The 72,089-nt window shown below is 41.7% G+C and overlaps 3 protein-coding genes across 5 annotated transcripts; all 3 read right to left on the bottom strand.

Annotated features, from left to right (window-relative positions):
* Positions 1–3,125: 3,125 nt before the first annotated feature.
* Positions 3,126–12,924, bottom strand: LOC311261999 (noelin-like). Its single transcript, XM_084361086.1, has 6 exons — positions 12,745–12,924; positions 10,825–10,974; positions 9,129–9,284; positions 8,555–8,774; positions 8,234–8,340; positions 3,126–7,631 (listed from the first exon to the last, which is right to left on the bottom strand). The coding sequence occupies exons 1-6, from the start codon at positions 12,808–12,810 to the stop codon at positions 6,969–6,971; spliced, it is 1,362 nt and encodes a 453-aa protein (XP_084217212.1). The 5' UTR covers positions 12,811–12,924; the 3' UTR covers positions 3,126–6,968.
* An 11,041-nt stretch (positions 12,925–23,965) lies between these two features.
* Positions 23,966–44,266, bottom strand: LOC311261964 (formin-binding protein 1-like). Of its 3 annotated transcripts, none has more exons than XM_084361020.1 (18): positions 43,948–44,266; positions 43,123–43,238; positions 38,687–38,737; positions 38,357–38,504; positions 37,948–38,010; positions 37,671–37,766; positions 34,836–34,850; positions 34,139–34,267; positions 33,553–33,699; positions 33,159–33,335; positions 32,863–33,024; positions 32,395–32,409; positions 32,157–32,266; positions 31,145–31,277; positions 30,766–30,911; positions 30,379–30,515; positions 30,142–30,300; positions 23,966–27,262 (listed from the first exon to the last, which is right to left on the bottom strand). In XM_084361020.1, exons 1-18 carry the CDS (start codon positions 43,975–43,977, stop codon positions 27,234–27,236), a joined length of 1,863 nt encoding a protein of 620 aa, XP_084217146.1. In that variant the 5' UTR covers positions 43,978–44,266; the 3' UTR covers positions 23,966–27,233. The 3 variants fall into 3 exon arrangements, with proteins under 3 accessions (XP_084217146.1, XP_084217144.1, XP_084217145.1); XM_084361018.1 differs by having other exon boundaries at positions 32,863–33,054; positions 43,948–44,265; XM_084361019.1 differs by lacking the exon at positions 32,395–32,409 and having other exon boundaries at positions 32,863–33,054; positions 43,948–44,265.
* Positions 44,267–62,515: 18,249 nt separating this feature from the next.
* med27 (mediator complex subunit 27) lies at positions 62,516–70,626 on the bottom strand. Its single transcript, XM_084359123.1, has 8 exons — positions 70,396–70,626; positions 68,283–68,427; positions 65,045–65,175; positions 64,864–64,957; positions 64,649–64,756; positions 64,494–64,535; positions 63,993–64,070; positions 62,516–62,743 (listed from the first exon to the last, which is right to left on the bottom strand). The coding sequence occupies exons 1-8, from the start codon at positions 70,596–70,598 to the stop codon at positions 62,609–62,611; spliced, it is 936 nt and encodes a 311-aa protein (XP_084215249.1). The 5' UTR covers positions 70,599–70,626; the 3' UTR covers positions 62,516–62,608.
* Positions 70,627–72,089: the final 1,463 nt, after the last annotated feature.

A 72,089-nucleotide genomic window follows, 5' to 3' on the forward strand; every position in this document is an offset into this window, starting at 1 on the left:
TGGGCAAGACGTCCCGGGGGACTTAGACGGAGGCGAAACATGCTGGTGCTAGATGCTTTCCGTGGACATGTGACAGACGAGGTCAAGAAACAAGTTAAGGAGCTGAATGGTGACTTGGTGATCATCCCGGGTGGAATGACAGGTCAGCTGCAGGTCAGTGTGGTTTGAGTCATTTTATTGGGAGATTGAAAAGATACAGTATGAATTTATGATAGATGTGTACATAACAGCAAGCTACTGTAGGCCTATAATGGTTAAAAAAAAACTTGTTACAGGTACTGGATGTGGTCGTTAATAAGCCATTCAAAAACAAACTGCGGAAGAACTACACAGCATGGCTCCTGGCTGGTAACCATGTCCTGACACCTACTGGAAAAATTCAGAAACCTTCTGCCCATCTTCTCTGCGAATGGATCCTGCAAGCTTGGGCAGACGTGTCCTCTGAGAGCATCATCAACGGGTTCAAGAAATGTTGCATCTCAAATCTGATGGATGGAAGCGAGGATGATTTGATGTGGGAGGAGCCAGCGGCAGCGGCAAAGAGCCACAACGAAAGTGCGAGTGAGGAGGAGGAACCCAGTGATGCAGAGGATGCAGCTGAATGAATGTGGAAAAAAAACTGTTCGTGGTGTTTTTGGATGTTAATGCTCTTACATTTTGCAGACTGTTCTGACACTGTTTGTCAAGAAAATGTGCGCCGTTTATTGCACAAGTTAGGCCAGTAGGCTTATGCTCGTTTTATTGCACTGTTTTCATGGCATAGAACCGTGAAGTGCGTTCTGCGCTTTGCCTATTTGCGGGGCTATAGAAGATTTTATGATTTTTTTTCCCCCGCATGATAAACACCAAAGATGTTGAAATGTACAAGGAAAACAATGAAATGTTTTTTTTTAATGCAAATGAAATTTTGTCCAAATAAAAAGTATTTTTCCAAATATGGGTCTTGAAAAAGAGGGGTCGTCTTATATTCAGGGTCGTCTTATATTCGGGTCAATACGGTACTTACCCGATTACAGAAGATGGGAGGGGGGACTTACCCTCCGCAGGGCGGAGAGTGCATTCCCTGGGGGAGAGGCTTCTTGGCCGCGGGCTCCGTCCCCTCCCCCAGGCCCGGGAAGGGGCTTCTTGGCCGTGGGCTCCGCCCCTTCCCCGGGATCAGTCCCCACCCCTAACCCTAACCCCTAACCCTAACCCTAGCCCTTTATTTTTTATTATTCTCCTTACGTCCTCTACAATTATCTTCACTAACCCTAAAGTGTCTAATGACGACACACCTAATTCTATTTTCTCCATTTTTCCCTTCCATTTCCTCTTTTTCTTCCACTTCCTAATTTTCTTCTTCTTCTTCGGCACCTTCTTCTAGTTGTTTACTTCTTGGTAGTAGTCGTCGTCACCGTCTTCTTCTTCTCCTTCTTCTTCTTCGTCGTCACCTTCTTCTTCGTTGGTCTCTTCTTGGTAGTAGTCGTCATCACTTCTTCTTCTTCCTCTTCTTTTTCTTCCAGAGCTTTTTTTCAAAAAGGACTCAGGAAGAAGAACTTATCCCAAATTATAACTACAAAAAATAGTTACAAAGGATAAATCCCACTGGCCCTGGTTCAGACAGTGTTTTGACTTTCACAGTTGCCCCCCCGATTGTGGCCTCAAGAGGCACTGGGGGTGTGGCTAAATCACATTTTCATCTGGGAGGTGAGTGATCTGACTACTCACCTTGGTCATGGTGTAAAAACGGTGTAAACAATCATTACAAAACAACAAAACATAAAACTCATGGACCCCACTAAGGACAAACATGCGTCAGCCAGTGCCTTACCTCTGTCTCCCACACAAACTATGTTGTCGTTGGTCAACATAGGGAGAGACTCTGAGTACTCTAATCACTATACCTAACCCCGCTAACCCTAACCTTATCCCTAGGTATCATCATGACTATTACCCTTTAACGCTGCACTGGGGTTATCTTCAAATCGCGATATCTCAGCCCAACTTGGAGTTAACTCTATAACTCCAGAAGTGAATGTGGGACACAATCGGGAGGTAGTGGTACCAATGGAAAGCCAGTGACAGACAATGGGGGGATAGAATTTGGTTTCAACTCTCTAGCCCATTCCTATCCCAAGTTATTCCAGAAAGTATAATCCTCAAAAGTATAATTGTGGCTATTACCCTTTAACCTTGAGCATTAAAGAGTAAGCATCACTCCACAGCCATTCAAGAGATAGCCAGTGTTCCAGTTTTAATGTGCCCAGACCTGAGAAAGACCCAGACAGGGTCGAAACCTCTGGCACATGACTTTTCATTTACATGGCCAAAAACAATAAAAAAAAATTTTACACACAAATTTCATTTATTCATTTCATACTTAATAGATGAATACATTTATTTCATAAATAATAATAAAAACAATAATTAGAACTATAGATATCTCTAACTATAATTGTATAGAAACACCGCTTTAAAACCAAATAATGGATGAGGGTTGGACTCAGGTTCGCCAGCGTAACCGCCAACTCGGTTGCAACGCGGGTATCAAGGCATCTGGAGGGAAGGTCCGTGCATCTCCCATGCCGTTTTGGGTGCAGGGTCAGTCCCCTTACCCTTTCCTAGTACAGATAGCTTTTATATTGGATTTATCCTGTCTAGCACATCAGTCTGAATCTTCCACACCAACCTGCCGGTGGAAACCCAACCTGCCCATCGACAGACACATCTGCATTAAACATGGAGGGTCTCAGAGGCTGCTGGGCTTTAAGAATGTATACTTCAGCATGATCATATGAGCAGCCCAAAAGGGTTTAGAGGTTGGTAAAGACACAAGAAAAATCACTTTCACATGAAGTTGGGGATCAATTATCTGAACACCTAACTAAAATTTTCCTTAAGCACACAAACCTACGTAGCACAGTCCAATGATGCATTCAATTAGACATGTTTGCATTGAATCGTCAGTGATTTGACAGGACTTCCTTCCTGACTACCTTTTTCTTTCACCCTGCACCCAGCTGTGGAGGAGCAGAGGCCTCATTTATGAATTTCAGCAGAAAACCCACACTACATGTTAGTATTCATAGACGAGGAAATGAATATATACCTAGAAATATTCTGATTTATGAATACCGGCAGACAACCACCAGAGCACAATTTTCTTTTATTAATCCCAAATCAACTTGGATATGTGCACACGTGGGTCAGCCTCATATCCTGCCCTCTTCACACCCACAATCAACAATAAATGGTCAGCACCTCATATATGTTGAAATAAATGGTTCTTTACAGGGGGTCATGGCAACAACTGAGAAGAAGAAAAACATTGTTTTTAAAATTTTTCCATTCACATTGTCCTCCAACACTGCTAGTGCACCAGTCATGCATAAATATCACTGCAGTATTTATGTATACAGCAATCACACTGACTGCTTCACACTTTGCCAAAATCATCACAATAATCAGGGGTAACCCTCACCTGGGGATATCATTTTAAAATTAAAAGTTTGATGAAGATCACGAAGTATTAAGTATTTAAGTTTAGTTCTGGTGAAGTTGGTCTTACAATTAGGACTCATGAGTAAATGGAGCATTATCATTATGCGAGAGATGCCACTGGCTTTTTCTACAGACTTGGATGATTTTCATAATTGCTATGTAGATGAAAATGTGCTGGCTGAGGTGACTGGAGAAGGCAGAGTGTGAAACAGCCACCATGCCGCCTCCTGCTTTGAGCTAACAATTCCGCTTATTTTCATATGACACCGGCTTGATAAGCAGGAACAGCTAACTGTAGCAGTTTACTTATAGCATTTGTTTATTTTCCACTTTTTCATGCAGTATAGCAATAAATGCTGCAGAAATAAAACTCGGAATGACTGACATTTGATGTGAATAGTTTTTTGGTAATGCGACTCATGTACTGTCTCAAGATATGCAGTATTAAACTTTTTCCTATGGTCTACTGTGAACAAGTAAATAAAATATACAATCAATAATAATTTTGAATTGCAGTACGTAAGAATAACAATAAATATCAAATCACGTGTCACGGTGGTATTGAACGAGGAGTTAAGTGTTTTGTCCCAGACGTACATTTTATGCACAAACACCATATAAAACGTTAAACGTACTGCACTCAAGTTGCACTTTTCTAGTCTCGGGAACCACTCAAAGTGCTCTACAACAGAGGTGAGCATACACCTATTCACACACACACATTCATACAGTGTTGGCAGAGGCTACTTTGCAAGGGGCTACCTGCTCATCGGGACCATTCATAAACAGGCTGCATCCAAATGAACAGTCTGCACCGCAAATGCTGACTTGTGGACACGCTTGCTCCAAGTCGACGAAGTGCTGGCAAACCCACATCTTTCAACAGACTTCTATGGTTTAATTACCCACAATTCATTGTAGAAGTTATGAATGTGTAATACAATGACTTTATTATAACATTACTTGAATTGTGCCAGCTAGAAAAACATATTTAACCACATCATAATACAGAAATGTGTAAAAGTATAGACTGCAGAGGTAATCAAAATTAATTTTATTACTATGGTCTTTAAGACTTTCTTAAGACTGTCTTTCAGTGGTAGCACAAATAACACCTGCTGGTTTGAATGTTTATGCTTACGTGGCTCTATGACATGTCATATCAATTTAAATCAACTGGCTTCAGTTCACCACCTCACCATTTGTATCATTAATTTTCCCTGTCTCCTAAATGTTTGTATACACATGGTTCAGAGTTTACTTACAGGTGTGCACAGTCTCCCATAAAGTTTGCTTTTACAGATGACAAATTTTGAATGGGAATGGGATGTGGCATACGCCTCTTTCTGGGCATTGTTTTGTCAATACACCATTTATAAATGAGGCCCCAAGTGTGTGATAGAGGCTGCTGAGGTTAAACATCTTCCACATGCTTAGAATGTGTTGATTCCATATGAAATAAACGGTGTCGGGGTAGCCCTGCTAAACCTACGACAACAGATTTAAAAACTGAGGGAATTATTTAAATACAAACACTGTAATAAATGTTTTGTATCATTATATTTTACATAACAGTAAGAAAAGAGTTATTACTCTACTTATTATTATTACTTCAGAGTAAGAACAGTACAACTGATTTCAGGAAAAAAAAAAAAAAAATCACCCACAGAAAACAAATCTGTCCAAAAAACTGTCACATTCTTTGTGCACCTTCAATAATTAAAAACACTTAAGTGTCCATTATTGTGAAAGACAGTTTCACTTCTTTGTGACTGTGTCAGTTTTTTACATTTCAAGTGCATTTGTGTCGAATACTTTGGTTACCAACATATCAAAACGGGTGGTCGAAATAAAACTTTATATTCATTAAATGAAACAATTCAACAATGGAAGTTAACAGTCAAATATTTGGGGAAGTGCTCCAGTAAGGACAGATTCAGGAAATGTTTCTCCTAGTTTAGCACAAAGATTGGAAACAGGAGAAACTGTCTGTGTTTCACCTCTACTATTAAATGAACAAGCTGCCTACAGGCTGGAGTGTTGACTGGTTAGCAGCATTTGTCCTCTAGTCAGAGTTCTTGGAAGGTGGATCTTGTGATGAGCTATGCTAGCATTTTCTCCCAATTCTAGTCATTCTGCTAAACTAGGCTAACATACGGCTTTCAATCCCAGAGGAGCAAACCTGATAACCATCTGCTTCTGACTATGTGCGTATCAGAGAACATGACGCTTTATCTAGAGTATGTATTTATTCTTCAGTTTAACTGTAGAATACACCTTTAATCTCATTGTATGATGTGGTACAGTGTAGCAAATTAATCTCACTATATGATGTGGTACAGTGTAACATTATTACTTAATCTCATTGTATGATGTTGTACAGTGTAACATGATTAATTAATCTCACCATGATATGGTGCTGTGTAAGAGATTAATCTCACTGTATGATGTAGTAGAGTGTAACGTTATTAATTAATCTCACTGTATGATGTTGTACAGTGTACCGTTATAAATTAATCTCACCGTATGATGTTGTACAGTGTAACAAATTAATCTCACTGTATGATGTGGTACAGTGTAACATAAATTAATCTCACTTTATGCTGTTGTACAGTGTAACATAAATTAATCTCACTGTATGATGTGGTACAGTGTAACACAATCTCACTATGATGTGGTACTGTGTAACAAATTAATCCCACTGTATGATGTTGTACAGTGTAACATACATTAATCTCACTGTATGATGTGGTACTGTGTAACAAATTAATCTCACTGTATGATGTTGTACAGTGTAACAAATTAATCTCACTGTATGATGTTGTACAGTGTAACATAAATCAATCTCACTGCATGATGTGGTACTGTTTAACAAATTAACCTCACTGTATGATGTTGTACAGTGTAACATAAATTAATCTCACTGTATGATGTGTTACTGTGTAACAAATTGATGTAACTGTATGATGTTGTACAGTGTAACAAATTAATCTCACTGTATGATGTGGTACTGTGTAACAAATTAATCTCACTGTATGATGTTGTACAGTGTACCGTTATAAATTAATCTCACCGTATGATGTTGTACAGTGTAACAAATTAATCTCACTGTATGATGTGGTACAGTGTAACATAAATTAATCTCACTTTATGCTGTTGTACAGTGTAACATAAATTAATCTCACTGTATGATGTGGTACTGTGTAACATAAATTAATCTCACTTTATGCTGTTGTACAGTGTAACATAAATTAATCTCACTGTATGATGTGGTACTGTGTAACAAATTAATCTTACTGTATGATGTGGTACTGTGTAACGTTATAAATTAATCTCACTGTATGATGTGGTACTGTGTAACAAATTATTCTTACTGTATGATGTGGTACTGTGTAACGTTATAAATTAATCTCACTGTATGATGTGGTACTGTGTAACAAATTATTCTTACTGCATGATGTGGTACTGTGTAACGTTATAAATTAATCTCACTGTATGATGTGGTACAGTGTAACATTATAAAGGACTTGGTGGCCGTTGTTCCAGGCATACAGCGCTCTGTCTCGAGGGTTGTAGTCGAGCATGGACAGGTGGCTATATTTATTGGTCAGAGGAATGTCTATGTACTCATAGGTGGAGGAGTTGGTGGAGTAGGCATAATACACTTTGGTTCCTCCAGAGTATCCGTTAGTAACGTAGAGGGTTCCACAGATCATGAAAGCCTCGCCAGCACTGCGTTTCGGGTGGTTGGTGGTCCAGCTGCGGATTATTTGCAGAGTGTTTGGATTTAACTGGCTGAGGACGATGTTTCCAGCATTCTGATTGGTGGCATAGACAGCCCAGAGCCCCCCCTCGTCCACCATGAGGTCTATATCAGAGTGCCCCCCCCAGGAGTAATGGTACATGTTGTTGTAGCCAGCAAAGTCGAGCTGTCGGGAACGGCTGATGAGCGACGTGCTGAAGTCAAACTTGATGATGGTGTGACTCTGAAACTTGTTGAAGTAAATGGATCCATTATAAACCACCTGGCCGGTTCCAGACCAGGGGTGAGGCAGGCGGTGAGAGGTGAAGTTATCTGTCGTTATGAAGTCATACATTGACTGATACTCCCTAACAAAGCGGTTGTTATGGTAACCATCCATGTACCACACCTGTAAAAGGAGGAAACCAAAAAATAATATAGAACAAATATAAATTATTTTCTGGTATTATTAGTGTGACATGACTGTGGTCCATAATATATACAAATATGGTGAATGTTTTATTTTATGAACCTTGTGCTTTAAACAGTGAATGCTCTTAAATACTGTGGCAGAAAACTTCAACTGCTGTGTTACCATCGACCTGCTCGCTTCACTTCTAAAGTTCTAAAGTTCGTGTTTACATTTATCTTTTTGTCATTTCTGCTTCTGGTTCATTGTTTCCTGTGGCCAACTCATCTCTATCCTGTTTCAATCTTGACTACATGTAGACTATTATACAACTTGTACTGAAGCTTTATTGATCATGTGTCTCCTCCATACAGTAGTACCTGTTGTGGCAGAAAGATGTCTAAATTCTGAGCAACTACACATATCCTGACTTTTTGCCCCAGAGCACCGGATCCTATGTTTCCCATAATGCACCTGGACAACAATTATTTTAAGCCATTTTTAAAAACTCCAGTGTATGTTACAAATCTGTAGAGTCTACACTGACATCAAAATTATGTGTGGTTGTAGTAGTATTTTGTGATTTGTTTTTTAACACTTACTCTGTTGTCTCCTGCCGGAGCGACTGGGTCAGTCATCCACGATCCAAACCTTGATCCAGATGTCTTGATGGTGATTGGCTCAGATATTCCAGTCAGCTTTCCGCAGGCTGAAACACAAACAGCAACACATGTAGGTGGAGGGTGGCCAAATTAACAAGAGCACTTTCACAAACTGCAGCTGAGTTTACATGAGGTGAATGGACTTCAGTCTTGATACTATACAGAAACTGCCCAGTACCACCACGGTCTCCCCCTAGTCATGTCAGTCTTGTGCACACCCCTTCTAATGAAGTGTTAACTGTTAGTTTATCTTTTACTCACCCAGCCTCTGCATGCAGGCCCTCAGCCGGTCCTCCAGGCTCATCACTCTGCTGTGGAGCTCCTGGTAGTCCAAACCTCCCAGTTGTTCCTGCAGCGTTCCCAGTAGCTCAGTAACATTTGCCGCCTCCTCTTTAAACTGTCGGACCAGCAGACTGTCTGCCTTGTAGGCCTCCAGGACTGGGATCAGAGGACGTAACTCCTCCATCTTTAATTTGATGGACTGACAGAAAGACAGTAGTGACAAATTACCATCAACAGCAGACATTTTCCAAACATCCTCTAAAAAGTCCACCTGCACATGGTGGTCTGAGCTTAAGATATTTTTTTTTTTTTGGACATTTTACTTTCTACATTTCTCAGATTAACACTGGGTGAAGGTCTCAAGCAATCAGTCACCTTTGAGACATACCGTCAGCCCTAGGTTATCAAACTCATGGTGTGTGTATGCAGGAGGCGTTTCTGCTACATTTTCAGTTGTCTGTCTCATTTATGAAAAGTAACATTGCATAGTTTACAGAGAGCGCTGAGTTCTTGATTAGTAGTTTAAGGCATGGTGTCATTATGTGGCAAGTACCTTATACTGCCTGGCGATGTTGCTCTCATGTCCGTCTTCCACCTCTTTGAATTTGTTTTCCAGACCCTTAACCTGAGCTTCCATTGTCTCAACAAACTTGAGATCTCTCTGGGTCCGCTGGTCCAGAACCTCAATGGACTGACTCATATTCTGAACCTAGTTGACAAACACATAACACTGTATATTATTTCTACTGCTACTACCTCATTTGTATTACTGCTTTACATTTGTACTACACATCAGTGTGAGTAAAATACCTGTGCAATTATTTTCAACACCGCACATATTCTGCCACTGTACAACACAACCTTATACATTCAGTGGTGTCCAGAGGTTTAACACCACTAGTCAAGATATTTCTAGTACGCATTTATTTTGGTTGCAATACCATTTTCTTCATTACAAATGAGACCATTATCATATATAATAGCCATGAATGTCAGAATATTTCAGTATTTGGTTTGTCCACCTTCACGCACGCGAGCTGCACAGACTCTAAAACCTGCTGATTCATGTTATCCCAGCATGATGTGACAGCGTTCCACAAAGCTTCTTGTGATGTCAGGCTGCTCACTGTGATGTCACAGGCTGCTCGTTGTGATGTCACATGCTGCTGGTTGTGATGTCACAGGCTGCTTGTCATGATGTCACAGACTGTTTGTCTTTCTATGTCTTCAGGTGCCAGGACTCAATCTTCTCTGGTCTTCAGTAGTTGTGTGAAAGCTTTGGAGGTGTTTTTGGCCTCATTATCCTGCTGCAGGATGAATCTTCTCCACAAAGATCAAACCAGAGGGGGCGTCGTTTAGCTCAGTTGGTAGAGCAGGCGTCCCATGTACATAGGCTTTGATTGCTGCAGCGGCCCTGGGTCCAAATCCCGGCCTGGGGCTCCCCACTGCGTGTCACTCCCCCTCTCCCTCCCAGCCTGTTTCCTGTCTACCTTGAGCTGTACTATCAATAAAGCCGTTAAAAGGCCAAAAAAACTAACAAAGAAAAAAGAAGATCAAACCAGAGGTTGGAGCATGTCTATGAAGAATGGAGTGGGGCTTCTCCTCTGTCAGGGTGGAGTCTGAATACATCCTCCTCCACCATGTTTCACTGTGGCTTTGAAACACTGGCTTTTTGTCAACTTGGACCATCAGGCCTCTTTTTGCCTGAAACTCACCAGGGAGATCCCCAGGGGCCCCAAATTCAGTGGTTGGTTAGTTGGTGACATTGAGGGTACAACAGGCCAGCAGTGGCTATTTACTTTTGTGGTGTCCAACTGGGCCAGTGGTTCGGTTGGGGTACCCACTAACCCTATTGGCTATTGGGTTGCAACAGCCTTGGGGACGGTCCTGTCCAACAGTCGGGCAAACCCTTGCACCGCCTTCCAGACAGGAAAAGGCCCAGTCTCTTTGCTGTTGATTAGGAAGTTAGTGGACAGTTTGTCCAATTGCCTGATTGAATGTTAAGGTTGTTGTGAGTTGTTGCCCCTGCAGAGGTGGTTGGGAATCTGGTTTGGTAGTGTTGCTGAGGAGACATCTGGAAAATCTTGGTTACCCACCTCGACCCAGCCCCGAATAAATGGATGGATATTGTTATTTGATTATTATCAATGTCATTGTCATTACCAGCAGCATTATTTTTTTACCGATATCCCAGTATTATTTTCATCATTCCCATCAGTAGTATGACAATCGGTAGTAGTATATTGTACCTTCTCCAGCAGATGTCTAAGTTGTTTGGTTCGGGCATCTCTGGAGCAGACCGTCTGCTGAGGAGCGACCACCGTACAAACACATCGACCTTCAGAATCCTGAGCTGAACTGTACACCTGCCAGCCCTCCTCAGGGGCAGCAGGACCCACCTGTTAGACAGGAAATCAGAGGACAACGTTGGAAACATGCCATTGATTGCAATTACTGAAATGCAGATTCATCTTCACAATTACAATATAAAACATAATCATTCAACCAATCAAGGTTCAGGGTATGTTCAAAGGTACATTTGGTTTTGTATTATGTTTTCTGCCTTCTACAGGCTGAACTTGGTATCACATACTAATGTACCTTAAGTGATTATATATATATATTATTACTTCATGTATATAATGTCAGTATGACTGATGGAGTGAGCAGCTTTGGATGGACACACACACACACTCACACACACACACACACACGTGGATGATGTAACCAAATGTGTTAAAGATGTGTGACAACCAAAGAATGTGTTACATATGTGTTAAATACAAACACTGTTCTCATTGTCTTCATTTATCAGTCGCTCAGCTCATACTTTAGAATTAAACTCAACCAAAATGAAGATTTTTGTCTTCATCATCTTTAATGTCCTCATTTTAGGATACTTCACTGCATCAGAACGATGAAACATTAAGTGTTTTATAAACAGATTATGTTGAATCTGTGTTAAATAGTAAAGGGACTGCAAGAAAACAAAAAAAACTTTAATCGCAAAAGGTCATAACAGTAATCTCTAAAAGGAACTAGAACCACTCTTGGCCTAGCTTAGCAGAAAGGCTGGAAGCTGAGGGAAACTGTTAGCCTAGCTTAGCACAAAGGATGGAAGCAGAGGGTAACTGTTAGCCTATCTTAGCACAAGGGCAGGAAGCAGAGGGAAACTGTCTTTGACTATTTCAGGTTTTGTTAGCAACTCATTAGGATTATTTATGTCACTCTTTATTTTGATTAATGTATGTTTGCTCAAACTAATGAGCTGTTGAGTAATTTTTTAAACCAAAAATAATTTTTCCCTCATGAAATAAAATACATTTAATTAATGTATTCTGTCATATTCTTAATGTTGTATTTTTTGGCTGAGCATGTTAAAGTGGGGGTGTTTGTTTCATCTCTTTGTGCACACAGTAGTTGTGTCTAGGTGTGCAGTCATATTTTAAACCTCTCTAGTACCTAATCTGCTGTAATCCGTCTGTGAATCCAAATTATTAACACATTTATTGTTGTTTTATGACAAAAATCTTACTAAACATGACATGCAATTTGAAAACCTCAGTTTGGGGATTTAATCTATTACAGTCTGTAACAAGCTCAAATCTGATTTTTGGATCAGTAATCTAAATGTTTCTGGTATGCTGGGATTAATGCAGTGCAGTTTAAACTCACAATACATGTAAAAAAAATCCCCTTGTACTAGCTTTTCGACATCAACTAACTGATATCCTCAAACTACTGAGATCAAATTATTTTAGTTTAATGTTCAGATTTGGTTTTTGATGTTCAAATATCGATCCATCAATGTGATCAGAAATACATTTTCTCACAAACATGAAATTATTTTCTGTCATATCAAATACGATAAACATGAACATCAGTGAAGGATCCCTCAATCTGTGACTAAAATACAGTTTAAAACAAGAGAAACAGTGTTGTTACCAACCGTGGTTACAATATAGTTGAATATAAATACATCACAGTTGAATCCTAAAAGAAATAGTAAAATGTTACCACGGTAACATGTAATTAGAATATATTAGAATGTAATAGAAGGCAGCCGAATATAAATAGAAACATTACATATGTACCACAGTCAGGTGGCAGTACAATAAAATAGACTAACAGAACGCAGTAGAATATAAATAGAAACATTACATATTTACCACAGTCAGGTGAGATCCGATGAGCATCAGCAGGAAAATGTTGACCAGATTATCTTCAGACTCCATTTGTGTCGGAAACGTTCACCTCCTGCTGCAAAAACCTTTATTTCTCTCTTTATTAACCTGATTATCGCTCGGCTGATTTATTATCTATCTCTCTGCTCCTCTCTCTGTTCCTGCTCTTCCCCCTCCCTCCCTCCTCTCTCCGTTCCTGCTCTTCCCCTCCCTCCCTCCTCTCTCCATTCCTGCTCTTCCCCCTCCCTCCCTCCTCTCTCCCTCCTCTCTCCATTCCTGCACTTCCCCTCCCTCCCTCCTTGCTCTGTTCCTGCTCTTCCCCCTCCCTCCCTCCTCTCTCCTCTCTCCATTCCTGCACTTCCCCCTCCCTACCTCCTCTTTCCTCTCTCCGTTCCTGCACTTCCCCCTCCCTCCTCTCTCTCTGCTGTTCTTCCTTGCTATCGTTCTTCTCTGAAGCAATGCCAAAAATCAGCCGAGGGGAAACAAGATCCTCCAGCTCACAGTGTGTTTCTCTGTTTGTGTGTACCGTTTGTATGCATTCATGTGTGTATGGATGAATGCATATGTTGTTTATGGATGATAGATGGTTGGATGGATGTGTCGTTTATGAATGGATGGATGGATGGATGGATGTGTCGATGATGGATGGATGGATGAGTAAAGTAGCCTGAGTGGCAGCAGAATGAAAAAGATTTGTATACAATGTCAATCCATGTACCATTATCTTATCTATCAAATAAGCCAGATGCTAATCAGTAAGCTAAACTTGTCTTAAGGAAATGAAAACCTGGACGACCTGCAATTTTCTTTTTCTGAATTCAGACAAAACAGAAATAATGCTAAGATTCCACTGGATGCATGTCCGCTGCATTACGGCTCCAGTATGGTTTTGCTCCATCGTCCGTCGTCCGGCAAACCCCACCAGCTGCGTTTTGAGTCCGCTACGGCGCAGCACCGCCGAATAGCTGGAGTTACAAAGGACTTCTGAACTCCTGGAGTTTCTGTCTTCATTAAAAGGATATGGAAAGTATCCCCCTAACAGCAGGATTGGATTGACATAAAGTTATCACCTATTCACAGTTTGAAGTCAGCAGCAGTGAAGGACCAGTGGATCAAAGACAGAACAGAAAAGACAGAACAGGTTCTGTCTTTAACCCTAACCCAGATAAACGAGGAGGGAGACAGTAAACAGCAGCTCGCGAAAACCACAAGTGTCATCAGACCATCAGTTGTACTTAAGTAAAAGTACTGTTACTTTAAAGAGGTTTGACTCAAGTACAAGTCAAAGTACTTTACTATAAATGCAGACCTACTCAGAAAGCCTTACACTGTTTATAGCATTCAGCTGAACTCATCACACACCTGATGGTCTCGTGTGTCACATGTCACCGGTCGGTGCATTAAATCTGTGATGGAGGTAGATGTTGTAACCCTGCTGAGGTACAATAAGGCTAATGATAATATTATAATACTATATGTACTTGACAGCAGTACAGTGCAGCACAACACTTTTGCCTTTCAAAATAAGAGTAATGGACATACCGGTATAAACTGTGTTAAAGTATGTAAGAAGAACTTGGATATATCTAGACCATTGCAGTACAGGGCGCTGAATAAATGTCATGTCAAATATCATCTATTTAGTAAATTATTGCTTTTTACTCTGTTACAGACTGTAATGTTTCTAAGTACAATACTTGTTTCAAAAATGATGGCCATGTTTTTCTATTAATCTAACCCTGCTGACGTCTGATCAACATGCTACCGCACTGCACTGAAATCTAAATCATTTATTCATTCGAAGAAGTTTCCTTTTTCCCCTCTCTGCATTCTTGATTTGATTGAATGTTAAAGCACCTTGTCTGGTATTCAGTCTCTCTATAGTGAGATCTGAATCAGTTTATAGTTCATTATTGTAGGTAACTAGACAAACTGCACCACTGAAGAAATCTACCTTCTACACAGAGAAAACAGACAGAATAAATATTCCTCCCCAATAAACCTCATCACCAGCCCACCCTGAGCGCTCCACATCCATCCATTAGTGAGCATATCTAGAGGGCTCTCTTTATCTGCATGCTGGGTTTTCTAAGTACTAAAATACAGGTCTGTCTATAAAAACAGAAATAAATAAACACCTTTCTTCTGCTTCTGCTTTTCTTAAAGGTTATCTCTCACTGTTCCTCCATTCTCCAACAAGCTGATCAATCTCCTGTTACTTCCTCTAGTGTCACCTTGTAGCGTTGATACTCTTAATATGCAAAATAGGGTTTCATCAAATAAATCATGTTATATTCAAAGCAAATATTCTCATCAAAGCCAAGAGTTCATAATCAGACAGAGAAGTTTTTCAAACACACCAACGTTCTCTAAATCAACACAAACCAAACTTCAGTTCATCTGATTGTATATTGAAGAGAGACTGCCCTTAACGTGTGAACGTTGAATCTGAGCCGGTCACAGATGAACCAGAATCGGATCAGACATCAGAACATGATTATCATGATAGTTCAGTAACTCCACACTATTTCTTTTTAGTTTTATGTTCAAAGCTGGATTCAAATTTAACTTCTCTCTCCACTTTGGTCCTCTTACTTCTCTGCTGTCCTCCTCCATGTTGCCTTTGTTCATCTCTTCAGCTCACAGGTGCGTCTGATTAACCCAACCTCCTCCTTCAGTCCAGGTGTAAAAGGGATATTCTGTAAACTTTCTGCTAACCTTTAACCCTATTGATTGAAATGTAATAAATTAATAGGAAACAGCAACGAAAGGGAACAGTTGCAGAAAGAGGGCAAAAATATACTTAAAGAAAATAAAATTATTTAATAAATGATGTGCTGCACAGACAGTTTGCAGCTATTGCTAATTTTTAACTCTCTAATTTTGGTAAATTTGTTTGCATTTCTCTGACTTTTGTTTCTGTTTCTTGGTAATTATCTGGTGTCCGTCCTCGTCCAGGTCACTTCAGTGAAGTGGAGGTCGTGTGGCTCAGGCAGCACTGGCCGTCGCCTCAGCCCACTCAGTCATTCTCCTGGATCCACACTCTTCACATATAATTGATATCATGTACTTGAATCAGATATTCTGTCAATGAAATCTGTTAACTCTGTGAAGTTCTTGTTCTGTTAGGTCCAGGTGGTGTCTCCTTCAATCAACGAATACGTGATGAATAATAATATGAACCCATTCTGTCAGTGGACACAGTGCACAGTATAAATACACAGTACACAGTATAAATACACAGGACACAGTATAAATACACAGTATGTGCAGCTGTTTGTTGGTTCACAAAATGTTTACAGAAGCTTTGTTTGTATGAATATTAATAATCATGACATCATCAGCTTCACATCCTGAAATTATGAGATAAAACTGAGAGAATGAAACAGGAAGTGAACTCAAACCACAAAACCAGACAGCGAAGCTTCAGATCCAGATGTTAGAGTTTTTCCAGAAATCAGCCTTTGAAAAAATAAAGTAATCATCCAGCAGAACAGTTATCAGATATTAAAGAGATATAAAGGACAGAATTGATATAATGTAGCAAAGACAGCAGCTGAGATCATACAGAGTACTGATACACTGATATACATATATATATATAAAGATATATATGTGTATATATATAAATATACTAATACTGATCACTTTAATAATGATCACACTTTAAACTGCAGACACGTTTGATTTTATCACAGTAGTGATGGATCACAGGTAGGCCTGTCTCCTCTCTCTTCACATGTCTCCTCGTCTCCTCGGTGGGCGGGACTAAGACGCATGGAAAAGATGCAACATGGAAACAATTTAGGTGAAATGTGACAAACCTTCAGTCTGAACGAGACACAAAGAGAAGATGAAGAAACAGATGGAACCGTTAAATTAATCATCATTTTCCTCATTTGGTTGTCATGGAAACAACGTCTTCATCTGGAGGCACATCAAAGAGTGTGTGTGTGTGAGTGTGTTCTGGACCCTGCTGAGGACCATCTGACACACACACACACTCCCTCCCTCTGTCTTTCTCACACAGTCTGGACAGAAATCAACATTTGTGTGAGAGGAGATGAAACGAGGCGTTCGAGAACATTTTGTTTTGTACAGAAAATAAATAAAAAGATAAACACTGAAACTTAAAACATGTATATGAGTTATCTGCACAGAACCGTCTTCAGCTCCTGCTCGAGGATCCCGAGGCGGTCTAAAGTCTGATGGGATAAATAATCCCTCCAGTGAGTGCTGGTCTGCACCGGGTCTCTGACCAGTTAGTCCCAGAAAACCTCCAAAGAGAGGCGCCGGGAGGATCCTGTTCAGGTGTTGAACCTCGTCAGTTGGATCCTTTCAACATGAAGTAGCAGTGACTCTCTGAGCTCCGCGGTCTGTCCAGACACCCTGACAGGAAACCTTCAGTCACGACTCAGGGCTCTTGACCACAGGTGACCACAGGTGACCACAGGTGACCACTGCTAACCACAGGTGACTACAGGTGAGAGTTGGAGTACATAGACAGGTAAACTTCACCTTCAGGCTCAGCCAAAACAGCCCCTTTCTTGCTGACATGGCATCAACCCACTTGACATCCTCACATTTTGCCTTAAACAAGTGAAAAACAACCTGAGACCTGCAGGGACCAATCAGAGACTAGCTGAGCAGTGGAGGAAACCTCAGACACCACAGATACACACCACAGAAACACACCACAGAAACACACCACAGATACACGTCATATAAACACTACAGATACAAACCACAGATACACACAACAGATACACACTACAGATACACACCACAGATACACACCACAGATACACAGTTGATGTTAAATTTGTGTTTATTTTGTCATTTTGTTTCTTATCGATAACGAGCTGTGACTGTGGACGCCAGCTGTTACTTGTTGTCCCCATCTCAACTTTGGTTTCCATGGAGATAGTAACGATGGAGGTTGACTCTGTTTTGCTGGGTTGCTGTGGAAACCATCACTCAACTCTTCTCCACAGACGTGTTGAAGCCACAATCACGGTACATCTCGGTCTGCAGCATCGCCTCCGAAAACTGATGGTGGATCCCTTTAAACTGAGTCTGAAACAAAGACAGGGAAGTGAGATAAGTCCACAACGTAAAATCTGACAGCCTGTCCCTTTAAACAGAAACCTGACAGCCTGTCCCTTTAAACAGAGAACTGACAGACTGTCCCTTTAAACAGAGAACTGACAGACTGTCCCTTTAAACAGAAACCTGACAGACTGTCCCTTTAAACAGAAACCTGACAGACTGTCCCTTTAAACAGAGGTCATATGAAGGTCAGGGGTTAAAGATTACAGGTGAATGTGACACCTGCTCGACAGAGCCGACCTCAGTTATAAATGTGTGAAATAAGGTGTGTTACAGGCTAAACATATAAACTCATCATTAAATGTCATGTGTTAAAAACAGTTAGCGGTTGCTAACAAGTGTCTAAATGAGACTACAGAGGTTGTCGGGGACATTAAACGTCCTCACAGCGAACACGGAGACTTTACAAATTGTACATTGATCAGTTTATAGAAAACCTGGATAGTAATTGTGCAGTAAGACGCTCAGTGGTGGTGACGTTTAAGTCATGTGACCGTGATGTCGTCTGTTTGTAGCCTAGCATTAGCTTTTTACTGCTACACATTTAATTTACGCTTCAAGCGCTACTGTGACGAGGCTGCACGTGTCTATGTATGTGCGTGTGTATGTGTTGGGTCACACTGAGGAACAAACATGAGTGAAACATATGAAAATGGCATTTTCCCAGAATACTGCTGATTATCTGCTACTGGCATTTCAAATCTGACTTAATTACTGATTCTTGTAATGATTTTAAAAAATGTACCTGTTTTCCTTGAAATTTGGTCCTGAACACAGATTTCTGTTTGTTCCTGTTGCAGATTTTCAGAGCGAGTTAAATATTAAATATTCACTTTCCACAAGAACAAAGTACAAAAGACTTCAAACTAAATTCAGATGAAGTTTGAAATGAATTATCTTTGTTATTAAAAGCTAACAATTCAGGATGAGAATTATGTATTTGCTTTGTATTTTCTGTGAGACGTATTCTGATCAATGGTTCTGATCAGATCAATAACTGATGGGGACAGAAGAGCTCAGTAAGGTTAGCCTGCCCCCTGGTGGCAAAACAAGGCAACAACTTGTATTTGCATGTCTGATTGGAGGAAACTTAAAGCTCTGGTCTACAATCTGAGAAAGGTTTGAAAAAAGCATCCCTTCTGTGCTCCTTAATCCCTCCCCTCCGAGCCTCCCGTGACACACCCCCTCCCGCAACAAGGCAAGGCAAGGCAAGTTTATTTGTATAGCACAATTCAGACACAATTACAGTAAAAGCATTTAAAATACATTAAAACAAATCATTAAAACTAGTTAAGAAATAGACATTTAAACGAAACATTAAAACAAGTTAAGAAATAGACATTAAAACAAAACATTAAAACAAGTTAAGAAATAGGAAAGTAGGCTAAAATACAATAGGAGTCACCCAACTATCACAATGATCAACAGAAATCCAGCAAAAATTACTATTCACAATAATAGAAAACAAAAGTTACAGTGCAGTTCAAAGCCTTAAAATTGCTTCAGTGAAAGGCAAAATAGAATAGGTTTCTTACACCAGCTTCCTGGTTTTTTGCTGGATTTACCTCCCATTGTTCTACCTGTCACTCGTCCCAGTGCACTTTATATTTATCCTTAAGACCCACTCGTCACCGTGAATTCAGTTTGTTTACGCTACAAATTCTGAAAAAGCAGCCAACCAGCGGTGATAACCTCAAGAGACCCCTTGTCTCCACTTGGTTCCACTTGGCCCTGAGTTGGCCCCCAATCCAGCGGTAAAACAGCTTAATAGGAAAAAACACCTTTTCTTCCTGTTAGCTCTGGCGTTCCCAGAACCCGGTATTTACTCTGCCCTGGATTGGTCCGAGTCGCCCAACTATCACAATGATCAACAGAAATCCAGCAAAAATTACTATTCACAATAATGGAAAACAAAAGTCACAGAGAAAAAATAAAAGTCACAGTGCAGTTCAAAGTCTTAAAATTGCTTCAGTGAAAGGCTGTGGCAAACAGAAAGGTCTTCAGCCTTGATTTAAAAGAGGTGAGAGTCGGCGCAGACCTGCAGTTTTCTGGGAGTTTGTTCCAGATGTGTGGCGCATAATAACTGAACGCTGCTTCTCCATGTCTAGTTTTGACTCTAGGGACTGAAAGCCGACCTGAGCCTGATCCTGACCTCAGAGGTCTGGATGGTTCATAACGTGGCAGCAGATCAGAAATGTATTTTGGCCCGAAACCATTCAGTGCTTTATAAACCAACAACAGGATTTTGAAATCTATTCTTTGACTGACAGGAAGCCAGTGTAAAGATCTGAGAACTGGAGTGATGTGATCTACTTTTTTGGTTCTTGTTAGGACTCGAGCAGCAGCGTTCTGAATCAGCTGCAGCTGTCTGATTGATTTTTTAGAGAGTCCTGTAAAGACACCGTTACAGTAGTCGAGTCTGCTGAAGATAAATGCATGGATAAGTTTTTCTAAATCCTGCTGAGACATAAGTCCTTTTATCCTGGATATATTTTTAAGATGATAGTAGGCCGACTTTGTAATTGACTTAATGTGGTTGCTGAAGTTCAGGTCTGAGTCCATTATTACACCGAGGTTTCTGGCTTGGTTTGCAGTTTTCAACATTATAGATTGAAGCTGAGCAGAGACTGTGAGTCGTTCTTCCTTGGCTCCAAAAACAATTATTTCAGTCTTATCTTTGTTTAACTGAAGAAAACTCTGACACATCCAATCATTGATTTGTTCAATGCATCTACTTAGCGTTTGTATGGGATTATAGTCCCCTGGTGAGATGGTTATGTAAATTTGTGTGTCATCTGCATAACTATGGTAACATATTTTGTTGTTTTCCATTATCTGAGCTAGAGGAAGCATGTAAATGTTAAATAGTAGAGGCCCCAGAATGGAGCCCTGGGGTACTCCGCTTGTCATTTTCATCCGTTCAGATGTGTAATTACCAATAGACACAAAGTAGTCTCTATCATTTAGATAGGATTGAAGCCAGTTTAGTGCTGTACCAGAGAGTCCCACCCAGTTTTCAAATAAGTCCAGTAGTATGTTGTGGTCAACTGTGTCAAACGCAGCACTGAGATCCAGTAATACTAAGACTGAAATTTTGCCATGTCTGTGTTTAAATGAATGTCATTGAGGACCTTGACTAGAGCAGTCTCAGTGCTATGATGTGGTCGAAATCCTGATTGGAAGACATCAAAACAGCCATTTACTATTGAGTAATTGTTCAGCTGTTGAAAAACAGCTTTTTCAATGATTTTACTTAAAATTGGGAGGTTCGATATGGGCCTATAATTATTCATTACTGATGTGTCTAGATTGTTCTTCAGGAGTGGTTTAATAACTGCAGTTTTCATGGCTTGGGGGAAGACGCCTGAAAGTAGAGACATGTTGACAATCTGTAGCAGATCTGGAGTCATGCAGTCTGAAACTTTTTTGAAGAACCCTGCTGGTAAAATATCAAGGCAGCATGAGGAAGATTTCAAATGTTGTATTATCTCTTGCAGGTTTTTGTCATTGATTTGGTCAAATTGTGTCATGGTGTTAGAGTTGGTTTTCGGTGGACACATGGATAACACGCCTCCTGTACTAGGTACGGTGGCACAGACCGCTTGTCTAATTTTCTGAATTTTGTCAGTGAAGAAGGATGCAAATTCATTACAGGCCCTGGTAAATAGATGTTCAGAGGCTACTGGCACAGGAGGGTTTGTTAGCCTGTCGACAGTAGCAAACAGGGCATGTGCATTATTATTGTTTTTGGTGATAATGTCTGAAAAGAAGGACTGCCTTGACTTTTTCAGTTCTAAATTAAAAATGTAGAGTCTCTCTTTATAAATGTCAAAATGAACTTGGAGCTTAGTTTTTCGCCACCTGCGCTCTGCTTTTCGGCATTCCTTTTTTTCCATTTTGACAAGCGCGGCATTTCTCCAAGGAGATTTTTTCTTACCAGAGACCACCTTCACTTTAGTGGGTGCAATGGCATCAATAACATTTGTAACTTTAGAACTGAAGTGATCTACAAGGTCATTGACGGAGAACCTGGAGAGGGGAGGTGTGGAGGAGAAAGCCTCAATGAATATGTCACTGGTGTTTTCAGTGATGTAACGCTTTGAGACGACCTCAGTTTGAACATTTCTGTACACAGATATATCACTCTCAAAGAGAACACAGTAATGATCAGAGAGAGCAACATCAGATACCAGAACCTTAGAAATGTTCAGACCCTTGGAGATAACCAAGTCTAGGATGTGGCCCCTGTTGTGTGTGGGCTGCATCACATGCTGAGTGAGTCCAAAGTTATCAAGGACACAACACAGTTCTTTAGTCCATCGGTCCTCAGGTTTGTCGACATGGATGTTAAAGTCACCAACAATTAACACACAATCAAAACACAAGCCGGCCGGCAGAAACCAAATACAGCCCAGTTTTGAATGCGGAGTAACGATGTCAAATTCACAGGTAAAGTTATTACAATGCACGTTGAAACTCACGTAAATCTTGTAAGTCATTACAATGTCCACAGCTAAGCTCCACAGCCAAGCTAGCATAACGTCATTAGCATGTTACAGCTACGTTACCTTACAGCTAGGTAATAAGTTACTATTTATCAACAGCTAAGTTAGCCACTTCTAAAAGTTATTGAGGGCCAAGAGACTAACAGATGCTGCTGTCAGCTTTCATCACAACGATCGCTTCCACATTGTGGCTGAAAAATAAACCTTCATGAGCCTCGGACCAGCTGTGTGTGTCCCAGCTGTTGTCTGAGTAGCACCAGACCGCGACACAAACGTGCCCGTAAACCGTAATCTCTTGTTTATGACAGATAAGACACACAAATACAAACATCGTAACGCCTATATGATAATCCATCATATTGATTCAGCAAAGGCTTCGTTGAAAACAAATGGACATGACCGGGAGGAGGGTTAGCAAAACAGTTGAGTAGTGACCGGACGAGAGGTTGTTATGGAGAAATAAATCCGGACAAATAAAATAAAAATCCGGAAATCATCCATTCAGTCATCTTACGTGCATTACTTGCTGCTTCATTTAGCTGCTACGAGCAAATAAATAGGCTGATTTGGTGTAAACATGATAGCAATGTTAGCTTGTTGTTAGCTTACAATGCTAACATAGAGGCAAACGTCTCCGTCGAACAAGTTAACAAGTGTTGACAATACTGCAGAGACAGACACTAATAAGACTCTAATAACACAGAAACAAACTAACGGCAGCTTTCACAGTCATCAGCAGCATCGGCATGAAAGTTATCTGCGTCACAACATCCACAATAAAGACGAAGGTTACCTGCTCAACAGAAACTCCGCTGTATCAGCATCGGGTCCATATCTTCACGGACCTTTCGCCACCGTTCAAATGATGACCCAATGTTTACTCGGCTTTGAGTCCTCTTTATGTCTCCGCTTTGTGTCTTTTCAGTGTCTTTCTTTGACTCTTTGTCGGTGGGGCGAGCAGAGACAGCTGAACTGCTCAGGGCAAAACAAACCTCTTGTCTACTTGTAGTTTCAAATACATTAGTGGGTCGGGACCAGACGTGAGCAGGAGCAGGAGAGTGAGCGAGGGGATTGGATCGGAAAATTGATCCAATAGGAGCCATCTGGACCGGAGAACTAATAGGTGGAACTAACAGGTGGAACTAACGGGTGTAACTAACGGGTAGAACTAACAGGTAGAACTAATAGATAGAACTAACAGGTAAAACTAACAGATAAAACTAACAGGTTGAACTAACAGGTAGAACAAACAGGTGGAACTAATAGGTAGAACCAACAGGTGGAACAAACAGGTAGAACTAACAGGTAGAACAGTGAGTGAGCAGCAGCTGAAACAACTCGAACTTTGTCGTGATTGAACATTATTTGGAGACGTTTGTGCTGCAGGTGAACTCAGGTGATGTTGTTGTTCTACTAAGAGATGTTTCTATTATTCTGTCCACACCATGTTTCTGAAAAAGGCTGGACCCAGACAGTTACATAGTTTCATGAAAACAAATAACTGTAAAACTGATTTTATGTCCAGTATTATAAATATATTAGTCTGGTCGCAGGTTGCAACAAAGTGTGAATGATGACAGCTCCAGACTGTGTGATTCAGAGTGTCCTTTATTTTGAAAGATTAACATACAGGAAGTTGAAAAGAGCGTGATCAGCAGTCTCACGTCTCAATAAAAAAAACAATAACTGATCAATATCTCACTATAAAATAAAAAAGATTCACATTTCACACAATCAGTAACATGATCATTGATCAACAAGCAGGGGGTGGGGTTAATACTGGTTGGTAAACAGGGGCGGGGTTTAGGTCAGCAGGTATACAGGGGGTGGGGCTACACCTCTGCAGCTACAGTTTATATTTACACACAGGTGACTCTTTAATAAACGTCCGTGTAAAGTTTCAGCGCACGTCTTTCCAGTGTGCTGAGTTTAAACTTTACACAGGTGCTTACTGTGCATGACATCAGCGCAGTACACTGTGACATCACTGTGACATCACTGCACTGAAACATGGCGTCACCTGAAACGATTCATCTGCCAACAGGAAGGATCGTCCTCACCACCATTTAAACATCTCAGACAATGGTTGTTTTTTTTAATTTACATTTGTAATTATTCATCATAGTTTAATCTGATCTCAGGTCAGTTAATCTGATCACAGGTCGGTTGGTCAGTTAATCTGATATCAGGTCATTTGGTCAATTGATCTGATCTCAGGTCAGTTAGTCTGATCTCAGGTCAGTTGGTCATTTAATCTGATCACAGATCAGTTAATCTGTCCCCAGGTCAGTTGGTCAGTTAATCTGATCCCAAATCAGTTAATCTGATCCCAGGTCAATTGGTCAATTAATCTGATCACAGGTCGGTTAGTCTGATCTCAAGTCAGTTCATCTGATTTTAGGTCAATTAATCTGATCTCAGGTCAGTTGGTCAGTTAATCTGATCCCCGGTCAATTGGTCAATTAATCTGATCTCAGGTCAATTGGTCGGTTAATCTGATCCCAGGTCAATTCATCTAATCCCAGGTCAGTTGGTCAATTAATTTGATCCCAGGTCAATTAATCTGATCACAGGTCAATTAATCTGACCGCAGGTCAATTAATCTAATCCCAGGTCAGTTGGTCAATTAATTTGATCCCAGGTCAATTAATCTGATCACAGGTCAATTAATCTGACCGCAGGTCAGTTAATCTGATCACAGGTCAGTTGGTCAATTAATATGATCTCAGCTCAGTTGGTCAATTAATCTGATCACAGGTCAGTTAATCTGATCTCAGGTCAATTTATCTGATCTCAGGTCAGTTGGTCAGTTAATCTGATGGCAGGTCAGTTAATCTGATCACAGGTCAGTTAGTCAGTTAATCTGATCACAGGTCAATTGGTCAGTTAATCTGATCTCAGGTCAGTTGTTCAATTAATCTGATCACAGGTCAGTTGGTCAGTTAATCTGATCACAGGTCAGTTAATCTGATCTCAGGTCAATTTATCTGATCTCAGATCAGTTAATCTGATCACAGGTCAGTTGGTCAGTTAATCTGATCTCAGGTCAATTAATCTGATCTCAGGTCAGTAAATCTGATCACAGGTCAGTTAATCTGATCACATGTCAGTTGGTCAGTTAATCTGATCACAGGTCAATTAATCTGATCTCAGGTCAGTTAATCTGATCACAGGTCAATTAATATGATCAATTGACCTGAGATCAGATTAACAGTCAATCTCAGGTCAGTTAATCTGATCACAGGTCAGTTGGTCAGTTCATCTGATCTCAGGTCATTTGGTCAATTGATCTGATCTCAGGTCAGTTAGTCTGATCTCAGGTCAGTTGGTCATTTAATCTGATCACAGATCAGTTAATCTGTCCCCAGGTCAGTTGGTCAGTTAATCTGATCCCAAATCAGTTAATCTGATCCCAGGTCAATTGGTCAATTAATCTGATCACAGGTCGGTTAGTCTGATCTCAAGTCAGTTCATCTGATTTTAGGTCAATTAATCTGATCTCAGGTCAGTTGGTCAGTTAATCTGATCCCCGGTCAATTGGTCAATTAATCTGATCTCAGGTCAATTGGTCGGTTAATCTGAACCCAGGTCAATTAATCTAATCCCAGGTCAGTTGGTCAATTAATTTGATCCCAGGTCAATTAATCTGATCACAGGTCAATTAATCTGACCGCAGGTCAATTAATCTAATCCCAGGTCAGTTGGTCAATTAATTTGATCCCAGGTCAATTAATCTGATCACAGGTCAATTAATCTGACCGCAGGTCAGTTAATCTGATCACAGGTCAGTTGGTCAATTAATATGATCTCAGCTCAGTTGGTCAATTAATCTGATCACAGGTCAGTTAATCTGATCTCAGGTCAATTTATCTGATCTCAGGTCAGTTGGTCAGTTAATCTGATGGCAGGTCAGTTAATCTGATCACAGGTCAGTTAGTCAGTTAATCTGATCACAGGTCAATTGGTCAGTTAATCTGATCTCAGGTCAGTTGTTCAATTAATCTGATCACAGGTCAGTTGGTCAGTTAATCTGATCACAGGTCAGTTAATCTGATCTCAGGTCAATTTATCTGATCTCAGATCAGTTAATCTGATCACAGGTCAGTTGGTCAGTTAATCTGATCTCAGGTCAATTAATCTGATCTCAGGTCAGTAAATCTGATCACAGGTCACTTAATCTGACCACAGGTCAGTTGGTCAGTTAATCTGATCACAGGTCAATTAATCTGATCTCAGGTCAGTTAATCTGATCACAGGTCAATTAATATGATCAATTGACCTGAGATCAGATTAACAGTCAATCTCAGGTCAGTTAATCTGATCACAGGTCAGTTGGTCAGTTCATCTGATCTCAGGTCAATTAATCTGATCACAGGTCAGTTGGTCAGTTAATGTGATCTCAGAAATCTTTTTCAGAAATCTGAAAAAACATTTAAACTGACAAATTTACAGAAACTCTGTTTTCACATCAGAACAAATGTTTACGTAGAAGATAAATTCGTAATTTTGGTCTGAAAAATGTGAAAAGAAAAGTAAAAAGCTTTGATCAGAACTTCAGGCTTTAATTTATTATAATTATTTAAAGAAATAGAAACATGTTTGTGGTTTTCTTTGAAATGAATAAAAATGATCCGATCTGATGATGAGGAATGAGATCTGGGAAATACAGACTGGACGGATCAGACTGTTTGGGACTGATCTAAAATCTGATCTCAGTCAGTACAAGTTGTCCTGCATCACATATTGACAGCAGTCTGTCATCTGATTGGTTGAGATAACTGTCCAATGAAAAGCTGTTACCGGACTTCCTCAGAGCTCTTTCCTGTACATCACTTCCTGTGGCGAGACGTCCTCACTGGTCTAGACTAGCCGACTACTCTGCACAAAGCCTACAAGATAGACAGACAGACGGACAGAGAGACAGACAGGTAGAAATGTTAGAGCTGGTCGAGTGAGACAGGAAGTCTTCACTAAAACTAAACTCAGTTCTATCGTTCAGCTGCGAATAAATCATATTTACACTATTAATAATAAAACTTCTGTGAGTGTTTTAACAGAAATAAATAAATGAGCTTGTTGTTGACGATAAAGTTTTCAGACGTCTTCGATTAGACGTTTGTTTCTGTAACTGAACTTTATTCCTTTGTTCTTAAAATTAAAAAAATAATCTTCAACAATATTTTTTATTTTTCTCTTTCTTAAATAAACATGAAACTAAATATATTTGGGTTTAGAATGAAACAAGACACTGAAGACATCAACTTGGACTGAGATAGACATTTTTCACTTTTGACATTTCATAGACCAAATAATGAATTGATTAATTAATAAATAATCAGCAGAGTAATCAGTAATGAAAATATTTGTTATCAGTAGTTCTTTTAGCAGGTGATGAAGTTAAAATAAAAAGACAAAAACATAAAAAACATGAAGCGACTGAATGAATGAATGTGACTGATGTTTTTCAGGATCAATGACTGCTAATCAATTTTCATATGTCAATCAATATCAAAATCATGATCCTGTTAAGAGGTTGTGATGAAACACTGAAGGTTCACATTCATGTTGATCTCCTGACTGAGTTACTTACAACTTGGTTTATTATTGATTAATCAGAGTTATTGATATTCAACAAATATCTGCTGTCCACATACTTCTGGCCAAGTTGTGTACTGATGCATTAGTCATGGTTTAAATGTTGGTGTCATGGTGGACGAGTCGTCTGCTGCTTTAACATGAACACAGTTCCATATATTTATGCGTTCGTTAAGTTTAATGTGTTTGAACACTGAAGTGAAGCTCACTTGCGTCAGACTTGAGGTCCAGCACCTCATTTTTTAAGGCCCATGAGAGCGTGATAACAACAATACAAATAGCACTGAATTCAAAGTTCCCAGAAGGCACCCTGACTGTGTTCAGGGCAGCAACAGCATCTCAGTGCTACATGTCAGTAAACACTCGACAGTGTCTGAGTATCATGCAGCCATTTACAGCTGTGAGACTGGAGCAGAGACGCTGTAGTTCATAACGTTTTTAACGGCAGCCGACAAAAAGTCCAAGAAAAGAAATATTTTTATAAGACAAGAACAAATACAAGTTTGTGCTCCGTGGGGACAAGCTCGTTTGTCTTCTCTGGAACGAGGCGGCAGAGACAAAGGAAGACAGTTGAAGGCGGCACCCCGCGTTCACAACAACCAATGATGCAGCAGTGATGGCCATCTTTACTGTGGCTGAAGAGATTGCCAATCGTCAAAGTTTTTTCCTGAAGCAGCGTTGCTAAAGGTCTGAGTACAGGTGAGCCTGCAGCTTATTAATGATGTCACATGATAACATGTAGATACATTTATATTGTCTTACATTTACAATCAGTCCTCTGAGGGCGGCTACAGTGCTGACAGAGTGACACAACAACCAACCAATCAGAGACCAAATCCACAGAAATACAACTGAACATTCATGACAGAGCTGCTGCAGGTCAGTTTTATATCCAGTAGGATGAATACAGATTCAGACTCATGACAAAATAAATCTGTCTGATCTCCAGCTTCTCACACAGCTGATCAGCAGGTTTCATCCTCCAGATGTTGGAGCTGGCTAAGTGATCCAGGGTCACACGTGACACGTTCGACAGTTTCTACATTCATGTTTGAATCCTGTAAACTGATTTAAATGTAAACAGATTGTGGGCTGAATGGACAGACTCTACACTTACACATATTGATTACAGATATTTATCTCACAGACAGAAGAGGCAGATCTATAAAAACAGGAGTTGTGTTGCAGTTTAAGCTCCACCCCCTCCTCAGATCACATGACCAGATTATAAAAAGGTACGCAGGAGGAACGCCTGAAATCTGCACCAGGGCTGCTGGTTGATGTGCGACACGTCGTCAGGTCGTGTTTGACTGAACTCAACCGGGTTGAGAACTGCACTTTGACTGATGATATAATTAATGATGAGCAGCATCCCACAATGCACTGCACACTGCTCACTGTTCAGAATCATGTGACCAGGTGTTTCAAGACCACCTGAACGCATCATCAGTTTGGACTCTGACGGAGGTGTGACAGGAGGTTCAATCCTCTGATAGACATACCTCTGTAGGCTGCGCCCCTATGGAGGCAGAGTCTGAGATGACACTCAACTGCCCTAAAGGTGACAAGGTGTGTCCCACAGGTAAAAAATAAACAGCAGCTTTAAAACAACAGGAAGTTTTCAGCACACAGACAGGCAGAGCAACAGATGACATTCAGAGGTCACAGAGGTCATCAGGTGAGAAGGTTACTGAAGGTTATCACAATAAAGGTCAAAGTTTATCTGGAGAGACCGACATCTGTACACATTAAACAAGAGGTCACTTCATGTCATAGAGGTCATGTGTAAGACATGTTTAGGATATATGTAGGTCATGTGTAGGACATGTGTAGATCATATGTAGGACATGTGTAGGTCATGTGTTGGACATGTGTAGTACAGGTTTAATTCATATGTAGGACATATGTAGGTCATGTGTAGGACATGTGTAGGACAGGTTTCATTCATATGTAGGACATGTGTAGGTCATGTGTAGGACTTTTGTAGGACAGGTTTAATTCATATGTAGGACATGTGTGGGACATGTGTAGGACAGGTTTAGGTCATGTGTTGAACACATGTAGGTCATATGTTGAACACATGTAGGTCATGTGTAGGTCATATGGAGGTCATGTGTAGGTCATGTGTAGGATGGTTTTAGGACATGTGTAGGTCATATGTAGGTCATAGCACCTTTGGCACTGCTGTCCAGGAAGACTTTGATGTAGGAGGTGGGGACGTATCCCTCCTCCTCCAGGTTCCTCCGTACTCTGGTCCAGCCGTCACCTTTGTCCTCTTCCACCACGGAAAGTAGTTCTCCTTCCACCATTGACAGGGTTCCTTCATTCTGACCTGCAGCAGATCAACAACATGTTGACATCATCACTGTCCACCTCAATGTCAGGTGATGCCCTCACAGAAAATAAGTACCTTGGAACGGGTAGAGGGACTTGCAGGTGCCAATACTCGGTAACGGTTCTTCATCATCAAAGTCATCATCAAACTCTGAACTACGAGATTTAAAGTGAAGCTCTGCACTGTGGTCTTCAGTGTAGCTGCCGTCAGGACTGAGGAGAGACACGGGTAGAGAGACATACAAGAAGAGAGAGAGACGGGTGGAGAGAGAGACAGGAAGAGAGAGAGACAGGTAGAGAGAGAGTTTGGTGGAGAAAGAGACAGGTAGAGAGAGAGAGATGGGTGGAGAGAGACAGGTGGAGAAACAAAGAGAGAACATTGTAGTTATGTTACACGTCTATGAACAGTGACTCATCATTGTTCACAATCAATCATAAGTGATCAGTAATCCATAATGAGAACCTCTCTCTGCTGGCTGGACTGCGGTTGTCCAGCTGTTTCAGGCTGCTGCTGCCTGGCGTTGTTGCCTGGGAATTTAACCCACAACCTCCACTCCGTCTTCTATTGCTGTGATCAGACAGTCTGCTGTCGGCCTCCATCAGCCAAGCCTACATAACAGACAGCAACGGACATCAATGGATAGCAACAGACAGCGACAAACATCAACAGACAGCAACAGTCAGCAACAAATAGCAACGGACATCGACGGACAGCAACAGACAGCAAAAGTCAGCAACAGACATCAATGGACATCAACGGACAGCAACAGTCAGCAAGATACAGCAACACTATATTGTTTATACTGCGTGTACTGTGTATTTGTAGTATTTGTAGTATAAACCTGGTTCCTCCTCAGCTCATCCTCCAGTTTCTGCAGACTCTGCTTCACTTCCTCTAGTCGTGGCTCCAAACTGCCAGCGTCGCCCATCTGAGGACTTCGTTCATACACCTCCCTCATCTTCAACAGAGCGTCTCTGAAACAACACACACACACAATATTAACGACACAACACACACACTTAGGAAATATCACAGATGGGACCGATGTGGTCGTTCATTCAGAGAGTTTCAATGTGTTCATTTCATCCAGAAGAAGCTCAAATCTCCACTGAATTTAATAAACTCTTGAAAATAAACTTTGACTGAAAGTTTCTTGTGTGACTGTGAGCTGATTGGTTGATGAGGATAAACAGCAGGTGGAGCTGATTCTCCTGTCGGTGCCGAAGAAGAGGACACAACAGAGAGCTCCAGTCAAACATGAAGACATGAGACATTTGTGTTAGTTGTGGTGTACTGTATTAACGTGTGGAAGGTTACAGTGTCCTCATCATCGCTCAACACAGAGATTAAAACAGCTTTAGCAGGTTTTAATTTGACCTAATTGTTTTGTTTTGTTCCTTCTGCAGCTGATTTTCAAATATTCTCCTTCAGACCAGCAGGAGGCAGCGCAGTCCCAGAGAAACATTAATCTGAGAGAAAGATTGAATGAAACTGATACTTACATACTTTACCTCCATTAAATCCTCCCAGATGTAACTTTAAACTTTGATTTCTGAATTTCCTCTCAGATGTAAAACAGAAGCTGCTGAGGGTTTGTTAGTCTGTAAAGAACACGAACATCCTACAGAGAATCAGTCCGACCGAGATGGATGGATTTGTCTTGTTCAGTGGACCACTGCAACCTTTCACTGCTGTCATTAGAGGACGACCCGCTTCGAGCAAAACTTCAACTTTTTAATACTGTTCTCATGAATGTGTTCGGGTCCTACCACAGTTTCTCAATTTCAGAAATATGTGAACTGAGACACTGATGAGGTTCAGATGCTGCAGGAGATCAGTATGTGTGTGTGTACCTCTGCTCTCTCTCTCTCTGGATCTCCTGGTTGATGTTGTTGATTCTGGTTTGAAGTTTCTTTCGTCTCTGTTCAGGAGGAAGATGACTGCAGTCTGCAGGACTAGAGCCCTGCAACATCCACACATTATTATATTATATTATATTATATTATATAATTTTATATTATATTATGTATACAGTGACTGTCATGTGGTTTAATACACCTATATGATGTCACAGACAGGTGTGACACTAACCAGTTTGAGTGACAGCTGTCCAATCAGAGAAGGCATGAAGGAAACATGAGAACATTAAAACACAGTTTGGGTTCATAAATATTCATGTGTACATGTGTGACCTCACTCAGACAGAACCAGCAGAACAGCTGCAGGTTGTTTGGTCATGTTGTGAACTTTCACCCTCTGATCCTGAAGGTGACTGAGCACACCGATTGGTTAAAGATGAAGCAGGATGTGAGTCGGATCATTACAGACATTAAACTCCATCAGTGTCTTTCTGCTCCCTCGTGCTGCTCGTCTGATCACCGGCTTCACTCACTGATTCTGTTTCAACTTTTTCTCTGCAGACAAGTTTTCTTTTGGTTTGTTTGTTTTTGGACTTCACTCCACTCCACTTCAAACACACTGCTGTCACTCAAATTAAAGATTCTGTCTGAATGAGGCCTACATACCTCTGTGTGTGTGTGTGTGTGTGTGTGTGTGTACCCCTCTCTTGAGGCTGCGAAGACACTGCTTCCTGGTTCGTGAACCAGAGGTCATGAGGTCATTTAGCCGCTGTGTGATTGGTTCTCTTGAGGCAGGGGGTGGGGACTGGGGACTGTTGGTCACAGCCCCTGGTGAAGGCGAGGTTGGTGGTGGAGGGGGAGGCTGCCGGGGGGAGGAGAGGAGAGTCAACAGCTGGAGAGAGAGACAGAGAGACAGACAGACAGAGAGAGGTGTGGTCAGTACAGCCAGGTGTGTGTTGTTGTGTCTATGTGTATAATGTATATGTGTTTGTGCACCTTGTTCTTTCGTATAAAGGGCCACAGCTTCCTGCTGTGTCTCCGCCCCTCAACTCGGTTGTCGAGGTAACTGGACTCAGAGATGCTCCGCCTCATGGTGGCGCTGTAGTCCTCAAACTCGACGTCACCTGGAGGTTCGAAGCCTGATTTATACACCTCCACCACCTGCCGCGTGTCCTACATACACACACACAAAGGTTTAGATCTGACCTTTGACCTTTATATCCCTCAGTGACACCAACAGGAAATACAAACATATTTTCAACACAACATCTACTGACCCTGACCCAGTCTACGGTGTGTTCTGAGGTCAGTTCTGCACCTGAACCAGCCAGTTCAACTCTCTGCCCAACAAACTGAACTTGAGTGTGAACTGAGCCCAGAGGAGACTCACCATCCTGGGCTGGATGCCCTCAGCAGAGGCCATCATGGCATCCAGACAGTGACTCACAACAGGAAGAACTTTTCTTTCTGCCTCCGCCGATGAACGCATCGCTTCACAGATTCTCTCAATCCGCCGCTCCTCCATGTCCTGGATACGCTGCCACCATACAAACATAGAGAATCAATGCTGAACCTGGTTCACCTGGTATACAACTGGTACCAGTGTGTGATTCACCTGGTATACAAATGGTACCAGTGTGTGGGTCACCTGTTATGCAACTGGTACCAGTGATTGTTTCACCTGGTATACAACTGGTACCAGTGTGTGGTTCATCTGGTATATGACCGGTACCAGTGTGTGTTCACCTGGTATACAACTGGTACCAATGTGTGGTTCACCTGGTATATGACCGGTACTAGTGTGTGGTTCACATGGTATACAACTGGTACCAATGTGTGGTTCACCTGGTATATGACCGGTACTAGTGTGTGGTTCACCTGGTATACAACTGGTACCAGTGTGAGGTTCACCTGGTATGTAGCTGGTACCAGTGTGCAGTTCACCTGCTATAAACTGGTACCATTGTGAAGTTTACCTGGTATATAACTGGTACCAGTGTGTGGTAGTGCTGGTGCTGGTCCTGGTTAAACTGGTTTAAACTGGTCACATAGTCTTTCCTGGACTCTTCAGCAGCTTGTTTTTTCTGTTGGGCCGTCTGACGAGCCTGAAAGCAGCAAACACACTGAAAGTTTAACACCAAATAACATCAACAGAAACTCTTGATGTAAAGAACCCAGTTTGAGGTTTTTGAAGCAAGTTTGATTTAGTTCGCTGTCCTTAAATCAGAAATAGTTCTTGTGCTTTTCACATCAGTTTGGATCAAACTAAAGAGAGACACGACATGTTGATCAGTTTTAAAGGTTGGTAGAGGTAACACTTTCCCCCTGCTCCAGTCTTTATGTTAAGCTAGGCTAACCCTGTCCTGATGTATAATTATGGATCTTGCCGCTTTTCTTGCTAAGACCCTCCTATTCTGCCTCTGAATGCCTTACCCTGATAGGCTTATGATAATCCTGACCAATCATCACTTCTCAAATCTTAAACCGAACTAATGAAGGCAGCCATTCAAAAGCAGAGGAGGGCGGGTCTACTCTAACCCTGATGGCTAGAGTAGAGAGCTGAAAAAATGACATCATAATCTAAAGCTGTCAAAATACATTATTACATAATGTCCGCTGTTATTGCAAACATATTTACAATGAATGTGTGACAGAGCAATCAAATGACCTTACCTTCAGAGAGCAGCGCTGATACAGACAGACAGACAGACAGACAGAGAGAGAGACAGAAGATCAGATTAGTAAAGTATCATCACTGATGTTGACTCAAAACATGAATTTAACTTCATGTTTATGTGTAATAATCTGATTAAAGTCTATAAATATTGTTTGTATTGAGTTGAAAATGAAAAAAGCTTTTACATGACGCGATCACTAGATCAGTTTGTAGTTCTCAATAATCTGATAAATTACTTTTGAAATGAACATCTTCTCAAATGGATTTTATAACCTAAAAAAGGAACAAATTAATGCAAAAATCTCCAAAACCTGCAGCAGTTCATACATGACATCTTCCAAATATGGACAATTATCATCTGCATACAGTCACATAGTCACATGTTGTGCTATATTCAGACTGCTGTATTTTAAAATGTGCTAAAGGAGAGTGATGGGTCAAAAAGTAACTCCTCCTCCTCCTCCTCTGATATACAGTCAGGTCCATAAATATTGGGACATCGACACAATTCTCTTCTTTTTGGCTCTATGCACCAATAAGATGGATTTGAAATGAAACGTACAAGATGTGCTTTAACTGCAGACTTTCAGCTTTAATTTGAGGGTATTTACATCCAAATCAGGTGAACAGTGTAGGAATTACAACAGTTTCTATATGTGCCTCCCACTTTTTAGGGGACCAAAAGTAATGGGACAATTGACTCAAAAGCTATGTCATGGACAGGTGTGGGCTATTCCTTTGTTATGTCATCATCAATTAAGCAGGTAAAAGGTCTGGAGTTGATTCCAGGTGTGACATTTGAATTTGGAATCTGTTGCTGTTACCTCTCAATATGAGATCCAAGGAGCTGTCAGTAGTTGCGTTTAAATCCACCTTTTCTCAATCGCATTTTTAAAAATTGCGAATAATAATACTTGGATGGAACCGCCAGAAATTCGAAAAAAGGCAGTGAATTTGCAAAAATGTTTTTACGTTTGGAGGGGGTGGATTTGTCAGCGTATCGATAAAAGGAAAATGCGACTTTTTGTTATGGAAACAGGTTTTGCGAATAAATCATGACTAACCCGGATGTGACTTTGTGGTACGACATCCCAAAAGTCCTTCACCCGGCAATGTTCCCAAACAAATGGAGAACGACGCAGTCTCCCTCCAGCAAACTCCAACAGCACTCGTAACATAAAAAATCTTCTTTTCCTTCTCTTCAGGAGGGTTTTGTAGGCTGTATACGCTGACAAAATTGTAGCTAATGTTCTCCCAAGAGCCAACAGGTTCACCAGTAAATTGTCCATGATGTTGAGTGTCAGCTGAGTGTCAACTGTCAGCTGAGTGTGAACTGTTGTCATGGATACATTCACGCTCTCTTATGACGTAATCTCACGACGCACTCCTCCTCTCCCAATAATCGCAAAACAATAACGAATGGAAATGGGCATAAATTCGCATTTGCTTTTTGTGCATTTTCACAAAATCTGCTCTTAAATTCAATACATTTGGATTGAAACCCAGTTACTGTCAGTGAAGCAGCCATCATTAGGCTGAAAAATCAAAACAAACCCATCAGAGAAATAGCAAAAACATTAGGTGTGGCCAAATCAACTGTTTGGAACATTCTTAAAAAGAAAGAATGCACCGGTGAGCTCAGCAACACCAAAAGACCTGGAAGACCACGGAAAACAACTGTGGTGGACGACAGAAGAATTCTTTCCCTGGTGAAGAAAAACCCCTTCACAACAGTTGGCCAGATCAACAACGCTCTCCAGGAGGTAGGTGTATGTGTTTCAAAGTCAACAATCAAAAGAAGACTTCACCAGAGTGAATACAGGGGGTTCACCACAGGATGTAAACCATTGTTGAGCCTCAAGAACAGGAAGACCAGATTAGAATTTGCCAAACAACACCTAAAAAAGCCTTTATAGTTCTGGAAGAACATCCTATGGACAGATGAGACCAAGATCAACTTGTACCACAGTGATGGGAAGAGAAGAGTGTGGAGAAGGAAAGGAACTGCTCATGATCCAAAACATACCACCTCATCAGTGAAGCATGGTGGTGGTAGTGTCATGGCGTGGGCATGTATGGCTGCCAATGGAACTGGTTCCCTTGTATTTATTGACGATGTAACTGCTGACAAAAGCAGCAGGATGAATTATGAAGTGTTTTGAGCAATATTATCTGCTCATATTTAGCCAAATGCTTCAGAACTCATTGGACTACGCTTCACAGTGCAGATGGACAATGACGTAAAGCATACTGCAAAAGCAACCAAAGAGTTTTTTAAGGCAAATAAGTGGAATGTTATGCAATGGCCAAGTCAATCACCTGACCTGAATCCGATTGAGCATGCATTTCACTTGCTGAAGACCAAACTAAAGGGAAAATGCCAAGAACAAGCAGGAACTGAAGACCGTTGCCGTAGAGGCCTGGCAGGGCATCACCAGGGATGAAACCCAGTGTCTAGTGAGGTCTATGCCTTCCAGACTTCAGGCTGTAATTGACTGCAAAGGATTTGCAACCAAGTATTAAACATTGAAAGTTTGATTTATGATTGTTTAGTTTGTCCCATTACTTTTGGTCCCTTAAAAAGTGGGAATCATATATAGAAACTGTTGTAATTCCTGCACCGTTCACCCGATTTGGATGTAAATACCCTCAAATTAAAGCTGAAAGTCTGCAGTTAAAGCACATCTTGTTCGTTTCATTTCAAATCCATTGTAGTGGTGCATAGAGCCAAAAAGATATTTTTTATTTATGGACCTGACTGTATATTCATGTTTCAGATTGACTCTCTCAATAGAGCCACATTATGTTTATATGAATTCATGTTCATCTACCTTCTCTCCGTCCGTCTTGTTGTCAAGGTCGATTCTGTCAGAGACGTGTTGAGCTCGCTCCGCCTCCTTACAGTCACGCTCAAACCGACGTTTACTCTGAACAGCAACAAGAACAACAAAACAACAAATCAATAAAATCGTCACAATAAAGTGAAAGTGCTTTTGTTTGTTTTTTGACTCTGGGATCAGAGGTGGTGGGCAGATTCAATGTGTTGGTAGGTTGGGTCATGAGGTGGAGGTCAGCAGGTGTTGATGGGAGGGGTCAGAGGTCACTTACAGACTCCAGCTGTTTCCAGGAACTCTCAATGTGCTGCTGAGCACGACGGCCATCTTGGAAATGCTGAAACAAAAACACAAACTGGTCAGCCAGGAAATGTATTATTGTTATTATTGTTGTTGTTGTTATTGTTGTTATTATTACTACTTCTGCAACTACACTGACAACTGAAAGAGAGAGACACATTGTCAGCAGCTGTGCTGTGACTCGTTGAAGTATAAGTATCCAAAGTCTCTTCTGCCTGCACATGTATTTATACTGTAAAACAGAAAAATATCTTCATCATAGACACTTGTGAAAGTGAAACAATGATGGAGCCGTGACAGAGCCAGAGTTCAGTGTACCTGCATCAATTTACTCCCCGTCACTCGGCAGACCACTGAGCCAAGCTGTTGGTTTGTTTACTCACAGTCTTCCTCTCGGTCTTCAGCTCCTGGGTGTATCTGGACAGCTCGCAGACGATCTGTGAGTTCAGGTTCTCAGCAAGTTCTTCTCTCTGAACCGAGAGTTCATTCAGCTGACGAAGAGTTGCAGCAAAAGCCAAACACCAGGTGTACCTGTAACAACCAATCAGATAGCAGGTGTACCTGTAACAACCAATCAGACACCAGGTGTACCTGTAACAACTTTACTTTACAAGTCTGGCTCTGTGTGAAGTGGGTGAAGTGACAACAAACAAACAAACAAACAAACAGCGAATCTGTTCAAATAAATGAAAGTCATTAAACTGTCGACTGACCTGCTCTCGTCCTCTCTGCTTCTCTTTGGATGGTACTTCTTAGACAGGCTCCTGCAGACAGACAGGTAGAGAGAGAGGTAGAGAGTGAGATAGGTAGAGAGACAGACAGGTACAGAGACAGACAGACAGACAGAAAGAGAGGCAGAGAGACAGACAGGAAGCAAGATAAGTTAAGGTAAGATGTTCCTTGATTGATCCCCTCACAGGTAACACAGCAGCACAAGAGTAGGTCCCAACAAATAGAGACAATAATAAAGAGAATATTGGAATAATAAAATAACAATTTGAATAGAAAATATAATAAAAACTATTAGAATAAAGTTAAAGATACTATATACAGTCACTGTCCTAAATGTGTGTTCATGACTTGTGCAATATATAATAAATGGGCAGGGTTGAGATAATAAATAACAACAGAACAAAACAATCAGTCTTTGTGACATGAAGTGTTTGTTTGAGTCCTTCAGTCAGTGGAGAACGGAGAGACAGGTAGAGAGACAGACAGACAGGTAGAGAGACAGAGAGAGGGGTAGAGGGACAGACAGGTAGAGAGAGACAGACAGACATGTAGAAAGAGAGAGAGAGAGAGGGTCTGAGCTGGGCTACATCAGGGAGATGCTGCACACCCTGTGCACCCTGTGCACCCGGCTTCTGTCCAGCTAAGATATACAGACTGAACACTTTCCCATTTGAGTAACAGAACAACATGGAAATATATTGTTAGTTAGCAATAGTAATAATAACAATAGTAGTAATCAGCACAATGGTAATATTAGTGAAAATAGTACATACCTCCATGGAAGTCATATGAAATGATTATTTAGTATTATAAATGTATAGGTAGTTGTAGGTGTCTTAATATCTCTCTCACTATACAGGTTCATTTTGATTGTTTTTTAATGTGTTCATTTCATATAACTGTTGGATATTCAGGGTCTCCACTCCTCAACCTTTGAGCTGAAGAGCAGAAACCCTGAATTCATGAAATCTATCAAAGACGTTGATATAACTGTATTGACAGAAACATGGTGTCAAAATGATTTGCTCACTCACTGTCCTCCAGGATATGATGAAGTCAAGGTGCCCTCTGTAAAATTAAAAAACATACGCAAGGGCAGAACATCGGGGGGATCTTGGTGTGGTATGAAGGAGATCTTTGCCGTCAGATCTCACCAGTAAAACAGGGGAAATCACACATTTGGTTGAGATCAAACCCGAGGCATAACTGATAGGGATCTATATCTCTGTGCAATTTATATACCCCCCAGTAGATTCTCCTTATTTTGAAGAAGACATTTCTGACACTCTCCATTCAGAAATTGCCTACTTCCAGGCCCAGGGAAACGTGCTTCTAACTGGAGATCTGAATGGACGAACAGGAATCGAACCTGATGTCATGGACCCACAGGGCAACAACCATGTATTTGGTCTGGCCCCCTGTTTACCACACCAACCATCACCCGTCAGAACAACCTTGAATCTGAAATAAATCAAAGTGGCAGGGAGACAGTGCATCTCTGTCGGGCCTTAGGCCTGTACATAGCTAATGGTAGGTTCAGAGGGACTCTTTAGGGAGATTCACATACTCCTCAGCTCTTGGGTCTAGTGTAGTAGACTATGCAATCACTGACATGGACCCCTCCACTATCAGTGCATTCACTGTCAGACAGCAATCCCCCCTTTCAGACCACAACCAAATAAATGTGTTCTTTAAACTCTCAGATCAAATGAGTGACACAAAAAGGGAACCCAGCAAGCCGTTTCAATTAAATCCTCCTTACAGATGGGCCCCAGACAGTGGAGACAAACTCATCATGGCCTTGAACTCACCTGATCTGATGAATGACATATCAATATATGACCAAAACCATTATGTCTCTACCACAGATGGTGTAAACAAGGCCATTGATGATATCAATATGATATTTCATAAGGCAGCTGTTAAAGCTGACCTCATCAAACAAAAACAGAAGCCTGTTAAAAGGCAAACCGCTGAAAAATGGTTTGATCCAGAATGCAAGACCATCGCCAACCACCCAGCCTTACGCATTAGATACAATGACATTTTAAAGAAATATAAATGTACAATTAGGAACAAAAAACAAAATTATTCCCACATGAAATTCGAAGATATTGAGAATGCCATTAATCAAAATCAATTCTGGGATATGTGGAGCAAGTTCAACACAAAGCAACAGACATCACCCATCCAACATGGTGACATCTGGAGAGCACACTTTGAAAATCTGTACAAAGACATACCAATAAATCAAATCAATTCACATCAATATATTACACAAGAAAAACTCAAAACATTAGAAGAAACAATTAAAGACAACCAAAACCCCCTTGATTTCCCAATTACTTGGGAAGAATTGACCACACAGACAAAATCTCTCCAGCCGAGGAAAGCTTGTGGTCCAGACAGCATTAAAAACGAAATGCTCAAGTGCAGCAGCCCAGAGATGCAGGGTGCAGTATTAAAGTTGTTCAATATTGTATTACAGTCAGGATGTTTTCCTGACATCTGGTGCAAAGGGCTCATTTCCCCCATTCATAAGAGTGGAGACACTCCATCTTGAGTAAAAGTTAAACTGGCTTCCTCCCAAAACACCGCACCACCGACCATGTATATACCCTTCACACTTTGATTAACAAACAACATTGTTGTACACCAAACAAAAAATGGTAAGATATTCACTTGTTTCATTGATTTCAAGAAAGCTTTCGACTCTGTTTGGCATGAAGGGCTCTATTACAGGCTGCTACACTGTGGTACAGGGGGCAACATGTACCATCTGGTTAAATCAATGTATTTGGAAAATATGTGTGCTGTTAAAATTGGAGACAAACAAACTGAAGTCTTCACCCAGAGAAGAGGTGAACGCCAGGGCTGCAGTTTAACTCCACTCTGTTCAACGTGTATATAAATGAACTTGCTGTTGAGTTAGATCAATCTGCTGCTCCTGGCCTCTCCCTCCTCGATAGAGAGCTGAAGTCTCTGTTTCATGCTGATGACCTTGTCCTACTGTCTCCTACTGAACAAGGACCACAGCAGCAGCTGGACACAGTAGAAAAGTCCTGTCAGAACTGGGCCCTGGCAGTAAACATGAAGAAAACTAATGTCATGATCTTTCAAAAACGCCCCAGATGTCAGGAGAACAAACACCAATTTACTATAAATAATCATGTCATTGAACACATCATGAGTTATACCTGCCTTGGTATAACCATGACAGCATCAGGGAGTTTCAACATGGCAGTGATGCACTGAAGGAAACAGCTGAAGAGCCCGACATGCAACTAAGAGAACATTTATCATTTACAAACTCCAGTCAAAACCTGGCTTCAGATATTTGATAGTGTCATCCAGCCCACTGTGCTGTACGGTGGTGAAGTCTGGGTCCACTCAGTCATCAGAACTGAACCCGCTGGGACAAACATCCAACAGAGTCTTTACATGCAGAAGTCTGCAGACACATTTTACACAGAAACACACCAACAAATGCATGTAGAGCAGAATGAGGCAGAGACCCGCTGATAATTAACATCCAACAGAGAACGCTCCACTTGTTAACCAGCTGAAGTCCAGCCAGAGACGCCTCCACTCCAAAGCCCTCCAGACTCTGAGCTGAGCCCAGAGAAGAGTCCCCTCTGTCAGCTGGTCCTGAGGCTGACTGCCCCTCTCAGACAGTCTGACAGCCTCACAGCAACACTGCTCTCCCAACACAACCAGAGTCAACACATTATAACACAATGTAAAGAAACCTGCAACACCGGAAAGAAGAAACTAAAAGCCAAAGTGGATCAGAACGTTATCTCGCCCTAAAAACATGATGAGTCAGCAGAACATTTCTCTACTGTCAGAGATAGAAAGCAGAGACAGATGCTCACCAAGTACAGGCTCAGTGACCACAAACTGACAATCCAAACAGGAAGACACAAACAATCATGGCAACCAAAAGACAACACAACATGTGGTCACTGCTCGACAGGTGAGGCTGAGACAGAGATGCACTTTCTCCTACAATGTAAAGCATTCAACGAAACCAGGAACATTTATTTTAAAGTTCAACTCTGTAATCTCAGGCTCCACCCACTCACAGACACACCTGTGTCCTGCTTGTTAAACTGTGATTTGTTTGATTGGTTCTTATGTTAAACTACCTGAAACCTGTGTACGTGTCGTCAAAAAAGCTTTATTAATACTTCATCTGTTGAGAGAGGTGAGCTCCAGGTGAGCTCCGGATGAGCCCCAGGTGAGCTCCGGATGAGCTCCAGGTGAGGTCCTTGTGAGCCCCAGGTGAGCTCCGGGTGAGTTCCGGGTGAGCCCCAGGTGAGCCCCAGGTGAGCTCCAGGTGAGCTCCAGGTGAGCTCCAGGTGAGGTCCTTGTGAGCCCCAGGTGAGCCCCAGGTGAGCCCCAGATGAACTGTTACCTGATCTGTTTGGCGTAGCTCAGTTCGATGTCGGCTCTCTCTTTGATGAACTTGGTGTATCTCTCCAGGAAGTCGATTCCCCAGCTGGTGTGTTTCTCCAAGTTATCAAACTGATCCTGGAACACAAGACAACACCATGACTCCACCCACTGAATCCACCTGTACACTGACTCCACCCACTGAATTCAGCTGTACACTGTCTCCACCCACTGAATCCACCTGTACACTACATACTGTATAATTAAAATTACATACAGAACATATTGTATAACATACATTATATTCAGAACATACTGTATAATATACATTACATACAGAACATATTGTATAATATACATTATATACAGTGTACAATGTGTATACTGTACTGTATAATATACTAGTACTGTGTATACAGTATGCAGACGCGTATTCATGCATGTATAGAACCACCTACATCCTGTACAATAAGTAATCGAGTAGTTTTAGCTCGCTCTGTGTAAAACTGTCAGCTGATTCTAGTATGACGTCACATCGCATCCCGTCAACAAAGCTGATCATGATCATTACTTTAATAATCGATAATTAACTTGTGTCAGGTTGGGTCTCTGTCTCCGGGTCGCGCGCTGCAGCAGCATCATGGAGGACGCAGAGCACGAGCCGCTGTCGTCACTCACCGTGTTGCTATGGCAGAGCCGAGAGAAGCACGAGGGCCTCTCACACACACACACACACACACACACACAGGCCCGGTGTCCGGCTCGTTAGCTGATGGTGAGCAGTGACGTGTTCTCAGGTATCTGTCGGGTCAGTGCGGCTGCAGCAGGTGTGAACAGGTGTACGTACCCACAGCTCGGTGCCCCAGTTGCAGCTCATCCTGTCCGTTCAGCCCCTCGCGCTCCGCTGCGGCTCCGATCCGACGATCACCGCGAGCTGCTGCTGCTGCTGCTGCTGTCCGCCGCGCGCATCCTCCGACACACCGGCTGTTTTTCTGTCTGTCTGTCTCCCCCTCTGTCTCGCTCTCTGTCTGTCTGTCTGTCTGTTTCTGTCTGTCTGTTTCTGTCTGCAGCAGCACGAGAGCAGAGGACGCGGACACGCGCGGCGCGTCTCCCTGGAGGACCCTTTGTCATCAGTGAGGAGATGCTGAGATTGTGTGTGTGTGTGTGTGTGTGTGTGTGTGTGTGACAGCAGGGCGGGGCGGCAACTGAGCATGCTCAGTACACACACAAAGTGTCAGCAGACAGAAAAATATAGGCTAGTCATAATAAATAATCATAGTATTTATTTTAAACATCTAATAACAACAACAATAATAATAATAATAATAATAATAATAATAACAGCTGTGATGGTGTCAGTCCTCCAGCAGGCGGCGTTCTTCTCTCATTAATTACATCTTCTATGTCACTGGCATCACTTTACATCATTTTATTGAAGCTGCAACAACACATTTTATTATTGTTATTATTATCATCATCATCATCATCATTATTATTATTATTATTGTTATTATTATTATTATTATTATTATTATTATTATTATCATTATTGTTGTTGTTGTTGTTGTTATTATTGTTACTATTATTATTATTATTATTATTATTATTATTGTTATCATCATCATTATCATCATCATTATTATTATTATTGTTACTATTATTATTATTATTATTATTATTATTGTTGTTGTTGTTGTTGTTGTTATTATTGTTACTATTATTATTATTATTATTATTATTATTGTTGTTATTATTATCATCATCATTATCATTATTATTGTAATTATTATCATCATCATCATCATCATTGTTATTATTATTGTTATTATTATTATTATTATCATCATCATTATCATTATTATTGTTATTATTATTATTATCATCATCATCATTATCATTATTATTGTTATTATTATCATCATCATCATCATTATTATTTTTATTATTATTATTGGTAGTTTTGTATTTTGGTTTTGGGGAGATTCAGACTGTAACGTGTTTATTTTCAGTTAATTGCTTATAGAAAGATAAGTCTGATTATTGGCTCTCTGACGCCTCTCAACCAGCTGCTGTGTAAACATGGAGGCCGACTGAAAACCCTTCTGCTGCCAGAGTTTCTAACTGTTGACATCCTTTCCTAAACCAAGAATGGGACGTGGTTAACTGTTAAATCAATGTTGTACTTATGTCGAAGCCTGATGTACACCCCCCATAAATGTAACTGCACGTTGCAGCGACACAGACAGCAAGGAATGTGATTGGTCCGCTTGGAAGCATAACATCTTCTGGCTTCTCCTCCGGTGCTTCGCAGCAGTGCTAATAACGGAGATAGTGACATGTAGTTTCCCCAGTAAACACACTGCACTCTAGTTACCACAGTCCCTCCTGACTGGCCGGCCGCTGCTCCTCTTGGATTATACTCGTCATCCTACGGAGCCTCTCTTCGCTGCTGGAGAGTCTCTGGGCCAGAGATACTGGACAGGCTGAATGTCTGAAGTCCGCTGCCCCTTAACGAGCAGCTTGGAGGCAAACACTGGCTTGCCAAAACAGAGTCGCTCAAGCTGGGTTTGTATGGAGCGGGGGCCCTCCCTGCAGACACTCTGCCTGTCTGCTCTCACAAGTCCAGAGACACAGCTTGGAGTTACACCAGTATGAATGCTTACTATGACGAAGGTCACTTGCGAAGGTTACAGCGTCGGCTCTTCATAAAGCTGATGTGCAACCATAAATCAACCTTTATCATAACACCAGAAGCTCCGTGGATGACATTATTGTGCTCACATCACACGAGGCACCATAATGTAGTGCTTCATGCAACAGTAATAGGGAGTTTTTGGTTAAATTTGGCTATCAATAATAATTAATTATTAATTATGATTACTAATAAGATCCAATTTACATTAGATCACCTCGGGGCACCACCCTTGAAGAAGGGAAAAGATAGCCAATTCACCAAATCAGTCTCAGAAAAGGTACTAAATAGTGATGCACGATATGAAAAATTTCAACCGATACTGATAACCGATATGTTCATATTTTTATATTTAATATAATCTTCATATAATCTGCAGTTTGTGCAGGATGCAGTGATGAAAAACTGATATTTTAGTAGCTCTGGCCTATCTATAACAGCAAACAAAAGCTTTGGCTCTTCAAATGCTTATTTTTTTCATGTCATCACACATATGTGGTCATTTGCTGTACATAACAATAACAGCAGCAAAAGACACAATTCAATTCAAACAAAGAAGTGCATCCCTTCAAAATTGTTTAACAGAACTATGGTTTATCTGCAAAGGTATTTGTGGAGTTAAGTCAAATGTTTTTTAAATATCAAATTATACGCATTGACAAATGTCAATCTCAATTACAAAACATCTAATCAAATAAATAAAACAAAGTGCATCCTCAAAAATGAAGTGCATCATCAACCAATGGTTTACAGAATTATGCTTTTGGGCATAGTAGAGATTTCTCGGAAATCTTATAGTTTAAAATACAAAAACTTGAAATGATTTCCACTTTCTACTCAACATTTCTTAACCTCCCCCCAAACTATCTTTTCATTTGTCACTGTCTAATGTCTACATTGTCTTTTCTATTTGCTAGGTGAGGGCATCAGTGGGAGATTTTTCTTAACAAAAAGAAGCATCTCTGCTTTCTCACATCCAAGTCGGTTTCTTTTTTCATCAATAACATTTGCAGCAGCGGAAAACAAACGTTCACTGTCTATGCTGGTACAAGGAGAGGACAGGTATGTCCGTGCAAGTGAGGCAATGTCTGGGAACCGGGTTTTGTTGCTTCTCCAGTACTCCATGGGGCTCTCGGCTTGAGGAATCGTGGGCTCTGAGAGATAGGCTTGAATCCAAAGTAGTAGAACAATAACAAAGAACCAAAACAAAATTATATATTTAACATTACTATGTTTTGGTCTATTTTATCAGGGACTCTGTGTAGGTGTGACTGAAACGCTGCTCTATGGCTTGCAGTAGGGTGCTCTTTGAAGTTTTAACTCCATGGTCTGTTGCAACGGTCCTATTTAACAGACGTTTTAAGGCTTCAATGGAGGGGATGACATCAGCTGCGGTCGCTGTAGCTGAGCTAATGTCTTTTGTCAGCTGTTCACAGGGGTCAAGTAAAGTAAGCATGTTTTCAATTAAAGTCCACTGGTATGGGGTCAGAAAAGCAGGTAAGTCAAAATCTACTGCATATGCTGCAAGGGCTCGCCTCTGCCCCAACAAACTTCTCACCATGTAGAACGCAATGGATATAGAGGACGTTGAGGACATGTACATATTCACGTTCATGACAATTGGAATGCTCTCCCTGGGATATGGAATGTTCATGCAACTTCGGAAGCTGAGAAAGATCAGTGTGAGGGCGGACAACGCAAAAACTCCGAGTGCTGTGGTGGAGATGCGATCTGGCATCTCCACAATTTGCGAGTACATGGCAAGGATGCGAGCAGACGTAGCTACAAATCGAGAGGTCATGGCGAAGCTAAGCGCGGCGAAAGCTGCAGAAGAGATGGATGAATAAAGAAGGCAAATACGGGCTCTCACACCATCCCAGTTAATAACCAAATCACTGAAATAATCTCTATCGATTGGACCACCTTGTGACCTTGTGACATGCCAGGCAACAAGTCGAGACTGTTGTTCACTCATGACGGACTATTATGGACACATGTGCAGACACACACGTAGTCTGTTTGACTATCTAGAGCTGGAATGCAGCTCTGATTGCTACCTGCTGCTGAAACATGTTATGTCAAAATGTCAAAAGAAAAATAGTATGATGAAAATAATGTATTCTGTGGGTAACGGGGGCGGGACTAGATAAGCTTTTGCTTCTCCCGCTTTCCCTTTCGGCCATGTGTACTGTATGATTTTAACCAAGATGATGTGTGATGATGATTGTCTAACTGACATGCCCGAAATAAACAAATAAATAAACGTGCTGTTCCATCTAGCCTTGCCTCTTTCATGCCTAGTTGTTTCTGTAAGCTTTGAAGACGGGAGGTGGCGAGTTGGGAGTGTCTGAAGTGCCCTACTAGCTTCCTGCTGATCGAAACACAGTCTGTGATGCTTCTTTGGCTCAGCACAGCCTCATTTACAGCGAGCTGTAAAGTGTGTGCCATACAGCCCAAGCTTGCAAGCCCACACTCCTCCATAGCCTTAGTCATGTTTCGTGCATTATCCCTGAGCACAACATGCACTTGGTCTTTTGTTATACTCCATGAAATGGTCTTGGTTGTTAGCGGCTGGTGAGCTACTGTCCCGCCGTGAACATGCAGAGGAGACATTGTGAAATGTCTCAGTTGTTCGCAGACTGTGAGCTACTGTTCCGCCGTAACACGCAGAGGAGACGGAATGAAATGGTCTGTTATTCATGGCCAGTGAGCTACGTTAATTGATTAGCATGTTGTGCTAAAGGACTGTGTGTTAGATGCCCAGGAGTAACTTGGCAGTCGAACAACTTCCTGTGTGTTGGTATACATGTAATACGTGTGTAGCGTTAGCTGCTGGCATGAGAGACCAGACCTGAGAGCACCAAAAGGTTATCTGCAGTAAAGCAATCACTACTTTGTTTTGGAGCCGGAGACAGGGGTTACCTGCTACATGTCTGCTGTGCTACTATCAGTTATATGCAGGCATGGACATAGAAAGGTTGCTTCATTGTGTATTGCTCTTTGCCATGGTCACGCGATGCCATCCTCACGTCTTCCGCCCGGCAGGAAGAGGTGGGTGGCGCACGCAGTAGCTCATTAGCATTAAAGGGAAAGGCACTCAAACCGGCCGCTTAGAGCAGGGCTGACACTGGTGTGTAAAGAACCCTGCTGTGCTCAATCCTTCGGTTTTTTCGACCAAAGCATGTTACTATAATTTCATTTAGACACCAAGGAACCATGTTAACAAGCAGAAATGAGCATAATATGTCACCTTTAATATTCGACTAAACCCGAAGATGGACTCTTCTCATGGATAGTCTGAAGCAAAAAACATTAGTAAAATAATTAATACTTCTCATCTCATCTCATTGTCTTGTCCGCTTTTCCTGTTCGGGTCGCGGGGTGTTGCCGCTTTATCCCCCCCTCTCGGGGGTTGCGGGGCTACTGGGGCTAAATCCAGTACTCAAAGGGCGAAGGCCAGGGTACACCCCTGGATGAGTCGCCAGCTCATCGCAGGGCCCGTTGATGGCAGAGGCTGCCTCGTAAGGTGCCCACTGCACATCAGGAGCAATTTCGAGGTTCAGCATCTTGCTCAAGGATGCTTCGGCATGTAGCTCAGTTCCGCCCAGGGGAGCCTTCTGGTCGCTGGTCACCTGCTCTGCCCACTGAGTTACAGCCGCCCCTGTAATTAATACTTTGATGCATGAAATGAGTATTGTAGACTTGTGGAGAGGTGAATCTGACGGGTCGAGACTACACACACTACTCATCCGCTCATAAAGTCTTTTCTTGGATAGACGACTTTTTAACATTAAAAAAAGACTTGTACAGATTAGAGAAATGTTAAATAGGCCCCAGCACTCTCTCAGACCATAGTCCTATTTACATGTTAGTCCACCTGGATACTAAGATTAAGACTACTCTCTGGAGGTTGAACTCAAATATTTTAAAATAATCCAGCTACCAAAGAAAAACTGAAAATTGAAATTACTTGTACAGTAATACAGTACAGTACTTGGAACACAATGATAACGAAGGTGTGACACCATCTGTGCTCTGGGACGCACTGAAGGCCATGATTGAATACATTGTGATCTCGTTGATCTGCTCTGTACATGCGACATCTATTGCACGTCTGTCCGTCCTGGGAGAGGGATCCCTCCTCTGTGGCTCTCCCTGAGGTTTCTTCCGCATTTTTTTTCCCTGTTAAAAGGGCCTTTTTTTTGGGGCAAGTTTTTCCTCACTCGAATCGAGGGTCGAAGGACAGAGGGTGTCGTCTCTGTACAGATTGTAAAGCCCTCTGAGGCAAACTGTGATTTGTGAATTTGGGCTATACAAATAAAATTTGATTTGATTTGATTTGATTTGATTAGGGGCAAAATGGTAACTGTTGTGGAATTTCGGCACACTTGGCCATTCAGGAGAGATGAAGAAGACTCAGAGACACCGATGACTTGTGTTGAGATAGTTTATACAAACTTGACCAAGGAGGAACAACATAACAGTACATCTGTCTGCACAAAGCAATATCATGTTAATCCTAACAAGTCTTCCCAAATGCTCAAATTATATCTACAGCTTCAGGAAGCATCCCTCCTGTGATGTATTGGTAATAGTCCGCCACACCAGTAGGGGATGCTCTACTACATTGAATGGTATGTGTACGCTTCAGTAAATAAACAAACCAGTGTGGAAGTACAGTGGTCGGTCTTCTCTCGTACAGCTTATCATATTGATGCTACAATAAGTCATTATATTATTCTCAGTTTGGCTAGAGAAGTCATTACAAATTGGCAACGAGTCAAGTAACCCACCGATGCCGTGAGATGAGGACGAGGTCGCGGGGATTGACGCTGTTAACCAAGTTGTCGACGGGAATGGCAGCGCTCATCGGTCATATTGATGCCTTCCACAGAACAATTGTCAACATATGTCCAGAGGTTTGAACATTTTGCCGAAGCTAATGATGTACCGGCGGCAAAGAAAGTTGCTGTATTTTTGAGTGTAATAGGGGCTACAACATATGGACTGCTGCGTAGTTTGCTGGCTCCAGATAAACCAGACAGGTAAACCATATGCGGACCTCGTGAAAATTCTGAATGATCACTTCTCTCCGAAGCCCATTATAATTGCGGAGAGATTCCATTTACACAATCAGGAAGCCCTCCATTCTCCACCCATTGAATGCCATGCTGAATAAAGAGGTGAAGTGGGAGTGTAACAATGCATTTTGTAAAGCAAAAGAACAGCTCGCAAGCAAAAGTGTTCTAACACATTATGATCCAACACTTCCAGTTATACTTGCCTGCAATGCTTCGCCCTATTGGGTGGGAGCTGTCATTTCCCATAGAACATTAGGAAATGACAACATGAACATTTCTCAAGAACATTGAGCAGATCAGAGCAAAACTATGCTCAAATCGAGCGAGAAGCACTGGGAATCAGTTTTGGAGTTGGGCGTTTTCACTCCTATCTGAGCGGTCGTCACTTTACCTTGTTAACTGATCACCGCCCATTAACAACCATACTGAGCCCTAGCAAGGCGATTCCTTCAATGGCTGCAGCAAACTGCAGTGATGGGCACTCTTATTAGCAGCGCACAATAACACCATCAAGTTTCGGCGTGCCACTGATCATGGAAACGCTGATGGTTTGTCCCATCTGCCGCTTCCTGAGCGCCATAGGGACAAACGGGACAATTGATACATTTCTTATCAACCACCTGGAATGCCTGGCCATGCGCTGTACTGATGTGAGGCGAGGAACCAGATCGGACATTACACTGTCTCAGGTCATGGAGATGGTATCTACCGGACGTTTTCCCACCATCGAGGAGTCGGTCAGTAGTCTCTCGCCATATCTAGTACGGAGGAATGAATCGACTTTGCTGCAAGGCTGTGTAATTTGGGGAAATAGGGTGATTGTCCCACCTAAATTGCGTCAACAGGTGCTGGAAGCAGACGCGCAGCTTGTGAACAGGCAAGGCAGGCAACTGCTTGGGGCCCCTGAGACTCGGGGCCCGAGGGCTGTTTTATGAATGTTTCAAAAATATATTCGACGCATGCCCCCCCACCCCCCCGCAAAAGACCACAATGGAAGAGAGAATTGAAAAAGACGGCTTGCTCTCAACTGATCTCCCTTTAAAAATAAAGGTTAAATAAACAACAATGGGCGATTTGCATTGACATCTCGAAACCTCCCGAATGGGGCCCCATGTCAATCAATCCCACCTCACGTTCACCTGTGTGATGCAGTGTTGCCAACTTAGCGACTTTGTCGCTATATTTAGCGAGTTTTCAGACCCGTCTAGCGACTCTTTTTCATAAAAGCGACTAGCGACAAATCTAGCGACTTTTTCTGGTGTATTTGGAGACTTGTGGAGGCTCTGACGTGAAAGCACGTATCGTTCAACGAGCAGCGGTCGCTGCCGTGCTGCCGTGGGACCGTGCCAAAGCACCCACAGACGGCCCAGTCCTCAGAGGACACACACAGACGGCCCAGTCCTCTGTGGGTGCTTTGGCACGGTCAAGATCAGGAACTGCAGCCGGGAGGGACTGTTGTGTGAGGAACTGCACACAGGGTACCTCGGAGTGGTCAAAATGAAGGCCATGGCACAGAGCTACACGTGGTGGCCGGGTCTTAATGCTCAGATTGAAGAGAAGTGCAAAACTTGTGTGTCCTGTCAACACATTGTGAGAAATTAAATAGTTTTCCATTCAGTAAGCAATGTACTGTAAAGACCATATCAGGATGTGAGAGGAGGAGGGGATAATCCCCTTTTGGTGTGAGGGTCATAAAGTCAGATGAGAGGCAATTGTCTCTGTCTGAGGTGTTACAGGAAGATAGATGGTATATGACATTTACATTCTAATAAAGCATCAAAGGGTCACTGCCCTGGGAAAGATACAATCAACCAAACATCAAGGGATCATTGTTTTGGGAAGAAATGTTGTAATCCCCACTCTGTTTGTATCTAAGTCAGAAACATTTGGAAGTCGAGGAGAGAACACTTCAGGTCTTCTCTCCATGCTGCATGTATTAAAGAGAACTGATTCATCACGCCGAGTCTACAATTCTTCTGAGATTTAGCAACTCTCAGCCTCACAAAGGAGAATTTCCACTACAGCATCCAGAAAGCACCTAGTCTTACACCTCTGCATCCATGGCCCTGGCCCGCAGCCCCATGGCAGCGAATTCATATCAATTTTGCTGGCCCATTTGAGGGACGCATGTTCTTTGTTGTGGTTGATGCCCACTCTAAGTGGCCTGAAGTCATTTTAATGGACTCAACCACATCAGAGAAGACTGTTCAGGTACTTAGAGGTCTGTTCAGCCATTACGGAGTACCAGAAGTGCTCGTTAGCAATAATGGACCGCAGTTCACGTCGGAGGAGTTTGCCAGCTTTTTGACATCTAACGGCATTAAGCATGTGTGCTCAGCTCCCTTCCATCCTGCGACTAACGGCCTAGCTGAACAATTCATAGAGACTTTTAAACATTCTCTGAAGTCATCAAAGGGAACTTAAACTGTTCAAAAGCGGGGGTTGCTTCAATATAGGAACACAGCTCATACATCTACTCAGGAGACACCAGCAATGCTGTTTCTGCACCGCAAGCTTCGCACTTGCCTTGACATACTAAAACCAAGTGTGGCGGCGGTGGTGGATCAGGCACAAGGTGCCCAGTGCGCCTACAGGGCAGCACGCTCTAAGGCCAGGACATTCAACGTCGGCGATCCAGTCCTTGCCCAGGATTACCGGAAGGGAGAGGAAAAGTGGACAGCTGAAACCGTTACATCACAGGCTGGTCCAGTATCCTACCAGGTCAGTGTGGGATCAACACACCGGTGGAATCGGCATGCTGACCAGATGATGGCATGTCACCCCAACATCGTCCAAGCTGCAGCTGATGTGCAACATTCTCTCGTACCGTTTAGCATATTGATGCTACAATAAGTCATTATATTATTCTCAGTTTGGCTAGAGAAGTCATTACATCTCCCATACATGGTTATCTGTTTAACAACATATCAAGGGGGTGAGTGAGTGCAGAGTTCTCCTCACCTCTAGCCAGAGAGATGGGAGGAAAATACATCACAGACACTAAGGCCCAATTCCAATTCTCCTCCCTTAACCTTACCCCTTGGTTTCAAGTGCACTTGCTAGATAGATTCCGCTCAATGATGAAGGGATAGGTGTTGAGGGGTAGGGAATGTCACCTCCGAATTGGGACACCACTTCATGCAAATTAGCGTAACAGACGTCTTCAAATACGTCACACGTATCGCCGATGTAGGCTTCAAGCGCTCATTCGAAAATGCCGGCTCCAGTAGTGGTGTTGCCAATTTCTTTGGCTGTTTTCATTTACCTTCGTCTTACAAATCAACGGAGAAGAAAAACGGGAAACAGGAGACGCCCTCACCGCCTTCTTCTCCTGTTTTGATTATTTTCAGGTATGTCGATCAAAAACAGAAACATTTTCACGCAGTGTCATCAGCTGTTGTTGCTGTAATAATAATAATAATAACAATAGTTTTAATTATTTTTTTATTTTGATATGACAGGCAGGTTATTTGAATGTGGGGCTTGTAGGAAAAGTATAGTAAACTATTCCTGCTGTTCTCTTGCATAGATTGACCGTGCGGGAGCTGGGAATCAAAACAATAATAAAACGTGTGGATGTAAACCCACACATTTTTATTCGCATCATGATATCGATTTTAAAATTCCTTATGGAAACAGTGAAATTTGATTAAATGTCGTGAATATACAATGTTTATGCAACAAAACATGATGGAAACAGTTGTGAGTTGCGATCATGAGTTATGTCAGTCTTCCCCTCAATTTGAAGCGTGCATCGCACGGCCCTTCAAATTAAGTGGGGATAAACAGCTAAACAGCACTTCCCTTACTCGTCTTGAAGTTTGGGACACCCTACCCCTCCGCAGGAACGTGCAAAACCAAGGGCTAGGGCTGATTTTGAGGGGAAGTGCGAGTATTGGGACGCAGCCTTAGTCTGCTAACATAGACAGATCGAAGGCCTCCTTACGAGTTTTACGCAAACAGTCGGCTTTGCCTTGGCTTGGTTCGTCAGACATCTGTTCTGTAGACATATCTTAAGTAGCTTTGAATGACCAGGTTGCAGAAACCATGACATATGCTCCTCATAGAGCAGTCTTCACTATCCTTATTCAGACTTTAAAGTCTGTACAGGATGTGTATGACGTCCTATTGTATGAGGACAGAATGACCTGGGAGAATCATATTTTTCTCCCACAATAACGAAAAGAAAAATAGGCAACAAAACTCAAAAACTTGGAACACAAATTGAAGAAACTTTACACGATTAAATCCAAAATTATAGAACTAAAGAAAGAAATAGATTAAATAAACACACAATACAAAAAAAGCTTCTTTTCACAAAGCAACAATATTACAAGACAGGAAGGAGGTCATTGAAGCCTCAATCGTATAAGCTACGAAAACAACAAGCTGACAGTACTATACACAAAATAAGAAACCCTACGACAAATGAAATAGAAACTAGTCTAGAGAAAATCCAACAATGCTTCAAAAAATATTACAGAGTACTGTATTCTCAACCACAAATGAGCGATGACCACCAGATTGACGCCTTTTTATCGCTGTTACACTTACCGAAGGTCATAAATTAATATCTAAAATAAAAATAGTAGAACTGCCATCAGCAATTTTTATGTAAGTGTTTTAAATATTTATTATAAACGGTTCACCTCCATATTATCTAAAAGACTGGAATTGATCCTAGCAGAACTAAAACATACGGACCAGACGGGTTTTGTTAAACATAGACAGACCCAAGACAACATCAGGAAAACAACAGGAAAGTGTTTGACTCAGTGAGATGGTCTTTTTTATATAAAGTATTATTAAAATTTGGCTTTCATACGACCAACAGCCAGAATTAAAATTAACGGTGCCCTTACGGAGTCACTCATTCTGGAAAGAGGAACGAGACAAGGCCGCTCCTCTTCGCCCCTGACCAGTGGATCAGGCAGTGGTCTGATATAATCAGGGTAACGAGGCCATCTGGGGAACAAAAAATGGCCCCGTTTGCCAATGATTTATTGATAACTTTATCACAACCTACGCAGACACTCCCAATATTGATGAAAATGTTAAAGGAATATGGTTTACTATCTGGATACAAAATGAACATCAATAAGACCCAGGTACTGGCACTTAACTAGGACAAACCAACCGAGATCAGGAAACTGTAGAAATGGAATTGGGATGCAGAAGATATAAAATATCTGGGGGTCACATTGTGTAAAGGACTATTCAAGATGAACCTCAAAAAAAAACCTCAGGAGGAGCCACAGAGGAGGGATCCCTCTCCCAGGACGGACAGACGTGCAATAGATGTCGCATGTACAGAGCAGATCAACGAGATCACAATGTATACAATTATAATGGATGGTTGACAGGAATGAAAGTACATAAAGAGGTATTACAGCAATAGTAATGAAATGCACATAATGGAAATGTGATTATTAGTGATAACAGTAGTAGTGGTTAACGGTAAGGATAGTATGTAGTAATGCATTACAATAATAGTAGTGGAACGTATGTAACAGAGATATGACTAATATTAGCAACAGTAGTGGTGGGTGTCAGGCAGGGCCATGGCAGTAGGCGCATCCACGATCCACGACCCGGGCGCGGCCAGGATCCATGAGAGCCTGTAGGACTAGAAAGCACAAGGACTCCGGGGAAGAAGTGAAGTCAGTGACATGCAGAGATGGGGCATGTATACAGGCATAATGTATACAGATGGAGAGGAGAGGAGGAGAGAGAAGCTCAGTGTGTCATTTGTCCCCCGGACTGGGCCTATAGCAGTATAACTAAGAGCTGGTCCAAGACGGGCCTGGGCCAGCCCTAACTATAAGCTATATCGAAAAGGAAGGTCTTAAGTCTACTCTTAAAGGTAGAGAGGGTGTCCGCCTCCCGGACCAAAACAGGAAGATGGTTCCACAGAAGAGGAGCTTGATAACTGAAGGCTCTGGCTCCCATTCTGCTTTTGGAGACTTTAGGAACTACAAGTAATCCTGCGTTCTGGGAGCGTAATGCTCTAGTTGGGTGATAGGGTAGTATGAGCTCCTGGAGATATGATGGCGCCTGACCATTAACAGCTTTGTAAGTGAGGAGAAGGATTTTAAACTCTATTCTTGATTTTACAGGGAGCCAGTGCAGAGAGGCCAATACAGGAGTAATATGATCTCTTTTCTTAGTTCCTGTCAGTACACGTGCTGCAGCATTCTGGACCAGGTCTTAATGTCCTTGAGACATGCATGGAGTTTAGTAAGCTGATTAGTTTCATCTGGCTTTATTGATAGGTATAACTGGGTATCATCTGCATATTTAAGGTGAATAGTATGGGTCCAAGCACGGAGCCTTGAGGAACACCATGACTAACCTTGGTATACAGGGATGACTCATCATTAACATGTACAAACTGAAATCGATCCGATAAATAGGACTTAAACCAGTGTAATGCGGGTCCTTTAATGCCAATTAAGTGTTCCAGTCTCTGTAGTAGAATGTGATGATCAATGGTATCAAATGCAGCACTAAGATCTAGTAAGACCAGGACAGAGACAAGTCCTTTGTCAGAAGCGATTAGGAGGTCATTTGTAACTTTCACCAGTGCCGTCTCTGTGCTATGATGTGCTCTAAAACCTGATTGAAAATCCTCATATAAACTATTGTTATGAAGAAAGTCACATAGCTGGTTGGTGACTGCTTTCTCAAGGATCTTGGAGAGGAAAGGGAGGTTGGATATAGGTCTATAGTTGGCTAAAGCTTCTGGATCAAGATTAGGCTTTTTAAGGAGCGGTCTAATTACAGCTAGTTTAAAGGATTGTGGTACGTATCCTGTTAATAGAGACACGTTGATCATTTCTAGTAGAGATGTGCTAATTAAAGATAAAGTTTCTTTCAGCAACCTAGTTGGGATGGGGTCTAGGAGACAAGTTGTTGGTCTAGATGAAGAAATCATCGAAGTTAGTTGGTGGAGGTCAATGGGAGAGAAGCAGTCTAAATATAAGTCAGAATTTACAACTGTTTCTGAGGTTCCTGTGTTTAAAGATACAATAGTGCCAGTTGAGGGCAAGCGATGATGGATTTTGTCTCTAATAGTTAAAATTTTATCATTAAAGAAGCTCATGAAGTCATTACTACTGAGCGTTGTAGGAATACATGGTTCAGTAGAGCTGTGACTTTCTGTCAGCCTGGCTACAGTGCTGAAAAGAAACCTGGTGTTGTTTTTATTTTCCTCTATTAATGACGAGTAATAGTTTGCTCTGGCATTGCGGAGGGCCTTCCTATATATTTTAAGGCTATCTTACCAGGCTAAGCTGGATTCTTCCAAATTGGTGGAACGCCACTTCCTTTCAAATTTCCGTGATGTTTGCTTCAATTTGCGGGTATCCGAGTTATACCAAGGTGCTAACCTCCTGTGCTTTATAGGATTCTTTTCCAGAGGGGCAAACAACACACTGATAAAACAACACTGATGAAACAACACACTGATGAAACAACACAATTATAAAACAACACTCTGATAAAACAACACACTTATGAAACAACACACTGATAAAACAACACACTGATAAAACACACTTATGAAACAACACACTGATAAAACACTCTGATAAAACAACACACTTATGAAACAACACACTGATAAAACAACACTGATAAAACAACACACTTATAAAACAACACACTGATAAAACAACACTGATAAAACAACACACTTACGAAAACAACACACTTATAAAACAACACTGATAAAAAAACACGCTGATAAAACAACACACTGATAAAACAACACTGATAAAACAACACACTTATGAAACAACACTCTGATAAAACAACACTTATGAAACAACACACTGATAAAACAACACACTTATGAAACAACACTGATAAAACAACACACTTATGAAACAACACACTTATAAAACAACACACTGATAAAACAACACTTATAAAACAACACACTGATAAAACAACACTGATAAAACAACACACTTACGAAACAACACACTGATAAAACAACACTGATAAAACAACACTGATGAAACAACACACTGATAAAACAACACAGATAAAACAACACACTTATGAAACAACACTGATAAAACAACACACTTATGAAACAACACACTGATAAAACATCACTCTGATAAAAGAACACACTGATAAAACAACACACTGATAAAATAACACACTTACATAACAACACTGATAAAACAACACACTGATAAAATAACACACTTACATAACAACACTGATAAAACAACACACTGATAAAATAACACTCTGATAAAACAACACACTGATAAAATAACACACTTACATAACAACACTGATAAAACAACACACTTATGAAACAACACACTGATAAAACAACACACTTACATACCAACACTGATAAAACAACACACTGATAAAATAACACTCTGATAAAACAACACACTGATAAAATAACACACTTACATAACAACACTGATAAAACAACACACTTATGAAACAACACACTGATAAAATAACACACTTACATACCAACACTGATAAAACAACACTCTGATAAAACAACACACTGATAAAATAACACACTTACATAACAACACTGATAAAACAACACACTTATGAAATAACACACTGATAAAACAACACACTTGTGAAACAACACACTGATAAAACACTGATAAAACAACACACTTATGAAACAACACTGATAAAACAACACACTTATGAAACAACACACTGATAAAACAACACACTTATAAAACAACACACTGATAAAACAACACACTGATAAAATAACACACTTACATAACGACACTGATAAAACAACACACTTATGAAACAACACACTGATAAAATAACACTGATAAAACAACACACTGATAAAATAACACTTACAAAACAACACTGATAAAACAACACACTGATAAAACAACACTGATAAAACACACTGATAAAATAACACTTACAAAACAACACTGATAAAACAACACACTTATGAAACAACACACTGATAAAACAACACTCTGATAAAACAACACACTGATAAAATAACACTTACAAAACAACACTGATAAAACAACACACTGATAAAAAAACACATTTATGAAACAACACACTAATAAAAACAACACACTTATAAAACAACACACTGATAAAACACACTTGTAAAACAACACACTGATAAAACAACTCTGATAAAACAACACACCCTAACCCAACTCTGATAAAACAACACACTGATAAAACAACACACTTGTGAAACAACACACTGATAAAACAACACACTTATGAAACAACACTGATAAAACACATTTATGAAACAACACACTAATAAAAACAACACACTTATAAAACAACACGCTGATAAAACAACTCTGATAAAACAACACAATGATAAAACAACACACTGATAAAACTCTGATAAAACAACTCTGATAAAACAACACACTGATAAAACAACACACTTATGAAACAACACACTAATTAAAACAACACACTTATAAAACAACACACTGATAAAACAACTCTGATAAAACAACACACCCTAACCCAACTCTGATAAAACAACTCTGATAAAACAACACAATGATAAAACAACACACTGATAAAACAACACAACCTAACCCTAACCCAGAACCAGATACTTATCCATCATGCAATACAATCAGGGAGGCGTATGATTGGCCCCAAATGTCATTAAGAACTATCTTCAGTGTAAAGAAGAACAAGAAGTCCTGGAAGTGATGGTATGGCCCCCACAGAGCCCTGGTCTCAACATCATGGAGTCTGTCTGGGATTACATGAAGAGACAGAAGGATGTGAGGAAGCCTACATCCGCAGAAGATCTGTGGTTAGTTCTCAAAGATGTTTGGAACAACCTACCTTTTGAGTTCCTTCAAAAACTGTGAACCTAGAAGAACTGATGCTGTTCACACCAAATATTGATTTGATTTAGATTTCTCTTCTGTTCATTCACTGCATTTTGTTAATTGATGAAAATAAACTATTAACTCTTCCATTTTTGAAAGCATTCTTAGTTTACAGCATTTTTTCACACCTGCCAAAAACTTTTGCACAGTACTGTAATCAAGTACGAGCAGGTCGTCTGACTGTTAAAGGTCAAAGGTTGTCAGTCTGCATTAATCACACACAATCGTAACAATAATAATAAAGTGAGATCTTTCATTTGTATGGTAATTTAACAGCCTGGCTGTCAGCAGCAGATCAATTATTGATGAAGGTTAATGATCATTGTCGGAGGGTCTCTGATGAAATGTGACCTGCTGGAAAAGGACTTCATTATCATCTCTGTTATTAATAAACTGATATTTTATTAATGAAATATTTCAAAGTTCAGCTGCTGTTTGAATAAAAATGTTTTTATTAAAAGGTTCAGTTCGTGAGGGTTAGACTCCAGAGACCATGAGACTCCAGAGAGACCGTGAGACTCACGCATCGACCGTGAGTCTCCAGAGAGATTGTGAGACTCCAGAGAGACCGTGAGTCTCCAGAGAGACCCTGAGACTCCAGAGAGACCTTGAGACTCCAGAGAGACCTTGAGACTCACGCATCGACCGCGAGACTCCAGAGAGACCATGAGACTCCAGAGAGACATGCATGAGACTCACGTATCGACCGTGAGTCTCATGCATCGAGAGACTCACACACCGTGAGTCTCATGCATCCAGAGAGACAGTGAGACTCCAGAGAGACCGGGAGACTCACACATCGTCCGTGAGTCTCACGCATCCAGAGAGACCGTGAGACTACAGAGAGACCGTGAGTCTCCAGGAGGACCGTGAGACTCCAGAGAGACCAGGAGTCTCACGCATTGACCGGGAGTCTCACACAATTGAGCATCTTCACACACTCATCCTCATATTTCACACGATGAGAATCATAATTTGCCCCTTTTTAATTTTTTCCCCTCCAATATATTTCCTCACTTGCTGCTTGCCGTACTTGGGGCCCTATTCTACCTCTGATTGGCTTACCCAGATATGAACCCTGACCAATCATCAGTCCTTATGCCTGAATCTAACCAACCCCAATGAAAGGAGACGAGTACCAACCATTAAGAGGCAGAGTAGGGTGGGTCATCATCACCACCATCATCACCATCGCCATCATCATCCTCATCATCATCATCACCATCATCATAATCATCATCACCATCATCATCACCACCATCATCGCCATCAACATCATCATCATCATCACCACCATCATCATTGATCAACATCGCCACCATCATCACCATCATCATCACCATCATCATCACCATCATCATAATCATCATCACCATCATCATCACCGCCATCAACATCATCATCACCACCACCATCACCATCATTGCCACCATCATCATCTCCATCATCATAATCATCACCATCATCATAATCATCATCACAATCATCATCATCACCACCATCATCATCACCATGATCATCATCACCATCACCATCGCCATCATCATCATCATCACCATCATTGCCACCATCATCATCATCACCATCATCATCATAATCATCATCACCATCCACACCATCACCATCACCACCATCATCGCCATCATCACCACCATCATCGCCATCATCATCATCATCGCCATCATCATCATCACCATGATCATCATCGCCACCATCATCAAAATAAAACAAACATGAGTGTAAAAAAAAATTAAATCAAACTTTATTCAAACTTCTTTACACAAAATACAAACATAAAAACACATACAACATGAAGTGTTAAACAGGAAGTGTTCACATGCGACAGGTGTCGTGAAACGCCTCCAGGGTCCTAAAGTCCCTCCATGTTGGAGGAAGTCCATCCTGCAGGAAACGACCACAGCGCTGACAGGAAGACTGGAAGAGTTTAATGTAGCTCCGAAGCCAGGTCTGCAGACAGACAGGTGAGAGACAGACAGGTCAACAACAGGTGAGAGACAGGTAGAGAGAAAGACAGGTCAACAACAGGTGAGACAGACAGGTAGAGAGACAGACAGGTCAACTACAGGTGAGACGGACAGGTAGAGAGACAGAGAGGTCAACAACAGGTGACACAGACAGATAGAGAGACAGACAGGTAGAGGGACAGGTGAGACAGACAGGTAGAGAGACAGACAGGTCAACTACAGGTGAGACGGACAGGTAGAGAGACAGAGAGGTCAACAACAGGTGACACAGACAGGTAGAGAGACAGACAGGTAGATGGACAGACAGGTAGAGGGACAGGTGAGACAGATAGGTAGAGGGACAGACAGGTCAACAACAGGTGAGACAGACAGGTAGAGAGTAGGGCCCGACCGATATGGATTTTTTTGGGCCGATGCCGATACCGATTATTAGGGGGGAAAAAATCCGATAACCGATTAATCGGCCGATTTTTATTTTTTTTTAATAAAGTTTTAAAATTTTATTAATTTAAGTAATATATCTACATATTTACTTTTTTTTTTGAACAAATGGCTGCTTTTGAGCCTGTCAGACACTTCTCCAAAGAATTAAAGGCAGAAAAATAATTTCAAATCCTTTTTATTGCTGAGTCAAGCAGCATAATGTTAAAAAGAAATAAATAAATCAGGAACACTCGATATACTGTAGGCTACTGCTCTTCACGCCAACAGGAAGACCGACTGATCATCTCAGTAATATACCACGGTTTTATCATGAATCAAACTCGGACCAGAAAAGCGTTTTCAACTACTCGCCCCCCCCTCAAAACGTGTTGACTTATTGTTTATTTCACAAACTTGTTTATTTACCGTTGAGGCGGACCACTCTCCTCCGTGCGTCCCTGCCGCTGCCTGCTCCAGATCAGTCACTCTGCTGTGTTGTGAGGTGGTTAGTGGATAGTGGATAGTGGATGGAGTCTGTCATGAGGTCGGTGCGCCCTCTACAGGATAAATAGCCTAATGTCGGGGGATCTTTTCAAATGGGGGAACATTTTCAAAGTAAAACCAAGTCTTAGTCCCTGCATTTTATGTCTGATAATATCGGCGACAATCGGCGAGTTTTGGCCGATTACCGATTAGTCTCAAACGGGCTATAATCGGCCGATTTAATCGGCTCGCCGATAAATCGGTCGGGCCCTAGTAGAGAGACAGACAGGTAGAGGTTATGGATCTGTTATTGATCGGTGTCTCACCATGAAGGATCGGACCACGACATCGGGCATCTGGGGCAGCTGGTAGTGCAGCAGGGCGGTGGTGGCATGGTCCGTTACCTGGTAACAACACAACCAATCAGAGCGCTCCATACAGGGGATAGGTATGATTAGGATTTTATCAAAAGTCAACTAGTACACTGGAGAGAAAACCAATTAACACAGTTTGATTTTTACAGAAATAATTCATTAACATTGAAGTTCTGTCTGGTTGTCATGGCCACAGCTGAGAGTTTAGAAGCAGGTCCATCTGTCCTACCAATCAGAATCGTTGTCCCAGCTGATCAATCCCTTTTATCCACCCCTGGGTTTTAATTTCTTTCACCTGCAGCTTCATCATCAATAACGAGCTACAGAACTTCAGGATTCATTAACGATAACAACAGCTGTTCAATACTTCAGTACTGACCAATCAGTACCCATTTAGTCATCCATCCCCACCCCGACTGCACCCCAGCTCAGGTGAGGACAGGTGAGTCTTACCTTCTGGAACACCTGGTACTGAGACTTGGTCCAGATGTCCAGCTGAGGAGGACAGACAGACAGACTGGTTAGCACAGAGACAGACAGGCATCAGGGGTCACCTGCAGACAGACAGGTATCAGGGGGTCACCTGTCAGGTGATTGTGACGTCTCACCTTTCCGTCCTCGTTATAAACGTTTTCGTTGAATCCTCGGACAACAGTTCTGTCGATGAACAGCGAACGCATCACGACAATCGCCTTCAACACCTTCCCCAGAGTCACCTGAGAGGGAGACAGGTGAGACAGAGACACACCTGGTACGTGGTCTGAGCACAGCTGTGCAGTGTGTGTGTGTGTGTGTGTGTGTGTGTGTGTGTGTGTGTTATTACCAGCAGGACAGCCGACGTCCCGTTGGGTCTGAACAGCTCGATGGTCATATCAGGAAACATCCGGCCAATCCGAGAGATGACATCATCCACGTATCTGCACACAGTACCACAGTACTTTAACAGGAGGTACCACAGTACTTTAACGGGGGGGTGAGTGAGTGTGTATTACTGCAGTACTCACTGAGGAGGTAGTACCAGAGTACTGGGTTGGACTTTGGGTCGTCGCTTGGCTGAAGCTCCCATCTGATTGGCCGATCGTTTCAGTGACTGTTGATTCAACAAACTGGAGGCCAAACCAGCGTGATACTGCAACTACACACACACACGAGCGCGCGCGCACACACACACACACACACACACACACACACACTATGAAGGTATATCAATGTCAAAACAACCAGAGATGCGCAGCAACGGGTGTGTGCACGCATGAGAATTTTGTTATGCGTGCGTGCGTGCGTGCGTTGTTACGTGCAGACTGTATTTCACGCGTAACAAGAAGCTGCGTGCGTACGAAGCAGCGTGCGCACGTCTGTCTGTCACTGTTTGACAAATGTTGTCACGCGTTCACACACGCGTGCGGTCGCAGTTTCTGATGTGCGACCGGAAGTTGATCTGCACCGTGCGCAACACACCGCGTCCTTTGACGCCTCGCGTAGTTGTTCTGTGTTCCATGTTCATCCAGTAGATGGAGCCATCGATCCAATACGAGATACAGACATACAGGCTTTTACATGACATGATTCATTTGTTCCATGAAGACAGAGAAAGAGTTCTGTTGCTGTTTCTTTTACTTTGTTTCTCACATAAGACACAAAATCAATGACAAACATTTGTAAGTTAACCACGCCCCCCGCAGGTAATCACTTCATTGAGCACTGCTGGGACCGCTGGAGAGGTGCGTTAGGTTTGTGCACCTGAACAGCTGCAACACACTCCCAGGACTTTTGTTGGGAGGGGCAGCGTTTTTTATACATACATATATATATATATATAACAAAAAAAACACTTCTCCTCCTTCTCATTCTTCTTTTATAATTCTGGCAGCAGTGTGTGGCTCACTGCTGCCTCCCCTGGTTGACGACACTTCAATAAAATGAAAAGGCCAACTACGCGAGGCGTCTAAGTACGCGGTGTGTTGCGCACGGTGCAGATCAACTTCCGGTCGCACATCAGAAACTGCGACCGCACGCGTGTGTGAACGCGTGACAACATTTGTCAAACAGTGACAGACAGACGTGCGCACGCTGCTTCGTACGCACGCAGCTTCTTGTTACGCGTGACATAGTTTGCGCACGTCATTTCCGCCTACATGTGAGCGTGTGACAAAAATGTTCAATTATCTTCATGCGAGCGTTAATGCGTGCGTTCGCATAAAAACGCATGAATGTTACACGTAGTCACTACGCGTCGTGTGATTACCGGCGTGCAGCAGTCATACGCGTGAACGTGCGTGTGAACGGGGGACCATTATAAGTCAATGGGGAAACTACATTACACGTCAGGCGCTGCTCGCTGCACAGACGTCAAAGCACGCGCGTGTGACACGTTCAGTTGATAGGTGCGCACGCATTATGACACGATTCTACCGCCATACACACACACACACACACACACACACACACACACCATCATCTACATCGTCTTAACAAAATATATAAAGATATATATTATATAAAGTATATGTTCTATATTTTAATGAGATATATATTATATAAAGTATATGTTCTATATTTTAATGAAATATATATTATATAAAGTATATGTTCTATATTTTAATGAGATATATATTATATAAAGTATATGTTCTATATTTTAATGAGATATATATTATATAAAGTATATGTTCTATATTTTAATGAAATATATATTATATAAAGTATATGTTCTATATTTTAATGAGATATATATTATATAAAGTACATGTTCTGTATTTTAATGAGATATATATTTGCTGTGCTCCCGTCAACACTTCTATCTGGGTGTTTTTTGTTATTTTTGACCAATAACTTCATTTTGTGCTGAAACAGATTTGAAGGCATCTCTAAAGTCAGTGGACAGTGGTGTTATAATAAAGGCAGATTTATGGTTCCCATAGGTTCTACGCATAGAACCATTTACATTTATACATGTGCACAGGCGTGTTGGCCACCTGTGGCCTGCCACCTGCAGGGACGGCTGCCGCCTGCCGCCCGCAGGGACGCTGCCGGGCGGCACATGTATAAATGTAAATGATCACTACAGCGTCGGGTCTGCATAGAACCTATGGGAACCAGTCCGCCGGACCGGAGAAATTTTCACGGTAATGTGATCTGAATTTAAGACATTTTAAGACTTTTTAAGGACCCGCAGCCACCTGAACATATTTAAAGTACAGTAAAGTAATAAACATTACTGAGCTACACAGTAACTCACACAGACTTCTGGACATAATAAAAGACCACTGAGACTGTTAACTTATCATTATCAATCGATTTCAGGAGTTTCTGAATCAATATTGAACTGGGGGAAAAAAAATATTGCAATGCACAGATGAATCAATGTTTTTTACCCAGCGCTACGGGCCGAACATGGAGCGGAGCAACAGAACCTCTTCAACTCGTTCATAACTTTACTGAACAAAGACTCTGAATTTAGTTTGAATTTGACGTTTTTGTGCAGATAAGCAAAGAATTAAAATAATAATAAAAAAAAAAAAAAATCAGATTACGGAAATCATCTGGCGGGCCACGTATTATTGCTGACGGGCCGCGGACCGCCAGTTGCCGACCACTTCTTTACTCTGTTAGTATAAATCTGTCAGGAATCATCTGGACACAGACTGAAGAGTGAGGGTGAACTCACACAACACTTAGCCTGTTAGCCTGTTACCCCTAAATTCCACCAGATCCATGTCTGGTCCATCTCCGCTCCATCACGGCAGCGGAGCTGATAGGTCTCACTCCAGTCTATGTGTTAACTTCCACTGGCTCCGCTTCGCTGCATATCTGCTCCGGCAGTCCGGACCCGGAGCAGATACGCAGGACTTCTATTTCTGCCGGATGCCGGAGCACGAAGCAGCAATTCAGCAGCACTCAGCACAGAGCAAACAGGAAGTCAGACACCAAAACAACAACACAACATCCAGTTCATTTACAGAAGAACACTCCGTGTTGACGGCAGCACAAACACCTCAAAAAAGAGACAAATACAAGCTCTTCTTCTAATCCTGCGGTCAGGAACACTTGGTGTTGTTGTGTTTATGACACATACGTATAACTGCGGTCGTGACTCATTATGTAATTATGGCAGGAACTCCTCGGTCTCGTAACTCCAGCTGTCCGGCAATGATGCTCCAGTACGGAGCAAAACCGTACTGGAGCCGTTCCACAGCGGACATGCAGTAGCCTCTTAGCTTGGTAGCATGTTAGCCTGGGTACCTTGTTGGACCACTTGTAGGCCTGCAGCAGCTGAGAGTATAACGGAGTTTTGTCCTGGACTGGATCCAAACTGAGCAGACCGCTGTTATGAAGAGGATGAGACTCTGAGGGACGACCGACGAGACCACTGAGGCGCTCCAACTCACTGAACAGACAGGAAGGAGAGACAGGAGGGAGAGACAGACAGACAGACAGACAGACAGGAGGGAGAAACAGACAGACAGGAGAGAGAGACAGGTTATTAATCAGCCTTGAAAGCCTCACTTCATGACACCGAATATCAAAAAATGTTGTTTATCAAATTTAAGTTAAAGTTCCAAACTGTTTAAAAGTCATTTTTAAAGCTTCTCTGTGGAACTTGTGTGCTGAAGCTGGTCTTTAGCTTATGTAAGCGGACTCTGAGCTAATGTAAGCTGCTGCTGCTCTATGTTAACGGACTCTGAGCTAATGTTAGCTACTGTTGCTCTATGTTATCAGACTCTGAGCTAATGTTAGCTACTATTGCTCTATGTTATCGGACTCTGAGCTAATGTTAGCTGCTGCTGCTCTATGTTAACGGACTCTGAGCTAATGTTAGCTACTGTTGCTCTATGTTAACGGACTCTGAGCTAATGTTAGCTACTGTTGCTCTATGTTATCAGACTCTGAGCTAATGTTAGCTGCTGCTGCTCTATGTTATCAGACTCTGAGCTAATGTAAGCTGCTGCTGCTCTATGTTAACGGACTCTGAGCTAATGTTAGCTACTGTTGCTCTATGTTATCAGACTCTGAGCTAATGTTAGCTACTGTTGCTCTATGTTATCAGACTCTGAGCTAATGTTAGCTGCTGCTGCTCTATGTTATCAGACTCTGAGCTAATGTAAGCTGCTGCTGCTCTATGTTAACGGACTCTGAGCTAATGTTAGCTACTGTTGCTCTATGTTATCAGACTCTGAGCTAATGTTAGCTGCTGCTGCTCTATGTTATCAGACTCTGAGCTAATGTAAGCTGCTGCTGCTCTATGTTAACGGACTCTGAGCTAATGTTAGCTACTGTTGCTCTATGTTATCAGACTCTGAGCTAATGTTAGCTGCTGCTGCTCTCTGTTAGCGGAGCGGAGAGAGGCCCTGAGACGTCTCAGTCAAGTGGAAGTCGAGTCTTCATAAAGAAATCCACAGTGCAGCAGCATTAAACTACTTAAACACATCGTCCACACATTTAGACACAGGCAGACAGGAAGGTCTCATTTCTCACATCACGTTACAGTCTGCTCACATATTAGACTATAAAAAAGTGTTTAAAACATGTTAACTAATACAGATAAGTTACAAAGAGCCCCTTTAAGTTCATCACACTCAGGAGGTACAGTGGGAAGTCCAGTAATCTGAAGGTCGCTGGTTCGATTCCCCAGCTCCCCTGGCTGCATGTGAAAGTAACCTTGACCAAGATACTGAACCCCAAACTGCTCCTGATGAGCAGGTCGGCACCTCCACGGCAGCCTCCGCCATAAGTGTGTGAATGTGAACAGTGTTGTAAAGTCCATTTACCATCAACACCTGACAGGTAGATAAGAACTGATGACGTCAGATTGATCCCATCCCATAAAACAACAGTTTGTATTTTTAATTACTGGTTTGTATCAACAGCAGCTTCTGCTTTTAATTGTCATAGAAATAATGAACTACAGCTGCTGTTCTCTGCAGAACTCCACTCAAGATTCAGCGGATTTATGAAGAGTCTTCATCCATCAAGTTTAGCAGGAGTTCACCTGGTTTTCAGTCCACAGACAGACAACATGTGGACGGACTGTATTCAGATAACAGTACTGGACTCTACATGATTAAAATTAGTTGAAAGTTAAATGTAGTCTGGTGTGACAGTCAGCAGGCTGAACTGGACCTGAACTGAACAGACACCAACAGTTTATATTCACAGAAAATACGAATGTTAGCGCAACATATCTGTATGAACACACTTGTACTACAGCAGCAGCAGTGTTCCCGCTTTAAACTCGAACATGCTTGAATTTAACGATAGTCTGGTGGGACTACGAGCCGGGACTACATAGGCTACTGATTATACCGAACGCTTAAATCGAGTAAAAGTTGAGTGGAGTCTGGTGCGGCGCACTCACTTGAGGTCTCTGTTGACCGCCTGCAGGTTGTCCTGGAACTCGGCTATGAACTGCTTCTCTCGGCCCTCCAGCGTCTCCCGGTTCTTCATGCCGTCCTTCAGGGACTCGAACACGCGGCTCACGCTGGAGCGCAGCGCCTGAATGCCGCTGATGGCATGAGAGAAAGCGTCCAGATTCACCCCGACGTTCACCACGTCCGCCATTTTCTCCGCTTCTGTTTCTGTCTGCTGGCGCTCAAATATGACGTCACAAGATCCGGAGGCTCGTCCGGTTCAAAGTCTCGTAAATCTTTTAATTTTTGTCATTGAAGTCAAACATTTAAAAAACGGGAAGCTATTAAAACATTTAATCTGATCTGATTCACGTTAAAACAACATGTTTATGAGCTGATCTATGATTTGTGTTCTGATCATTTGGACTAATGTGTTTATGTGTTCTGTATTATTCTAAGTTCTGTATCGTAGACAACTGGACGTGTTTCAGTTTGTTGAAGACGTTTCACCTCCATCATCATCCAAGAGGCTTCTTCACTTCTAACTAACTGGAGGAGCTGCAGGCTTTAAACTCTGTGGGAGTGTGCTGCTGGACATAGTAGAAAAGTTCTGTCAGAACTGGGCCCTGGCAGTAAACATGAAGAAAACTAATGTCATGATTTTTCAAAAACGCCCCAGATGTCAGGAGAACAAACACCAATTTACCATAAATAGTCATGTCATCGAACACAGCATGAGTTATACCTGCCTTGGTATAACATGACAGCATCAGGGAGTTTCAACATGGCAGTGATGCACTAAAGGAAACAGCTGAAGAGCCCGACATGCAACTAAGAGGACATTTTATAATTTCCAAATTAGTGTCATCCAGCCCATTGCGCTGTACGGTGGTGAAGTCTGGGTCCACTCAGTCATCAGAACTAAACCCGCGGGGACAAACATCCAACAGAGTCTTTACATGCAGAAGTCTGCAGACACATTTTACACAGAAACACACCAACAAATGCATGTAGAGCAGAATGAGGCAGAGACCCGCTGATAATTAAAGGATAACTACCGTTTTTTACAACCTGGACCTTATTTCCAGCAAAATATATGGTCATGTACTCACCCAGATAAACTACTACTTCTACAAACTCTCAGACACAGAAAAAATACAACATCTGCTGGGAGAGAAAAGAGCCACTGCTGCAGACGCAGCAAGATACGTTAGTGCTGCCACAGAAGAAGAGAAGCTGCCAACACCTGACATGATCTCATCCACTTACCTGCACACTGATACGCGCACACACACACACACACACACACACACACTTTACTTTAAAAAAAAAAAAAAAATTATTTATTTAATTTATTTATTTATTTTTCTTCTTTTCTTTTCTTTATTAATTTATTTATTTTATTATTATTATTACTATAATTACCATTATTATTATTATTATTATTGTTATTACTATTATTACTATTACTATTATTATTATTACTATTACTATTATTAATTATATATGTATTATTTATTCTGTAATCTTTTACTTTGACTGTATATTGTGTTTTGATGCTTTGGCAAAATTGTTGAAACTTTCATGCCAATAAAGCCCCTTTGAATTGAATTGAGAGAGAGAGAGGTAAAGCCACAGTGGAGAGAGAGAGAGAGGTAGAGCAACAGAGAGAGAGAGAACAAAAAAACAATCTTCTCTTGTT

The sequence above is a fragment of the Pagrus pagrus genome (genome assembly GCF_965226575.1).
Source record: "Pagrus pagrus genome assembly, chromosome: 8".
NCBI classification, from domain to species: Eukaryota; Metazoa; Chordata; class Actinopteri; order Spariformes; family Sparidae; genus Pagrus; species Pagrus pagrus.

Bases quoted from the DNA above. Each gene is read 5' to 3' on its own strand.
- med27 (XM_084359123.1), bottom strand. From the start codon at position 70,598: ATGGCGGACGTGGTGAACGTCGGGGTGAATCTGGACGCTTTCTCTCAT. The intron at 68,428-70,395 runs GTGAGTGCGCCG...CTGTCTGTTCAG, and splicing joins GCGGTCAACAGAGACCTCAA to TGAGTTGGAGCGCCTCAGTG. The intron at 64,071-64,493 runs GTAAGACTCACC...TGTTGTTACCAG, and splicing joins AGTACCAGGTGTTCCAGAAG to GTAACGGACCATGCCACCAC.
- LOC311261999 (XM_084361086.1), bottom strand. From the start codon at position 12,810: ATGGAGTCTGAAGATAATCTGGTCAACATTTTCCTGCTGATGCTCATC. The intron at 8,341-8,554 runs GTGAGTAAAAGA...TTTGTGTTTCAG, and splicing joins GGCCTGCATGCAGAGGCTGG to CCTGCGGAAAGCTGACTGGA. The intron at 7,632-8,233 runs GTAAGTGTTAAA...CTCCTTTTACAG, and splicing joins CTCCGGCAGGAGACAACAGA to GTGTGGTACATGGATGGTTA.
- LOC311261964 (XM_084361018.1), bottom strand. From the start codon at position 43,977: ATGAGCTGCAACTGGGGCACCGAGCTGTGG. The intron at 38,505-38,686 runs GTCAGTCGACAG...TGGTTGTTACAG, and splicing joins AGCAGAGAGGACGAGAGCAG to GTACACCTGGTGTTTGGCTT. The intron at 30,516-30,765 runs GTTCTCATTATG...GTCTCTCCTCAG, and splicing joins AGTCCAGCCAGCAGAGAGAG to TCCTGACGGCAGCTACACTG.